The sequence below is a fragment of the Salarias fasciatus genome, chromosome 15, assembly GCF_902148845.1.
Source record: "Salarias fasciatus chromosome 15, fSalaFa1.1, whole genome shotgun sequence".
Lineage (NCBI taxonomy): Eukaryota > Metazoa > Chordata > Actinopteri > Blenniiformes > Blenniidae > Salarias > Salarias fasciatus.
Genome location: NC_043759.1, coordinates 26,466,726 through 26,538,360, shown reverse-complemented (window position 1 = coordinate 26,538,360; position 71,635 = coordinate 26,466,726). Strand labels below are relative to the sequence as shown.

At 46.2% G+C, this 71,635-nt stretch overlaps 2 protein-coding genes across 2 annotated transcripts; both read right to left on the bottom strand.

Moving 5' to 3' along the window:
- Positions 1 to 20,092: 20,092 nt before the first annotated feature.
- LOC115401506 (polyadenylate-binding protein 1-like) lies at positions 20,093 to 23,527 on the bottom strand. Its single transcript, XM_030109758.1, has 10 exons — positions 23,335 to 23,527; positions 22,988 to 23,181; positions 22,729 to 22,847; positions 22,499 to 22,638; positions 22,322 to 22,416; positions 22,101 to 22,238; positions 21,837 to 21,932; positions 21,401 to 21,643; positions 20,260 to 20,367; positions 20,093 to 20,218 (listed from the first exon to the last, which is right to left on the bottom strand). Exons 1-10 carry the CDS (start codon positions 23,525 to 23,527, stop codon positions 20,093 to 20,095), a joined length of 1,452 nt encoding a protein of 483 aa, XP_029965618.1.
- A 23,004-nt stretch (positions 23,528 to 46,531) lies between these two features.
- On the bottom strand, positions 46,532 to 49,600 carry LOC115401505 (polyadenylate-binding protein 1-like). Its single transcript, XM_030109757.1, has 10 exons — positions 49,408 to 49,600; positions 49,061 to 49,254; positions 48,802 to 48,920; positions 48,572 to 48,711; positions 48,395 to 48,489; positions 48,174 to 48,311; positions 47,910 to 48,005; positions 47,474 to 47,716; positions 46,699 to 46,806; positions 46,532 to 46,657 (listed from the first exon to the last, which is right to left on the bottom strand). The coding sequence occupies exons 1-10, from the start codon at positions 49,598 to 49,600 to the stop codon at positions 46,532 to 46,534; spliced, it is 1,452 nt and encodes a 483-aa protein (XP_029965617.1).
- Positions 49,601 to 71,635: the final 22,035 nt, after the last annotated feature.

Sequence of the window (71,635 nt, the reverse complement as noted above, 5' to 3'; positions counted from 1 at the left end):
ACAGGGAAAACATGCAGACTCCACACAATGACGCCCAGCTGTGCAGCTCTGGCTCACTAAATGCTCGTCTTGTGGCCGACTGCTGGACTTCCTGATGTTTTCACCGTTAACAGGCAACAAACAGCTTGAATCTCCTGGAAGTAACTGGAATGACTTCATGCTGCTTCTGTCACTCATGGTTTTACACTACAGCATATTATTTTATGATTGAGAATCGTCTCTTTAAAGCTTTAAATGCCGTTTAAAAAAGTAGAAAAACGTGACTAGGAAAAATGCAAAACAAAAACGAAACGGTGAAAAATCCCATCTCAGCCATGCCCTCGTGTGTGAGAGTTTGGAACAGCATCACTTCATCCCTCCACCCTGCCCCCTCCACCCCCTCCACCCCCTCGCAGTGAGAAAACATGAGCGAACCTTCCGTCATCAGACTGCCGGTTTAATAACATCTGGAGGGTTGAGGAGGGTTGAGGAGGGAGCGGCAGCTGAACCAGGTCGGGGTCGTTTGGAGGTAATGAGGTGAGGCTCTGTTAGATATTGATCGTGTCTTCATCTGGTCGGTATTTACTGAGGTTTAACCCCTCCGTACGCAGAACCTTTCAACATTACAACCTCAAATGTATTTTACTGGATTTGAAATGTTCATGTTTTCAAAGAAATTGGAAAGGTTGAAGAGACATCGTTGCTTTTTCGAGCTGCTGTTTGACTGTTGTGCAGCTTTTTAAAATCACATGTGACTAAAGCGTAGTTTTCTCTGCAGCTCCAGGTGACAGATGTGACACTTACAGGCGACGATGAACAGACTGACCTTTGAGTCTTTCTTCACAAACTGTCACCCTGAGAGCTCTTTAAACACAACCAGTGGGTTTTCACTTCTCTTTGTTTTGCATTATTGCTGAATTTCCCTCAGAATCTTAGTGTCAGTGGGGTAAACTGCCTCAGTATGGTCAGTCTGATGAAGAGGAGTCACCTGGATTTGATTCATTCTTTCACCTGAAATGTTAAAATAGCTGAAGGCCTCACTGGACTAGCAGTGGTTGCTGTTTGGAGTCTTTTCGAAAATGCAACAATCAAATTTTAGGACAAAAAAAAAAGCAGAGCTATAAGTGAAAGTTTATAATGTATAATAGATTTTGTATTGAGGCAATTGTGTTTTTTAGGATGGCTCAAAAAGCTGCTCTCTATCCAGTTGATTAAGGATTAAACACAATGGCTCTTCTAAATGCCCTTTTTCAAATAGCATCCAACACACAAATGTAGTGAGTTTGTGATAATACCTTCAGCCGAGGAGTGTCCTCCAAAATTCTTCTCTTCATCTGCAGATGAGCTGAGTTCAAATCCAACACAGAAAATATTGATTGTTGTTATTCAAGGACAGAAGACTCGTCTCCGTGGATCCACTCTGCAAGAACAGACCCGACCTGCTTCTGTTCTGGCAGGAGAACGTTCTGCAGTCGTTCTCACCGGTATCCGGGCTGAAAGCTTCTGTCTTTGCAGATGACTTGGTTTCAGAGAGTAGATCTACACCGTATCGAGGCGCAGAGCATCTGGTTTCCCTCACACACACACACACACACTGCTTCCAGAAACAAGCGGACACGTGAACAGTGAATCCGCTGCGCTGCTCGGCTGGTGACTCAACTCATCAGTTGTTAAAACAGCTAAAGTGTAGCTGAACAAACAGCACACGCACGGAGCAATTTGCCTCAAACTGTGCGCTGTGTATTTTTAGGAACACGAGCGTTCCGGTGTTCAGACCGTCTGCTGTCTGGAGACCGAGGACGAGTCAATATCGCCCACTGAAAGCACGGCGCCGCTCGGAAAGCGAGGCGGGGGGAGAGTGGCCCCCCGCGAGGACCACGCTAATGTATTCTCTGCCTCTGCTTCTTAGAGCCGGTGTGAAGGAAGGCTGCTGCGGGAGGAGGGACGGCTCGGCCCGGCCCGGTAAATAAAGAATGACCAGCCGGCGTGCGGATATCTGGATTGCATTTTTCTGTTTTCCTTAACGGGGGGCGGCGCTCAGAAGCAGGAGCGAGGCCTCGGCTGCACACCGGAGCATCTGAATTCATCAGCCTCAAATTAGGTCTATTGCCTGCAGAGTGCACACACACACACACACACACACACACACACACATATAAATATATGTATGGGTGTGTTTATATGAGATGGTATAGACTCTATTCAGGCTGCCGGTGCAGGATGAGATGGACTGCATTCCCTCCGCTCGTCCCACAGCACCGCGAGCGGGGCAGCGAGATGATTGGGAGGTGGAGGGGTGGGTGGAGGGATGGGTTGGGGGGGGTTCATCTCTTATTAACCTCCACGGGAGCTGCAGCCCCGTGCCATCACATATTTGAGCGAACACAGTCAGACAGGAAATCCAAACAAGTCGTGGTGAGCACGTCCAGCGTCTGCCTAACGAAGAGGAGGAGACGGCGAGCAGCAGCCCCCCCTCCAGGCTAACGGCGGCCGGGGGAGCCCGGCTGAGGGGGCGGATGATTACTGATCAGCTCCTCCTGGAGCTCTGACTCAGCGTTTCCTCTACATGGCCACAAACTAACCTCTGAAAAGTTTGGTTAAAGTCACCGTGAAACTTCAGTCACGTCTGTCTTCTTACAATCAAATAACAGAATAAAATCAGTTAGTTGTTGTTCTTCTCCGTCTTGCTGTTGGTTCTCCTGTTGAAGACTGGGATCATGGAGGATCTGCTGACACGTCTGCAGAAAAAGCAAAGAAACCAGTGCAGATTCCCAGGTTTTCTTAGATCCTGTAGAAATGAGGTGATAACAGCTTTAATCCTGCTGATGGAGCTGAAGAAGTCGTCAGAGAGATGGAGAGCAGTCCCGTTGCAGCCGACTGAGTCGCGGCGAGTTCAGCCAATCACGAGCCTGCGGAGACGTCAGTCAGCGCGACGGAGCCCGAGACGTCTGCCTTTGACTTCCATCTGCAGCCGTTTGCGCCCATTAGGCAGGAGTGCCAGCTCCTTCCTCTGCGCCGGCGGTGATGGACCCTGACAAGTGCTAAAGAGGATCAGCGCTGGTTGGACTTACGGCTGTCACGGCGAGTCACGGCATGCGGCTGACGGCGGCGGCGGCACCGCCGCCACCTCACTCGGCTTCACTCCACGTTTCTAATGATACGGAGAGGAAAAGTCTATTCAGTCTTAATCGTCTTGTTTCCTCCGCAGAGCGATGATCCACAGCAGAGGAGCCACAGCGCTGCTTCACAGGACGGACCTGAGGGGACGCTGCCTCTCTAACAGGAATATGCTTCGAGACCAGTCATATTCAGAGCTATTTTATGCAGTCAGAGGCACATTATTCATTCATTCTTGAGTTAATTAATCTGAACTTTGCCTGTCCGTATCACTCCCATCGCTTTGACTCTCTGGCTGAAAGGCCTGAAAGCAGGAAGATAAACGGATGAACACGTTAAGATCAGGATTCACTGGAGAAAACTGTGTCTGCTTTAGAAGAAGACAAGCTCTTGGCCAGAACATATGCTTTCTATTATGTTAAAGAGCAGCTGTTCTGACTATCCAGAGACTGGATCTTGTCAGCCCCGGTGAGTCTTGTTTCCCATCAGGAGCAGTTTGAAAAGACCTGATGGTGTCATGAACATTCATGCAAGCAACCGTCTGAACAGGCTGGGCCGAAACATTCAGATAAACACCAAAGGAAATAGTGGAAGGAATATGATGAAAAAAAAAACTGCTTTATTGACAAGACTTCATGCAGTGATCATTTTTAGGCTTCTCAGAGCGCATGTTGTCAGAAAAGCAATATGTTTTGTCGAGGGTCACAAACTGGTCCGCAGTGAGATCCCGACCGGCTTCTGTAATCTGCAGGCCGCCACTTTAAAGGAATACTTGGAAGATTTTGGACCCACGCCCTATCCCGATCATTTACAAGTGAGATAAGCTCATAAATACCTTTTTTTGTGTCCGTTAGTCCAGTGCCTGGCTCCCAGTTGTTAGCATCACAGTTAGCTTAGCTCAACTACGGCAGGTGAAGAGGAGACAGAGCCAGACTGAGAAAGTGACAAAATACTCCTTCCAGTGGTCCAGGGGACGGTGTATTAGCACGCGAAGTAAATCCAAATGTTTATAAAACTTTTTAAAAGACGTGTTTTCTTTTCAATCCCTTAAAATAATGTTTTGATACACACAGACCTGCGCATGCACAGTGCTCCGCGGAAGGATATACCGGAGCACAGCAGTAGAAGCATAGACTCAGCCGCTGTGCGCCTGGTATATCCTTCCGCAGCGCACTATACTTGTACAGATCTGTGTGTGTCAAAACGCTATTTTAAGGGATTGAAAAGAAAACACGTCTTTTAAAAAGTTTTATAACCATTCGGATTTACTTCACGTGCTAATACGCCGTCCCCTGGACCACTGGAAGGAGTATTTTGTCCACTTTCTCAGTCTGGCTCTGCCTCCTCTTCAGCTGCCGTAGTTGAGCTAAGCTAACTACGATGCTAACAGCTGTTAGCCAGGCACTGGACGAACGGACACAAAAAAGGTATTTATGAGCTTATCTCACTTTGTAAATGATCGGGATAGGGCGTGGGTCCAAAATCTTCCGAGTATTCTTTTAAAGAATGAAATACAGACAGCAGACCAGTGAAACACACCTCCTCCCCCCCAGCTGATATGAAGCAACATCACTGCTGCTGGGCGTCCTGCTGCACAGACGACACAAAGACCCCTCTCAGAATTAACCATCCTGATCTATTCCCTCCACTCCACATTCAGTGGATTCCCTCTGACACAACATCTTAATTTTCCCAGCATCTCTGCTCATGAAAGAACGCGGATCCAGTCACTTTCTGACGCTTGTCTACTTTGACTTTACCGTGAATATGTAGAACAGGAATATTGAAAATGTGAAAACTTGGAGTCCAACATCCACCTTGAGAGAATCCAGGTGGAACAGGCAAGACTTTTTCACCATCTCGTCGGTCATTTCTTTTTCATTCAGCTCCTCCAGAAGAATTAGGGACCTTCTGGAGAGTCAGCATGAAGGCTGGAATTGGCAGAGTTGTCTTTTTTTGGAGCTGTTCCTCCTGTACTTTACTGATGACAACCTCTGGGGCTATCAGTACGGGACTGAAGCCTCTGTTCTCTCTGCACCGCCGCCGAACCATGTCAACCATATAGAAAATGAATAAGAAACTTTATATCTAGCTCCAGTAGTTAAATATCATCCATATTCATTCACATGTTCTCGGTATGATTTTGACACAGTGACCCCTGAGTATTACTGACGGGTTCTACGGATCTCAGTCGCTTCGTTTACATGTTTTTTTTGTCAATATGATTGAAATCTTTCCAGTTGGGCGACCAGATCCCTGAAGAGCCACATGATCCACTCTCCCTGGGATTGCTGCAGAAGGATCTGCTGATCTGGCTAGTCAGATGGGTTGGTTTCAACCTGCGTCGCTCATTACTGCATTGCCGGTTCTCCGGGAGGATCATCGACGGGTTCCGGCGCCTCCTTCAGGCTCGTAATTTCAGCTGGTTACAGCTAATCTGATTGTTTCCATGAGGTGATTTCTGCTAAATGGCGTTTAATCAGATTACTCTCGCTCCGTGAGATGAAAACTTGACATGGATGTGAAGAGTTCGGCGCAGAGCTGCTGTGACTGAGCGTCCTCGGTGTCATGGCGGCCGTCCTCCGCCAAGACGCTGCGGCGGCGTTCTGCTCCGGCCGGCCGTCCTGAGCGACCCGCTGGAAAATGCTTTTCCTCTGATAGCAGTCTGAGGGCAAGTACATTACGTGAACTCACTCTCTAATAGTTCAATTACTGGCTGCGCTCTGCTTCTTAACCTCTCCGCTCTCCGGCAGCCCGGCTGGGAGCAGCGAGGCCGGCGGGATTAATGAGCTGCGATCAGCCGGCTCCACCATCACTTTCTGACTTAAAAAATGGAATCTTGCACTGATTAAATAAAGAACTAAATCTTTAAAACAGCCAAGATCTGGTTGAAAATGAACTCTGCAAACCAGTGGATCCTCAGATCACTCTTTTCTAAATTAAATTAGAATCTCTTTTTACTTTTCAGTCTAGCAAAACAGCAAAACGATGAGACGGACACGTGGAGATAAGCTCAAATTCATTTTTAAAAGTTCATTTCCATGAGAGTTGTGCCTGAGGTTGAAGCAGATTCACATGTTTCTGGTGTAAATGAACAGATGTGAGTACTGACACCCAGCATTCTAAACAAAATGAATTATGCACAAACAAATGTAATTAGAGACACAGCAGTCAAGAAACAACTGCACAAGAGTCTTTACTGCAAAAGAAGAGCTTTGAAAACGAAATGGCAAATTTTAGAGGCACTAGATAAAGCTGCTGTTCAAGTTTATATGCTCGATTAATCTTTATATTTGTTTTGAGCCAACTGTGAAACCAAAATCTCATCCGCCTGAGATGACGCTCATCAGATAAAACTCTGAAGAATCTGAAGAAAGCGACGCGACACCAGAATATTTCACTTCACTTCGTCTTTCAAAGAGACACTTGTAATATCAGCTGGTTCTTCTTGTTATAACTCTGTGGGAGACTGAAGGTCGAGTGTCACCAGACTGTGTAAGGCTGCCTTTAAACAACGTTGAAATTATTTAAATTCTTCATACTGACAGAGAATTTCTTTGCTAAGTTAACAAAAACTCAACCATTTTCTGGTATTTATGAGCTGAGGAGGAACGACTCGGGATGTGTGTGTTCACAGCCTGAATTATTTCCTCTGCTGCTGTTTAATGTACATAAGTAAAGAGTAAAGTCTGCATTGTGCTGGCATAATCACTGACTTGTAATGTTTTATTTCTGTTTCTTTCTGTGAAACTCTCCTGGTGCTCACATTTCTTCAGAGCCAGACTCTGCCCGACGCTTTGTGGAGATTTCTAAATTATTGATGTGAATGCTGATCTTCCTCAGTGCCACAACAACCCCTCTGCCGGCTGAATAACAGGGAATTTATAACCTGTTACCTGTTATAACAGTGTTGAGCTCCGTTGCCTTGAAGTCAGGATCCAAGGGGTTTGAACTGAGCTCCTTTCTGTCTGGAGTTTGCATGTTCTCCCAGTGGCCGTGGGTTTCCCCCAGGTGCTCAAGTTTCCTTCAGTCTACAGTGAATTCGTGGCTTTGCAGGAGCCATGACCCAGTGTCTGATGGGAAAAGACATGAAGCGTCGCTCTGTGGGGAGCTGGTGTCGTTTCCATGGTGGATTCACTCGTGTCAGCTCTGGTTGGGTTCAGATTCCCAGCAGCAGTAACTTCTATTTCCTGTAATAAAAGATGGAGGGATGTCAGAGTGAACGTTCTTTCCTCACAGCGATGTGGTGCAAGTTGTTTTTGGGCCTTTAAGCATGAAATCACCATTAAAGGGGCTGTATCATGCAAAATTCATTCATTCAAAATTCATTCAAAAATTTCTGCGCTTGGTGAGTTTCTAACAGGAAAAGATGTTTTCGCGTGTCTTTGTGTGTAGAGAAGCTAGAGCTAAAGTGCTAAAGCTAGCCGGCGTATTTGTTTTGAAGCGCTGATTGGTTGAAGTACGCTGTCAGTCAAAGTCCACAGGGGGAGAGGCGGAATTTTCAGTGAAGCAGAGCGTTTTCTCTTCCGGGTTTCAGAATTAGCCCCAGAAAATCTTTTATTTCACACAAAATTACTTTTCCTTTGTTCCAAAAATAAACTATTACTATGTTAATGCCAAAGCTGGGGTTTGGACGAGCTAAAGAAGCAGGATACAGCCCCTTTAAAAGAAGGATATCGTTTAGATTAGACAAATTCAAACATGAGAAACTAACATTGTATATGTTTCATTTTCTATAAATAATCTGCAATAACAGAGCAGATAAACAGTTTGGGGCACCAGTAAAATCTCCCAGAGGAAGGTTTTAGTAGTGATTCCACCAATCACTGATCAACAACATAGATGAAGGACATGAAGTTAAGCCCGTGCCGTATGGATTGTTTTCTAAATGTCCCGTGGCCACACATGCTTGGAATTCTAATAAATTTAACTTGAACTTTAACAGTGGAGTTGTCATGTCATTTAAAACACGATGTATTTAAGTTAACAATCAGAATATTGGCTGAAATTGAAGAAACGCCAGAAATAGCAGCAGCTCCACTGAGTTCAGGCTGACTTTATTGACACCTTTTGGAGGATTTGTTGTCCAGAATCGTGAGGGAGTGTGTTCATACGTATAGTTATATAAAGAGACATGAAAATGACAGAATGTCAAACCGTTGGTCAGGATTTCTTAAAGTAGCAAAATGGACATTAATCCAGACTTAGAATGAGAATGAAAGATGTAAACTGAGGTGCAAAATGAAAGCCTGTTAAGTAGACATCTTCAACAAGAAATGAATAACTCTGAATAGAAACCAGGCTCCCAATAGAAAACTAGAGACAGAAACATTTAGAGTTAGATTCCAATTCAAAGCATAAACCAGTGAGACGGAACGGATGTGATTCTGTAACCTATGATTTCAGCTTCACCTCCAAACAGATGAAAATAACTCGGCTCAGCAGCTCGATCCAACGAGTGAACCACTGCAGCTGACTCGTCGTGGCACTGGGACCGACTGATAAACTGTTATTTTTAACAGGAGCAGGTTTTCAAACCATGAAACCGGAGAAAAGGTTTGAACTCATTCGGATCCAGTGTTGCGTGTGATGTGTCAGGAAGTAACGACACGGAAACATCGCCTTTGTAATTTAGAAGAGAAGAAAAAAAATCTCCTATTACACTTGAACGCATCATTAGAGCTTTGCAGATTGTAATTTGTGGTCGGTGGGAAAGAGACACGACTCCCCCTCTTGACGGCGTTAGTAAACGTGGCGGCGGCGGCGGCGCTGAGTGATGGAGCAGCGAGAGGCTGGACGGCCGTCCTCCATGAGCGGCTTTAACGGGAGAGCCGCTGCTGAACGTGGAGAGACGATAAGAGGTGGAAAACACCGGGGGAAGCTCAGTAAATATGATTTCACTGCTCTGATTCATGAGCGTTCCTCATAAAATCAGTCTTCAAGGCGTCGCGCTGTCAAAGGCCGGTTTATGGATGCGTTGGACTGTCGGGGGACGAGATGAGACGTCTGGATGAAGGAGTGCAGAGACACGCTGGAGCTCCTCTCCTCTCCAGAAACACTTTCCATCCCCTCGTTTTTCTCACTGTGGAAGGATTTGACTGCTGTTCTGACTGTGTAATTGCTCTTGTAATGCTGAAAAGTTGTTTCCTCTTCCGAACGTTCTGATCATTAAGAATGAATCTCTGTTTTATTCAGGGGAAAAAGAGCTGGTTGTGATAAAACAGTGCCAGAATCAGCGCTAAAGTTAAAATCTAATGTTTCTGTTTGTTGTATTTCAAGAAACCAAACAATTCCTTCTGAAAGTGAAGACAATCACAACATAAAACTAATTTTAATAAATCCTTGTGGTGCTAAATACATGAAATATATATAACCCTTCTCCCGTTGCATTGTGGGTGTTTTTCCAAACTCCCCCTGACAGCATGGCTCTGAGGTTTGGTTCAGCTCTCATGCTCTGAAGACATTTGTTCAAAAATCAGTGTTTTCTTTGAAATTCTCATATTTGTTTGACGGTTTAGTGACCCAGATCGGAGCCTCTTGTGGGCTGGTTTTGGCCCACAGCCTCATGTTTGACACCCCTGGGGGACTCAGAGTGCACCGTGAGAATGACGCTGAGGAACTCTGCTAAATTGAAGCCTCGTTGACGCTGATGAGCTTAAAGTGCAGCAGAGTCGGTTTTTTAAATGATTTATTATATTTTCATTCTCTTTTTTGATTCAGAGCCAAATCGCTTTGAAGCTCTCGGGACTCCATCTGGAGGTGACGGAGCAAACTGCAGATGGTGGAGAAAGAGCAGCCGCAGATGGCAAAGTCTGAGTGCTTCAAAGACAAGGAAGAGCCGATCGGACGGTTTCGTTAGCTCAGGCTGGGAACCAGCCAACGACACGGGAAAGCACCGGGAAGCGAGGCAGAGATGCTCAGACAGACAGGGAGGTGTGGACGACTGTCCTGTTTCTCTTCACACTTCCATCAGTCAAGCTGTGACCAAGAGGCGCCACCAGTTCAAACGACTGACGGACAACGAAAACCAATGAACCCGTGCAAGTTTGAGTCATGAAACATAAAAGCATGCTGTAACGCTGCAGTCATTTCCCCCCATAAGCCTCAGTTTAGCGTTGACCAGCCTGGATGAGGCGTCAGGACGTAGAGCGGCTCGGCGGCGGTCCAGCTCTGCTGCTCCCACCTTCATCTCTCCACCTGACCGAAGCCGCCGGGCGGCGTTCACGAGTCCGTCCGGCTCTTAACAGCCAGCGTTGACCTATTAAACGTGAATCAATACGTGGAGCTGGAGCGGATGTGGGTTCAGCCGTCAACATTCGCGGGCGGAGGCGGGCGGCAGCACTCAGCCAGAATCGACAGGAAAAACAATTGATGGTGTTCGACTCAGCGGGTCACGGCGGACAGGAGCCCGGGATGATTGCATTTCATCTCTTCAGCTTGTGGGAGCGGAGGAGCGCCGAACGGAAGCAGGGTGGGAAACATCTGGCTGTGGAGACGAGGGAGGGTTCCTGCTTTAATTTGAAATCAAACTGAAGACAGCAGATTGAATCCAATCAGTTTTTCCAGAGAAATAGAAAGTAACATTTGTTTAGGATGTCTCAAGAAACCAGCGATGTGCTCCAGAGAGAGACAGCAGCTCTACAGCGGTTTTAATGCCCCTCAAACCCAATAAACCAGCTCAGACTTTAGTAAAAAAAAACTCTGCTGCTTTTAGACACCGAGTGTTTCTCACCACCAGCAACAATCATCCATTATGGCTTCACAGTGAAGCACAGGGAGCTCCTGGGTTTCAGGACCTCCTCCCCTCCTGCAACAAGCCTTCAATAATAAATCAGTATCCTTGAAGTGACGCCACACCGAAACAAGAGCGTTCTCATCTGCTCAGCTCGCTCCCTTTCCCCCTTTAGTGCGTTTGTAGAAACAGTCATTATGCGTCAGTCTGTTGAGCAAAATCCAGTTTTTTCTTCTAAAATTAGCTTCAACTTCAGGAGAATGGATCGTCCGCCGGTTTGAATGCTGCTGCCAGCGGGGAAGTGATCGGGAGATTCGGGTTATTGGCTTTTACGGGTTGAGATGCAGCAGGAGCCGAGGAAAGCTGCTGACCTGCAGGGTTTCGCTGATTGAAATGACTTTTTACTGTCCAGGGAAAGTTTTTTGGGAAGCCCCGGGCGGAGATGCTCGTGGCTCTTTGTTTGTGTGGCGCGGTGTAAATACGAGGATGTAAACAGTGTCAGTGCTAATAGTTGTTTTTCACTGAAGAGATGCACTTAAAAGTTTTAAAACACTACGCTTCTTTTCCTCCAGTTTGTGTATCTCCCTGTGCTTAGAGGCGACTTAACCGTGGCGACGGCGCTCGTCTCCAGTGTAACAGCTGCTGCTGTCACTCAGCCATAATGAATATAATTAAAAACTGACTTTTCTCTGCTTTTGACAAATGTCGCCGCATTCATTTGTACAAATCCATTTCTATAAAAATGTCATAAAGGAGCAGAATGAAAGGAGTGTTTTTTTTTCTCCATTGTGAAGATTGAAATCATCAGTCTGTCCCAGAATGCATTGTGTTCTGTTGTTGCCACACTGCGAGAAAGCCATTATTACGGTCTTGTTATGCCTCATCCTTTCAATGGGAGATGATGCAGAAGGATTTACAGCTTTTATTTGTGTCACTGGCAATTGAATTCCCAGAAATATGTGGAATTTACGTCAGTGTATCAAATAAGACGGAATGAAAGTGAAGCTGGTTCTATAGGAGCAGTTTTACTGAAAAAGAGGCTGCTGGGAGGTAAATGAAATAATAACTCAGAGTGTTTTAGAACACAGGAGAGACACCAGGAGAGGACTGGCTGTGACTGAGTGAGCAAGTTTAATGCAAAATATCACATTTTTGCATTAACTGGTCAACATTTAAGTCACAAGGAAGAAGAAAACCCAACTGCTCAACTTCTTTTTCAATGCAGAAACTAATGGAAACAGTAACTAAATAAATAAACAAAGAGAATTCAGATATCCAGCCCACAGCTCCAACAATTCTCCACACACAGAGCTCGTTTGTGGTGGAGGCCGCTCTCCCCGGCAGGGACCACCCAGCCATGTTGACCTGGAGAGCACAACCTGAGAAGAACAGCTAAAACCTTTAGGAAACGTAGAAGCTATCATGTTCTTCCTGTTGTCAGGGAGAATTCCTGCCGCCCTTGACGGTCCTCCACCCCGTCCTCCGCTGCCCCTGCAGGACTGCGAGGCTGGCGGTCTGCCTCACGGCTGGAGCGCTGCAGTCCTGCCTCTCCAACAGTCACTTTCTCAGCAGTTTGACAGAGTGTTTGACAAGTGTTTGACAGGCGTCGCTCTATAGAAGCGGCTCAGTTTTCTGACTACTTCGTCACTAACTGCAGCGGGGGTCTGTACCAGTCAGCTGTACTTCGCTTTGCTGAGCCTGTTTCCGGTTCGAGACTCTGGACACTGACCTTTAAAACTCGTTCTAATCAATGATTTTTCTCCAAGGCCCAGGGAGCAAAAGTCTGATGCTTCACAAAACGTTGGTATAAATGTCTGAAGCAGTTGTAGAGGAACCAAAACAAGGACAGATTCAGCGACTGCACAGCTTATTTCTCTCCTCAAATGTTTTCATCAGCACTTTTCACTCAACTGTTTTAGTAATGGAAGTGAAAGGTCGTGGCTGAGCTGCCATCTTGGTCCAGCGTGACCTCCAGGAGCAGACGGTCCCCGGCACAATGTTTGTCCAATCAGGTGCAGGCAGGACTGTTGTTTAGTTCATGATTGAGCTCCTGTAAAAAGAGTTGCGGCTGAAGGATCAACTCTTTTTATCAAGACACCGTGACGTGCTTACCATGGGATTTTCAGACGCAGCTCCAAGGTGGACCACGAGGTGACACGAGGCTCAAGAACACAAAATAAAAGCCCAAAAGAGGAAGCTCAGACTACTTAATCTTAAGGCAACGACCTGATGAAGAGCAGCTGGAACAGGCTGGGAGTGTTTCTGGAGATTAACGATCGCTCTCAGCAGGAACCTGGAGTCCTGAAGGAAGAGCCGGAGCAGCACGAGAGCAGGTGGAGCAGGAAACCAGAGCAAGGAGGAATATTTATGACTTTGCTCCAGTTCGGCAGGACTGACCTACAAGACGCTCCCTCTGAACCACAACCTGGCAGTTCAGGTGCTGTAGCTGAGAGAAGAAATACTCCATCGGTCCCCGGGGGGGGGGGGGGGGGGGGGGGGGGGGGGGCGTTACCTTAAGGCTGGAGATGAGTTTCTGCTTCTCCCCTCTCATTCTGAATCAGTCAAACATCCAAATTCAAACAGACGTTTCTCTCTGAACTTACATAAACTGAGGAAACAACAAACGAGTCTGATCAGAGGAGCTTACAGAGTTTAAAACTCAAAGCTGATAAATACTGCAGTGGTTTGAAGAACAGTCTGAATAATAAAAGGGAGTGAATTTTAAAAAGAGTTTGAATAAAGTAAGCAGATGTAATAAGACTTAAACCTAAATAACTTGGTGCAGTGAAAGTTTTTTTTGGCTTAGTGAAAACACTGAAGGACTTCCTGAATGCTCACACTCTCTCCCCGTTCCAGAGAACAACTTCGTATCACCACAGCATCATTAAAGGTTGTCAGTGACATGACTGAGGCTCTGGGCAGTCAGAGAGCTGGAAGCGCTCAGCTCACTTCACTGACCTCTCAAAGACCCTGGACACTGCTGACCACCACGTCCTGAAGAAACTGCTGCTCAGGGTGGATCTATCCCAGCAGGCAGTGGGCTGGTTTGAAAATGATCTTTCTGAGAGAACTCAATGTGTTAAATATGATGATATCGTCTCCACTGTACTAAATGTCACACCAGGCGTCCCCCTAGGTTCTCTACTGGGACCACTTTTTACTATTCACTGTTACTTTTTCCTCAGTCTCTTGATTATATAGGTGGAAACTTAAGTTGAAGCCTCAAAAATCAAAATGAGGCTGTTTTATGATGCTGAGAGGAGAGCAGATTCTCTTTCCATCATCAAAACCCATCAGGAGTTTTTGATTAACATTTAACTTTTGGACCGCATGTTGGAACCCGAGTTAAGAAGCTTCAGTTGCAGCTCGGTGTCTATTTTAGACACACATCCTGTTTTTCCTCCACTGGCAGAGTCTTGATGACGGTGATCTGCTGTATATGCATGAACCTGGTCAAGACCAGCATGTCCTGGACCAGAACTGAGGCTCTTTGAGGTTTTTCACAGCCTGCAAAGCTTGAGCTCGCCGTTATAGAGCTCAGCGGTCCTCCCTGACAGTGCATGTGTGTGTGTGTGAGTACCAGAGACACACACGCCCTACAGTTTTATTTATAAACCCATCCTCGGCCTTCTCCACTTGTACCTTTGCCATACTGGACTTAAAACCAGCAATTATTGCCTGAGCTCAAATGGCATCCTCTTATTGTCTGTCCCTGAGGCTCAAGCTGAACTTGGTCAGCAGCGTCTCTGCTCTCTGCTCCTGCAGCCTGGAATAACCTGCAGCTGCAAGACCCGATCCCCACGAGGAAGCTTGAAAAAGCACAGAAAGTAAGACGGCAGATTAATTTGGAGTGGAGCTGCTTTCCCTCCGAGCCAATTCATCATGTTTCAGCCTTCCTCTGACAAATGATTGCTGTGTGTTCTATAATGCACGTTAAATGTAACTGTAACTTGCCGTTGCCATCATGGGCAGGGCTCGATTGAAGAAGAGATCCTATAATCTCAATAGGATTAGATAAACACACACACACACACACACACACACACACACACACACACACACACACACACACACACACACACACACACACACACACACACACACACACACACACCATCGCAGTTCACAGGAGACATGACACTCTGGTGACTCGCAGCCACAATTTTATCTCAAATTACGGACATGTGTCTTCGGTTCGTTTTAAAGCAGGACGTGCAGACGCAGTCGTCCAGAAGCCAGTGAGCGTCCGGCCTCAGTGGAGTCTGCTCAGTGAGCCCACTCACTAATTCCTTCATCAATAAGATTCTCCACTGAAGCTCGGCTCCATCTTTTCACAATTACACCCATCCCCCGGGCATCCGCCGTAAACTACGAGGCGTTTCTGGTCGGTTTGCCTGGTTAAACAAGAGTGAAAGTTTATCTCGACATGAGCGTGGCCCGGCGTGATTGATAAAAATGAAGACGGGGCTGCAGCTTGAAGCCTGGACTAATTCATTACTTCCTAAAACCTGCTGCATAAATGCATGAACGCGCATCATCTATATTCATTACATGAGTTATAGTATTTGGCTGTCTGACAACAGCACTGATATCACTCCCTGAAGTCTTTTATCCCCTGTTACTCACAATGAATATGGACTAGAGTAATTAATTGCATTCTCATGGAAATGAGCGGCGCTGTATCGCTGACTGCCAGAGCTGCAGGTTGAATTCCAATTCAGTGTTTAAAATGTAGACGGAGCACGTGAGCCGGGCCTCTCCGGCGCCGTCGATGTGACACACGAGATCTGTTTTCAGCTCTGTTTCCTGAATAAACCTGTCAACAGATAAAGCAGAAGACATGTGAACCACGGCAGCTGGAGACAGCGAGAGACTGAAGCTGTCTGAATCCGATTGCCTTCTAATCACTAAAGTTTAACTCCATAATACTTCAGATTTATTGAGATTTGTTCTGCCGTGAAATGAAGTCTCCTCAAAGAAACTGATTTCTTCTGATAGATTTAGGTCTTTGTTAATATTATGAACACCTTCACAGCAAAATCAGGAGCAGCTGAATCCTGTAGAGAAAAATTTCCTAGGATCTAGAACCCTGAACTCCTGTCAACCATGGATGGATGTATACACAGTGGAAAAAACAAGAGCAAGTCCCACTGGGAGGACAGTCACACTCCATAAGACACACCAAGGGCTCATATTTTTATGGACAGTGTGTGACTGTGGTGGGAAATGGTTATTTATGCTGAACATCTGGAGCTGCGAGGTTTGCTGCGCTTCTCTCTCCTCTGACTGCTTCACATTTATATCTACTGTAAATTTGCTCCTGTTGATATTAAAATCCAGAATAAATCTCTGCCTAAAGTCAAAATGGAGCTAATTAAAGGATGTGAATGTGACATAAAACGACTTATATTTGGTGAAATAAAGGTTATTTCATGAAACTGTGGGCAGATTGTTTTGGGAAGAGTACAAACAGCTTGAAGGTAAAAAAAAGAAAACACTGAGAAATGAGCCTGTGGGAGCCGTTTAGCCGATATATGGGTGAATATAACCAAACAGGGACTTCTATAAGAGATGAGCTTTTGTGGTCCAAATAAAAACAAATAAAACACACTAAAATGCAAGTGAACAGCACCTTTATTAAGACAAATCCACCAATGGAAAAGTTCAAGGGAAACGAAGAGTTCCCTGTTGGTCCCAGCCTGGACCGGGTTCCAGGTCCCAGTAGAAACCAGGAGAAGTCTTTAATATGAGTTTGACATTTTCAGGATGAGCATTACTCAGTTTCAAACCTGGGCAGGCAGCAGTGTGGACGGCGAGCTTAGAAAGTCAAACAAACACTTCTGTTGGGTTTAAGAGGAGAAACACTCTCAGCTGCAGAGAGTTGACTCAGCAGCAAACCACCTGCTCTGATTCTGCCTTCATCACGGAGCCACGGCACTGTGATCATGTTTTGGGTCTCAGGTTGGTCTTCATGCAGCCTGCTTGAAGACCAACACCGCGGTCGGCGCAGTCTTGTCACAGCGCCACCAAGGGGTGGAACGCCCAGTGGCGTTCGCCTCATGGACACTCACTCCAACCGAGCAGAAGTACTCTGTGGGGGAAAGGGAGGCGCTGGCCTGCGTCTGGGCATGTGAGCGGTGGCACATGTGCGACCATGTGGGCATTGTGAAAGTGAAACGGAGATGCAGAGGTCTGGTCTGGTGGCCAGGCATCGACAGACACGTTGAGGATCTAGTCCGGGACTGTGCAGCCTACCTCACCAGCGGTAAAACCGGCCCGCCTCCCTCCCCGCCTCTGCAGCCTGTACCGTGGCCTCAGACACCGTGGACCCACACCCCGGTGGACATCTGTGGCAAACCCCAGGGCACCCCACATCATCAGCGCCTCCCTCTGGTGGCCTATGATCTGCACTCCACATGGCCAGAAGTGCTGCCGGCTGGGTCTGTTACCACTGCAGTGGTCATCGGCTTCCTCTCCTCCCTGTTCGCCCGCTGGGGCGTTCCGGACGCCATCACCACGTATAACGGGCCCCAGTTCATCTCGACTGACTTTGCTGCTTTCATTGAGGGAAGAGGGATTAAACACATCAGGACTGCCCTGTACCACCTGCAGGCCAATGGCGGCGTGGAGAGGTTTAATCAGATCTTAAAGAATGGACTCAGGGCGCACATGGCAGACGGCCGTTTTCAGACTCTCAGCAGAGCACATTAATGCACTACAACTCACCCACCCTCCTGATGCTGGGGTGTGAACTACAGCTCCCTCTGGACCGTCTGCGCCGCCCCGTTAGTAATGTCCCAGCAGCGACAACTCCCGCCGGGGACAGAGTGGCGGAGCAGCAACGGCGCGTGAAACGGCGGTTCGATAAGCAACATCGTGCAAGGCGTCCAGCACTATTGGACTGGGTTCGAGTCCAGCGACCCACTCGCTCCCACAAGCTGCTCTCTTCCTGGTCGGCGCCGCTGCAGGTCGCAGCACAGCTGGGAGCAGCCACTTTCCGCCTGGCAGACGGTTCGCGCTGGCATGCCAGTCACCTCCGACGGGTGGCGCCACCGTCACTGTCTGGTCAGCTGACTGCCTCAGATCTCGTCATGGCAGATGAGGTCTGGGACCCTCCTCGTGCGCAGGCAGAGACTCCAGCACAGGTGGAGACCCCGGCGGGGCAACCCTCTGAGTTGGCTGTGCCATCTGAGCTGGTGCAGCCAGAAGTTCGTCCAGTCAGGGCCCCCCCGAGGCCCGCACACCTCCAGGACTACATCACAGACGGGGCTATGGAGGTAAACCGGTAGTCCACCCGGTTTATCGAGACAGGTTGTATCACTGCATCACTTTATCATGTTGCAGCTATTCCACTGGGTTGTTTTCGTGTTTTTGAAAGGGGGGGCGGGGGGGGGGTGAATGTGGTGTCCGATCACGTTTTGATGACATCAGGTATTTGTAGGCACTGTTCGCGCCCTGCAGAATTTTAACACCTTGGACGAAACGCGATGACAACTTCATGCAGCTGCTTGTTTGGGGGGCTGTCAAACTGATCACTGCCCAGACAGGCAGAAGAAGAAATACAGTTCATTCGACTGGTGTGGACCAAAAGCAGAAGTCCCGCCCCAGCTGGCAGCTATTGGTTAGCAGCTAATGGCTAACCTGAAACAACCATGAATTATAGTCTCGTTCATCTATCAGTGACCGCCTGCTCTTCCTCACCACTCCTCGTCTGCCCACCAGACAGTTTGACCTTTATTGACTTCTTCTGACTGGCACCGTTGGCTTTGTTCATCCTGCTGTTCAAATGCATTGAGGTCCACATGACGTCCTCCCCCCTCTGCAGCTGGCGAATGGACCAATAGTCTCTCTGAGACCAGGGCAGGTCCAGGGGTCCAGAGCCCACCTGAAAGATCTGGATCTGAGTTCAGGGGAGCTTTCACACCCTGGAAAATCAGGATTTTACAGGGATATACTGAACAGACCCAAAGTTATGTTGGGGCCTGGTTATTAAGAGCTTTATAGGTGAAGAGAAGGACTTGGTAAATCCTGTCCGAGATTGAACAGGAAGCCAGTAAAGAGAAGCTAAGATTGGGCTGATATTTCTCCTGCTGGTTCTGGTCAGAACTCTTGCTGCAGCATTGGTCCAGTTCACATGGGTGGTTTTTTCAATCCGATTAAAAACAATCGTATTAAATCCATTTGCATAAATGGATGGCAGACAAAGCGATCCACGTTCAATCCTCGTACACAAGGGCCCCAGGTGTCGTGGATTATACAGCGTCCTCCCAAATGGACGATATCTGTGACACTCACACAAAGTCTCTCACTGAATTTTCAGGTGCTGATCTTTAGCTTTGCAGCCAGCAGGCCTCAGGGCCGAGCAGTGTGTTTTTATCTGCTGGAAATCTGCTTGCTCTGTTAGTTCTCTCAGAGTTTTTATTGAAAAAAGTGTTTCTCAACCACCGTCCAGTACTTCTGCTTGTTTTTCACTTTTGACTTTTAAACACTTTATTGTGTTTAATAATGACTGTGAGGGTTCTTTACTTTGTGGATAATGGAGAATTGATACTGTAACGAGTGCAGAAGATGGTAGAACTCCTGATGTCTGCATGACTTGTGACACATGAAAACACTGCTGTCTGTAATTCAGTCACTGCTTTATGTGTCAGATGTAGGTTGATTTTAAACTTGCCAAAACTTAAAGGGGACATATTATGCTATTTTTCAGTCATGTCATATCGGTCTCAGAAGCCCAAACATATAAGATTTAAGTTTGTTTGTCCCAAATTCATCCTTTGTTCAGAGTTTCAGCGCTCTAAAAAGTGGCTCTGACGAGCCCTCCTCACAACAGGCTGTTTCTGAGTCAGACTGAAGTTCTTCTTCCTCCTTTTCATCATGGAAACTACATCGATCAAAGACAGATTCTTCAAGATTTGTTTGATGCATTCAAATGTTTATTTTTTTTATGTTTTTAAGAGAGATAGTAATTTTTTTTTCATTTTCCTTTTCAATGCTTCTGTGTCTCTTTCCTTCCCTCTGTGTTTGGACTGAAGATTTTATCGATGTTTTCAGAGGTTTTTCTTCTTCAGTGCTTGACTTCCTTTTTCTTTCTTTCCTTCCTTCCGTGTTCATAATATCACTCATTTTTGTCGACAGTTTTGCTTCTTCGATGCCTCTTTCTTTCTTTCTATCTTTTTGTTGTCTTTTTTGCCTTTCTTCATCTTTCCATGAAACGATTCCATCTCTTCGTAGTCAGGGTCCAAACCGGGGCCGAATGTAGGGTCAATACCGGGGGCACACGTGGGAATCTTGCCGGGGCTGCACATCGGGGTCATAACGGGGCCGAATGTTGTACCCACAATTGGGGCATTCCCAAGGCTCCCACTGGGTGGATGAGTGGGCCTCCTGCTGGGGGAGCGTGTGGGGCCCACGTTGGAAGCGTGCGTTACGCTCTCGCTGAGGGCGCAAGTAGGGCCCAGGTTGTGGACGCTGGTGGGGCTCACGTCGGGCACGTGCACGAGGCCGCCACTGTTGGTGTGGGTGAGGCTGCTGCAGGTCTGGGTGAGGCTGCTGCAGGTCTGAGTGAGGCTGCTGGAGGTCTGGGTGAGGCTGCTGCTGGAGGCCTGGGTGAGGCTGCTGCTGGAGGCCTGGGTGAGGCTGCTGGAGGTCTGAGTGAGGCTGCTGGAGGTCTGGGTGAGGCTGCTGCTGGAGGTCTGGGTGAGGCTGCTGGAGGTCTGGGTGAGGCTGCTGCTGGAGGCCTGGGTGAGGCTGCTGGAGGCCTGGGTGAGGCTGCTGGAGGTCTGGGTGAGGCTGCTGGAGGCCTGGGTGAGGCTGCTGGAGGTCTGGGTGAGGCTGCTGCTGCAGGTCTGGGTGAGGCTGCTGCTGGAGGCCTCGGTGAGGCTGCTGCTGGAGGCCTGGGTGAGGCTGCTGCAGGTCTGGGTGAGGCTGCTGCTGCAGGTCTGGGTGAGGCTGCTGGAGGCCTCGGTGAGGCTGCTGCTGGAGGCGTGGGTGAGGCTGCTGCTGGAGGCCTCGGTGAGGCTGCTGCTGCAGGCCTGGGTGAGGCTGCTGCTGCAGGTCTGGGTGAGTCTGCTGCTGGAGGCCTGGGTGAGGCTGCTGCTGCAGGCCTGGGTGAGGCTGCTGCTGCAGGTCTGGGTGAGTCTGCTGCTGGGGGCCTGGGTGAGGCTGCTGCAGGTCTGGGTGAGGCTGCTGCTGCAGGTCTGGGTGAGGCTGCTGGAGGCCTCGGTGAGGCTGCTGCTGGAGGCGTGGGTGAGGCTGCTGCTGGAGGCCTCGGTGAGGCTGCTGCTGCAGGCCTGGGTGAGGCTGCTGCTGCAGGTCTGGGTGAGTCTGCTGCTGGAGGCCTGGGTGAGGCTGCTGCTGCAGGCCTGGGTGAGGCTGCTGCAGGCCTGGGTGAGGCTGCTGCTGCAGGTCTGGGTGAGTCTGCTGCTGGGGGCCTGGGTGAGGCTGCTGCTGCAGGTCTGGGTGAGGCTGCTGGAGGCCTGGGTGAGGCTGCTGCAGGTCTGAGTGAGGCTGCTGCAGGTCTGGGTGAGGCTGCTGCTGCAGGTCTGGGTGAGGCTGCTGCTGGGGGTGTACCTGTGGCTCCCGCCGGGGTCTCATGTAGGGCTGATACCTTGTTCCCATGTAGGCCTCCCGTCGGGGTCGCATACAGGGCCCCTGCTGGAGAGTGACACCGGGGCGAGCCCAGGCCAGCACCACATAGAGGGCTTTGGTGCCCAACACGCGGCCGTTCATCTCCTTCATGGCCTTGCTGGCCTCCTCTGGGGACGAAAAACACACGAACCCATAGCCTTTGCACCGTTCCCCCTCTCTCACCACCTGTGGAAGAGACACAAGTTTAACTCTTTCAGTTCAGGTATGAAAAAATTCAATTGAACATCGTCTTTCTCAGAGTTCCTACTCATTCAAAATGCCTGTCACCTTCGTTTACACAGGACGTATTGACATACGACAGGAATTAGGAATTAGAAATCCATTAAAGTTTGTAATTCACTGCTACTTGACTGCTCACCTTGACGCTTACGATGCTTCCATATGGACTGAAAGCTCTGTACAGACGCTCCTCGTCCATGCCCGAGTCCAAGTTGTGGATGTACAGGTTGACCCCCTAGTTAATTCAAGGACAAAGGAGAAGTTAGTGCCAAACCGAATAATAGTCATTCACTCTCTGTAAACAGTACAGCCTGGACTCAAAGGTCCTCTGCCACTTTCATTCTGAGGGTGAAGGATCTGCTCCTCAAAAAGTGACGGGACATGAGTTCAGTGACCTACTGACCTGATACCTGGCCCCACGATCCAGGGTCTCGGGCTCAAACCGGCGCCTGAGCTCGATCTGCCGCTCTCCTCTCCTCTGGGCTCGGCTCACGAACAGCTGCCGGCCGTTGAAATATTTGCCGTTGAGGTCGTCCACCGCCTGGGAGGAAATAAACATGGTCATCGTGATTTGAAGCAGAATGTGTCATCTATCCATCAGTCGTCCTCAGAAGTGGTTCTTACCTTCTGTGCGTCCTCGTGTGTCTCGAACCGGGCAAATCCAAATCCCTTCGACCCTCCGTTCTCGTCCCTCATCACGCAGACGCTGGATGTTGGTCCTGTCATAAACAGCAGATGATTAATATCGATTCACATCCTCAGCTGTGAATGCTGAGTGGAGATTAAATCTGACTCTCTTACCGTATCTGCTGAAGAGCTCTTTTAGCCTCCCATCATCCAAGTCATCTCCAAAGTTCTTGATATAGACGTTGGTAAACTCCCTGGACTGTATGGCCAGCTCAGCCTCCCTGTCCTCATAGGGCTGGAACGGTTCGATCGTTCTGTTGAAGAAAACATCATGAAACATAAACCTGCCTTCATAACTTGCAGTAGCAGGATGGAGCAGTTTGAGGAGCAGAAGTCACACTTACACTTGCTGGTCGTTAAACAGCATTCCGTTCAGCCTCTTCGTGGCCTGCTCAGCGGCCTCTGCAGTTTCAAACTGCACGTAGCCGTAACCCCTGGAGATGCTGTTGTCGTCACAGGCCACCTGGAAAGAGGAAGACTCAGGAGTCAGAAACATTCACAAGCATCATGCATTTCCACAAAAACAATCAACTCCACAAGATTCAAGACTGTTATGCAAAGTAAACGCTCTACATGTCAACAGAGCAAGGCCCCCGAACTCACTTTACAGGACAGCACTGTCCCGAAGGCCGAGAACGTGTCCAGGAGGGCCAGGCTGTCGATGGACTTGTCGAGGTTCTTGATGAGGATGTTGGCCGCTCCGCTGGCTCTCTGGGAGGGGTTATGTTGGCACCACATGATCCGGACCGGCCGGCCGTTGATCGTAGTGAATGCCAATTCATCCAGGGCTCGCTCAGCTACACACAGACCACAAGAAAAGACAAAACAACAGCTTGTTAACAGGGTCGCCCCTCGAGATGCAGCATCACACAGGACTAAGACTGAAAACATGAAGAAAGACACTCTGGAGGCACAGCGCCTCCTTTAGAGCTTGTTTAGATAAAACTCACCATCTTGGCGGTTCTGGAAGTTAACAAAACCATAACCAAGGGAGCGGCGGGTCAGGCGGTGTCTGCAGATCCTCACGGAGATGACGGGCCCCACCTGGCTGAAGGCCTCATACACCATCATCTCAGTGGTGCTGGGGTGCAGGTCTCCCACATAGAGAGAAGCCGAAGGGTTTATGGGCGCAAACTGGTCCATAATCATTGTCGTTCTCTTCCCGGAACCTGACAACTGAAAAGACATTGGTTCAGAACGTCATTATTTGCATAAATCTGCAATATCAGAGCAATGACAAATACTATTCCCAGTTTTAGTGGAAACTTATAGAAACTCTCACTTAAAAACAAGTTTTCTTACATCTCTCAGTGAACGCTGCTCGAAAGGTTCTCTCTCCTGGCCAAATGTACTCATGAAACACTGTCAGGAGATTCTACTCTGTAAAAATGTGCTCTAAAACTGAAATCCAGAAAGATCTCGCTAACAGAAGCTCAGTCAGAAGTGTCTAACTCGCTGGTGGGTGATGTCTCTCCTCAGTAGGCCGCTGTGCCGATCCGGAGCTCTGAATAGTTCAGAATGGAGAGCTGAGTCTGGAGGTCCAGTACATCAGCTCTGGTGATGTCATCACAGCTTCACTTTGGTTCAGTGTTTCAATGGAGGATGATGTCATCAAATTCCCCATAGTGATCTGCACACACTGTTGCTATGGAAACCAGCTGGGGACATTATGTTCACTACAGTGTTAATGAAGTAGAGTTCTCTCACCCCCACATTTGTGGCTCAATCTGAACATATGATACATCAAATCGTAGCTACAGTCCTTGTGATTCTCACAGTGTTTTCATTTTCTCTCTATCTCAAATGTTTCTCTCTCCAGGTGCGTTTGTTTGAGGAGAGTGCAGATTTTTCTCCCATCCGCTCCAATGCATTCTGCAGAGAGATTTTCTGGACGAAATCCAAAAGGTTACGCATTTTAATAAACTCATTCCTGCTACATGGATGATCCTACAGACTTGACAGTTTCAGTTTATTTCTATGAAAGGCTTCTGACGCTCACGGTAAAAATATCTTTTTCAATTTCACCTCTCGGTTACTGAAACATGACATTTCTGCAACCTTACAAACTGGATGAAAAACTGCTCAGGTCTCAGCTCAGAGCTCACAGTGACACACACACACACACACACACACACACACACACAGTTTTGTCACTTACATTAGGGAGGCACGGCATGGCACTCATGATTATGAGGGGTGGAGAAGGTTTCAGCTGCAGGAACAGCGTGAGTGTGTCGAGGTGTCGGTACGTTATAAGTCAGTACATTAAGACCACGTTAAGATAAGACAGACGTCTTATTGAGAAGAGAAACAGCAGCAAGAACAAAGCTGTTCCTGTAGCGGGTGGTCCTGACTCTCGGGACTATGAATCTCCGTCTAGATGGTAGCAGCTGGAACTCACTTGCCAGGTGAGGAGGAGCCAGTTCTTGGAGGATGGCTGTTGTCCGTCCATCCATCCTTCCACCCGGTCCATATCCAGGACTGGGTCTCAGAAGCAGGGATTCCCAGACTTCCCTGTCCCCAGACTCCTCCTCCAGCTCTTCCTGGAGGATCCCGAGGCGTTCCTCGGCCAGCCGAGAGACATAGTCTCACCAGCGTGTCCAGGTTTTCCCCGGGGCCTCCTCCCAGCAGGACACGTCCAGAACTCAGCTCCGTCTTCACCAAGACGAGCTGGATATGACGACTGCATCGCTGCAGATGCTGCACTGATCCTGCTCAGAGTTTGATTGACAGGTGAACATGCTGCTGTGAGGGGGTCGGTCTTGTATGGAGACACAATTCTTCATTCAGTTAAACAGAAAGTGATGAAACCCACAAACGATTTTTAAGACATCAGAGGTTTAGTGTTGAAGCTTAAAGGCGACGAGGACGAGGAAGAAACTCCTCTTCAGCCACTGACCGATCAGAGTTTGACTGATCGCTGCTCTCAGCTGAATGATTACGTAATCTACGTCCATGTATGGTCATGAGGGTCACATGACAGCAGGGTGTGACTCAGCAAAAAGTAATTGTTTCTCCCTTGGAGAAAATAATTATGAAATCTCACAATTTGGGCAAAAGTCAGTAAAAAACATCCCTTTTGATTGTAAAATCGGTTCTCTTTCAGTCGTCGGTTTTCAAAACAGCCAGACTTTCAGTCTTGACACAAAAGCCCTCCGTCTGTGATAAACATGAGATTTTCCTCCATCCGGCTCCTTTATAACCGACAGAGGACACACCTTTTCTCCCCCGTGAAAACAGACATATCATCAAATTATCCCTGCTCAGCAAAAAGACCAGTGTTGAATTAACTCAGAGTTGATTTTAACACTTTTTCAGGGTTTATATAGCTCCACACTCTCCAGAGTTAAAATAACACTTTCCAAACAGTTAAACATTTAACACTACGCCAGAGTTCATCCTTTAACTCATAACACAGTGTTAAAGTAACACTGAGAGATTTGACAAATAACACTGCTGAGTCTCTTTTCACTATTGAGGTCGTGTTAGTTTAACTCATGGAAGTGTCAATCTATTTAAACTGATATGTTCAAACCCTCTATTCCAGTATCATGGAGACCAATAGAAGAGACCTTACTAAAGCCCTATGATTTGCAGTATTTCTTGTATTCTAATATACCCACCAAGGCAGCAAAATGCAAATATGGCCCTATTATTGCCCATCTCTTGATGGTTTGGCACAAAGTTAATCGGTTTATGAAAGTTAATGACAAATATTTTACGCAATCTCCAATTTTTCATAACGAACTGTTAACAATAGACAAGAAACCAATAGCTTTTTCCCCATGGGAACGCCAAGGTGTTTTTACGCTACACAACATAATTGATCAAAGTGGATTAAGAGAATTTCAGGATATTCAGAAAGCCTGTGATTTACCTGCTACATCCTTCTTTTTCTATTTGCAGCTCAGAGCAGCTATGCGTGCCCATGGCGTCCCATGGGGATGTGCTCTTGAAGACCATCCCCTACACACCATTTTAAGTGGAGAAAAACGCTATGGTATTGTGTCTGATCTATATAAAACTATAACTAATGAATCATATTAGCATCTGCCCATTCAGCAACTCTGGAAATCAGAGCTAAAAGATCAAACTGAGTGGGACTGGACAAGTATTTGGTCTAATATATCTCTGTCATCCAGAAACCCAAACCACCAAATGATTCACTGTAAAATTATTCACAGGTCTTATTTATATCCTAGGAGATTACACATGATGAAGTTGAAAGACAATCCTTATTGTGATTTCTGCACGGACAATACCATTGGCACTTTCCTCCACATGGTGTGGCAATGTCCAGAGGTTTATGATCTTTGGAGAAATGTTGCTAATGTTTTATCAAAGATCATGGAAATCCATATACCCCACACACAGAGGCTTCTCTTACTTAATGACACAACAAATCTGAAACTAACCATTAATCAACGCCGTCATTTTCTAGCTGGTCTTACAGCTGCTAAAATGATGATTGCATGCCGCTGGAAAACAAGACATCCTCTGAGTGTGGGGCAGTGGCTCCGGTCATTCAAAGACATCGCACAACTGGAACTATCAGCAGCTCGGATTCATGGAGCCAAAAGCTCAAATATTTTATGCTGGTCTAATGTAGTGTCTACAATTAACTCTGCTGTTGAGGCACTATTGTCACCTCTGCATTCCACAAGCAATTTGCTACATACTACATACTGCCATAATATCTTATTGTTTCCTATTGTGATGTACTTAATTCTATGTATGAAGAGCTGTTTCTGTGGATGTCAATGACGGAGGAAATTAGCAGCATTAGGTTTTTTGTATCTGTATGTGAAAAGGTTATTGTTATTGTTCCAATGCCTGGACAGCCAGGGGTGGGTGGGCTGGGTCTACCCTTTTCGCTCAAATGTTCTGTTAATAATCTGCCATAACTCTTAATTTTCTTTTTTTTTTTCCTTTCCCTACATTTCTTCATTTTTTTTTCTCTCTTTAGTTTTTTTTAATTATTATTATTATTACTTGTTTTATTTTTATTATTTTGCCATCATTTACAGTCTTCTAATGTCCCATGGGGTAGGTGTGAGGGTGTCTGGTTGGGAAAAGGGGAGGAGGGAGGGGGGGACGGGGATAAAAATACAAGCAATGTAAATCAATGTATCATTGTAAAAATATGCAAAAATGAATAAAAAATTGATCACAAAAAAAAACTGATATGTCGAAATCAATTGTAAAAATTAATTGAAAAACAACATCATAATTATCAAACAATTGTTTATTTATTCACCCTCACAGTCATTAATACAGTTGACCTAAAACATGATGAATGAAGGCAGAATGTTCGAACTTTCATCTGCAACACTGTAGGAGCTTTGAATGTCAAATGGTTTGTGAAATTTAAGCTCAGACATTTTTATTAACATTTCCTTGCTTTGTGATGCCTTGAATGCATGATGATGGCCATCAAAGTTTTCTGTGAACGACTTGTTTTTCAACAAAGAAATGTGATCATCCGCCAGAAGGAGATCACTGATTTGACAAAAGACTGGCATGTCTTCTTCCACTGCAATACAAACAAGTCTAACTTTACATTCCACACCATCAACTTTGACCCAACGTCTACAGAAAATATCTTTTGACAGTTTCCTTTCAAGCACTTCATTGTCAAACACATTCACGTCTCTGAGAGAGAAAGATTTAATTGGCCCGTATTCCTTCTGTTTAAGGTTGAATGTTTCCCAGTGATAAGCAATGGACATCTGATGCTTTCCAGCAAGTGATTTGGTAATGTTTTTGAAATTTTAAATGAATCTTTAAACACTTTGTGTTTGGCTTCAAACCTCATACTCCGCATATACAATAAGGGGCCAATTCTCCTTATGGAAGATGGGTAATGGATCATAAAATGATGCTTAGGTATCAAGTTTCTGTGGGGACACAAGTCCTTGAACAGCTTGTGGTGGTCAACAATCAAATGTGTTTCACCAGACACAGTGTTTGAATAGAATTTATTTCATTACCAGCACTCTCCAAAACAATCTTGGTGGGACGGTTTTTTCTTTCTAAAAATCCATAATCAAATAAATAAATCCTGGAAAGCAAATCCTGTTCTGAGAGATGGTGTTGTGTGAGATATCCAAAAAGCAATTTGATCTCATACTGAGCTACACCCTCAAGAATCCATTCCATCCATCCATCCATCATTCCATCCATTTTCTACCGCTTATCCGGGGCCGGGTCGCGGGGGCAGCAGTCTCAGCAGGGATGCCCAGACTTCCTGTTCCCAGACTCTTCCTCCAGCTCCTCTGGGAGGATCCCAAGGCGTTCCCAGGCCAGCCGAGAGACGTAGTCTCTCCAGCGTGTCCTGGGTCTTCCCCGGGGTCTCCTCCTGGTGGGACATGCCTGGAACACCTCCCTAGTGTGGCGTCCAGGAGGCATCCTGAACAGATGCCCGAGCCTCCTCAGCTGGTTCCTCTGGATGTGGAGGAGTAGTGGCTCTACTCCGAGCTCCTCCCTGGTGACTGAGCTCCTCACCCTATCTCTGAGGGAGCCCAGCCACCCTACGGAGGAAGCTCATTTCAGCCGCTTGTATCCGGGATCTTGTCCTTTCAGTCATGACCCAAAGTTCATGACCATAGGTGAGGGTGGGAACGTAGATTGACCGGTAAATCGAGAGCTTCGCCTTTCGGCTCAGCTCCTTCTTCACCACAACGGACCGATACAACGACTGCATCACTGCAGCCGCTGCACCGATCCGCCTGTCAATCTCACCTCCATCCATCCCTCACTGTGAACAAGACCCCAAGATACTTAAACTCCTCCACTTGGGTCAGAGTCTCTCCACCGAACTGGAGGGGGCAAGCCACCCTCTTCCGGTCGAGGACCATGGCCTCGGATTTGGAGGTGCTGATCCTCATCCCTGTCGCTTCACACTCGGCTGCGAACCACCCCAGTGCATGATGGTCCGGGTTCGATGAAGCCAACAGGACAACATCATCTGCAAAAAGCAGAGATGAAATCCTGTGGTTCCCGAACCGGACCCCCTCCGGCCCCTGGCTGCACCTAGAAATTCTGTCCATAAAGATTATGAACAGAACCGGTGACAAAGGGCCACCCTGCCGGAGTCCAACATGCACTGGGAACAGGTCCGACTTACTGCCGGCAATGTGGACCTGACTCCTACTCTGGTCATACAAAGACCGGACGGTCCTTAACAAGGGGCCCCGGACTCCGTATTCCCGGAGCACCCCTCACAAGACACCACGAGGGATGCGGTCGAACGCCTTCTCCAAATCCACAAAACACATGTGGACTGGTTGGGCGAATTCCCACGAACCCTCGAGCCCCAATGGAGGGTCTGGAGCTGGTCCACTGTTCCACGACCAGGACGAAAACCGCATTGTTCCTCCTGAATCCGAGGTTCGACTATCAGTCGAATCCTCCTCTCCAGTACGCTGGAATATACTTTCCCAGGGAGGCTGAGGAGTGTCAGGTCCTGATCTATACTCTCTCTTTAGGAGAATGCGTAGTTCTGGATTTCTACACATAAACTTGAGTGTTTCCAAAATCGGCACATATATAAAAGTATCCTTCACACGTACTTGATCAGAAGTGCCTGATTTCTGATTTCGCCTGTTGTCATATCTCACCCCAAGTGTTACTTCAATTGGATCAATCACTCCCCATTTTTCTTTGAAATAATTATTTCGTTTCCATTCTGTATTCAGATTTGTAAAAGGGTTTTCAAGATATTGAAAAGATTCATTTATTACGGTGATGTTGGGACCAGTGGCAGGTAAACAAGAATTAGCAGTATGCTTTCCTTGTGAGCGAAGCTCGCTTGTTAGTTCCTCTAAATCTCCTACAATTGAGGACACCAAACTGTTAGAAATCCCACTCCCCTGTAATTTGGCCACAATGGATGCACACATTTCTTTGGTTGGATCTTTATGAAGTCCTGGGTCACTGCCCTCAGAACTGACACTGGAAGAACTACACTGATGTGGAGCATTGACTTGGTCTTCAACAGCGTGCCACTGAGATGAAGATGCAACTGGCTCACTGGAGGAACAAGCAACAGCTGCAATTGGGGCAATCTGCTGAACATTGCTATGAACACTATTAAAGTGCTTTTGAAAACCTGCATATGTTAAAGGTGCTGTAGGCAGGATTCCGCATCTCCACCATCTTGCTTACGGTTACCGAAGTAAGATGGCGATTTGACCCATCTAAGATGGCGATTTGAAACCCAGCACAGCCAATCCCGTCCTGTTTTCTCTGACATCACACCCTCCCAAGTTAAGCCCCTCCCACAAGAACGTGCGACGAACGCCCCTCGACCAATCACGGTTAGAGCCTCAGGGGCTCTTCTGATTGGTCAAAGATACCTGGAGCTGTCGAGATTCCTTTTCAGCTCAGAACAGAGACAGATGGAAACGATGCGCCCTCGCGGTAGAGCAATTATGCTACACTCCTAAAGGATTATCAATGGGTACTCTAATATTTAATCCAAAGAAAACACAAAAAACTTTGCATTGACTAGCAAAATCCTGCCTATAGCACCTTTAAGAAGTGATGCCTGCAGCCTTTCTGAGAACAAAACAACTTAAATGTAGGTCCAGGAAAGTAACCATGCTCAACTCTTCAGTGTGAAATCGACTGCTGACTGCTGGGGTACAGTTTCTGGAGCATGAAACAGGTCAACGTTATTTCAGCCTCTCGCTCAGAGACTGAGTGCCACAGGCTGGTTCAGCAGTCTGGCTCTCAGGTCTCGAACTCTGGGTGACTCCTTCATTTTCCCAACATCAATGTTGTGCACTGTTGTTTGCAGGAATGTGTAAAAACTCACCAATGCAGCATCATAAGACACATTGAACACAAAATGTGCTTTGAAAAGTTCATCAAATGCCCCAAGGGAGCGGTTTGCCTGGCATGGGATGAGATGTTTATCCGTGGTGATGTAGAAGCTGTCAATCCTGCTTTTCTGACGGCCAACAGTGAGGAGGTATGGCTGCTGACCCTGATGGTTGCGGAGACGCTCCTCCAAACTGCAGCATGATGAAGGTTGAGATCAGGAAACTGAATATTAGGCACCAGAATATTGTGCTGCCACAGAGAAAATTACAAAAGTCACTGTTCAAGCATCTTCTCAACCTTTAGTGCAAGATAGAAATACTTATCCAGACTTAAAGTTCTGTCCACTTTATAACTACCCTCATTTTCACATGTGGCTGAGCAGGGGACTGATGATAAATCATTATTAGCACTTTAATTACCTTATGAAAGACCACAAGCCTCTCAACAGCATCGCATGCACTAATTTTTGGAGACGTTGGTCCTCCTGGTGGTGGTGGAAGGAGATGTACAAGCAACAACAGGGAGGCCACTTCGTGGTCGTAAGCTGAGGACCAACAGTCACAAGACAACCTTGGATTTTTAACATTTCATCATGTTTATTCCAAAAATCGTTTTAACTTCCTGAGATACATGAAATAAGTAAGTAAATGTAGTGAAAAACCTTTATATTTCTAATTTTAATTGCATAGTCATAAAAAGTAATGAACAGCTGCACCTGGAATTACAGCAAATACAAGACAAACAAATACGACTCACTCGTCTCATCAAGATCACTTCCTGGGAGCTTCCTGCTGACTGCAACAAGCTTTGCAACTGTGGTGTTGAAGGAAGTGGCTTTGCCTCTTTTATGTTTGGCTTGAAGAACGAATCCCATTTGTGAAGCAGCCTGGAGGATGTCTCATCATCAACTCGGAGAGGGAAGTCTTGTTCCACCTTTAGAAATGAAGATATTTAAACATCACTAAAGGAAATAATTTCAAACGTCAGGCAGCTCCAAAATCTCATTCCAAACTAAACTTACCAGTCCGTTTGTATCCAGGAATCTTGGGAAGATGGAGAGGATATCAGCACTTCTGCCTGGGTCATCAACAAGCTTCTGACGGTGCTGGAACGTCTCTCTCACCTTCTGGAGAATCAGGGAATTATCTGTGGTATGGTTGAGCAAAGATACTGCCTATTGGTGCCATTTTCTATTGAATAATTTAAGTTCATTTTTACTTGTTATTATTTGGAAATGTTCAGTATTTGCATGCTGCAGAATATTTGTGATAATATTATAGCTGCATTACTGTTATAATTTGTATTTTTATAATTTTGCATTCATTGTGATGTTAGATTTTCCAGAGTAAATAGCCAATAAGAACTGACGCTGAGCAATGACGTTTTTGGAGCTCACGCATTTATCGGATGTGAAAAGGATGTGTGTTTTTTCTGGAGAGATTCATTAAAGACGGGGCGAACACACTGTTTTCTGCCGTCGTTCAAACTTTAACACGAGTTGACTCGTTCTTTCCGTCTGACTGAGTGGTTATTTGAATGAATCTGAAGAAGGAAATGATAAAGAATTTAAGAACAGACATTTAGCCACTACATTAAGTAGAAAACAGTCGCCGAGGGCGAGAGAAGATTCGCGAAACCCGGAAGGAAACTGGGCATGCGTGCAGCACGCGTGGAGGAGAGAAGCAAGTCGGCTGAAGGAGGAGGAGTGCGGCGCTCACCTACGGTTTCCAGACGACTTCACTGATGATGGATGAGTACAAATATCTCGTTTGAATGCACGGATAAGCAATGCTGAAGCCCTCGCGAGTTTATGGTGAAACGGATGATTTTTGCACTGTAAAAATCCGACGTGAAGTTGACAGTTGCACTGTAAAAAATCGACGCCAAGTAAAGTGGCTGATTCATCATATTTAAAGTTTCAAGAGTTGTTAAGCTGCTGATTAAGAAGCTAAAGAAGACATTTTGAGAAACGTGCTGTTGTTAGAAAGTCATAACAGCTAAGAAGAAGCTCATATTTGCCTCTGGAAATAAGACCTTAAATCTTCTTTTGGAAAACTACATGTTTTAAGATTAAAGGACAGCTAATTTGGATTTCAGAGGTTTGATGGAGTTTGCTGAGACTTATTTAACTTGAATAGCCATTCGAAATGTCTGAAAAAAGCAAGATGGAGGGCGATGTCGCACTAGACCCTAAAAGAAGGATCAAGTTAACCCCAAAGGCATTAGCAGAGAAACTTGATAAACAAATGACTCTAAGAAAACGTGTTTTAGCACGCCTTGCCTCCAAAGCAGCGGAGATTGAAACTCTAATGAGCAATGATTCCAATGCACTTGTGGTGGAAAAGGATCATCTGTGTGAATACTCAAAATTACTGAACGAGTTTATTGAAGTGAATAATGCAGTTAGTGAACTCTTATCAGACGAAGAAAGAAAAGCTGACCAGCAGTATTGGAGTGAGCCCAATCTCACAAAGTATGAGAACTTTTTGACCACGTTGGAGCAGTGGATAATAAAAGTAAAACAGCAAGCCAAGGCTGCTCATGAAGAGGCTGTGAGTGTGCAGGAAGACTCCACAAGTGAACACCCAAAGGAGCCTGCTGCTGAAGAGGCGCATTCTGATGATAGTGTGTCCACGGTGCAAAAGGCACGTTTCAATCCCAGCACACAGTGTATGCAGTAAACACTCCAGGGGATCCAGCGCATCATCTCATGCATCGTCTGCACGTAGAAAAGAAGAAGCTCACAGAGCAGCTTTACTCGCCCGTGCAGCAGCACTTGAAAAGAAAGAGGCACTGCAATTGGAAGAGGCTCAAATGGAAGCACAGCTAACAGCTCAGCTGAAGGTTCAGAAAATTCAGATAAAGACTCAAATGGAGAAGCTGGATGTTGAGACTGCTCTCGCAGAGTCCACAGCAAAACTACGAGTGCTGGAAGAATATGAGAATATGGGTGATGGAATGAGTTCATACCTCAAGGAGAACATGCATGCAGCCGCAACCATTCCACCTGATGCTCCGGATGTCAAACCAAAATTGACCAGCCTCCCACGAGTTATCCCAGATAACACTGTACTTCATATTCCAGCTAGGCACACGCCTTATGTGCAAGTGAAGAATGAAATCGATGATGTTGCAGGCACACGTCTTGGAGCAAGGCAAGTTGAGCTCGGTGAAGTGATATTAAAACAGAAGGATATCACTGAGATGTTAGTCACGCAACAAAGACTAGCCAACTTACCCCAACGAAAAGTCCCTGAGTTCAGTGGCGATCCTCTTGAGTTCCTGCCGTTCCTGAGGGCGTTCGAGCACATCATTCACAGTCGGACAGACAACGATGCAGATCGTTTGTATTATTTGGAACAATTCACCACAGGTGAACCGAGAGAATTGGTGAGAAGTTGCCAACACATGAACGCACAACAAGGCTATGAAGAGGCAAGAAAGCTCTTGACTTATCACTATGGCAACGAACAGAGAATAGCTGCGGCATATGTTGACAAGGCTGTCAAATGGCCTCAAGTCAAAGCAGAAGATTCTAAGTCACTTCACAGCTTCTCTATCTTTCTCACTGGATGCAACAATGTTATAAAGGACTTGGAGTACCTCGAGGAAATGAACAGCCCAAGCAACCTTCAGATCGTTGTCCACAAGTTGCCCTTCAGGCTTCGCGAAAGATGGAGAGTTGTAGCTTTCGACATTCAAGAGAAGGAAGGAAAAAGACCAAACTTTGCCGATCTTGTGGAGTACATCAACAGACAAGCTAAGATAGCTTCAGACCTACTGTTCGGTGATGTCAGAGACCCTTCAGATGTCAAAGAAAGGAGTAAATTCAGCGCTAAACCTGCAACAGGGCGACTGAAAAGAACCACTGGCCTAGCTACAAGTGTAACGCCAGCCGACGATTCCTCTGAATCAAGAAAGATTAAGCAGACCGGCAATGCCTTTCAAGAGCCATGTTTGTACTGCAATAAGGGACACGCTCTGAATGCATGCAACAAAATCAGAGGTCTGCCGAATAAAGAGAGAGTTGAATTCCTTAAAGGAAAAGGGCTTTGTTTTGGGTGTCTGACTCAGGGGCACATGGCAAAAGACTGCAAAAAGAAAGTCACATGTGAAATTTGCAGCAAGAAACACCCAAGTCTGCTTCACACGAAAAGAGAGGAAGATGACAATCAAGTAACTGCCAAATCTGAGAAGTCAAGTGAAGGCTCCACCAGTAAACATTCAACTCCACAAGAGCAGGTGTCATCCAAGAGTGAACTGTCAGCAGTCACCGGGGCCGGAGGCAGCGACTGTATCCTCTCCATTGTGCCAGTGCGCGTCAAATCCAAGAGAAGCAACAACATCATAGAAACGTATGCGTTCATGGACTCAGGAAGTTCAGCAACGTTTTGCTCTGAAAGATTGATGAGACGTCTTGGTGTCAATGGTAAGAAGACTCAAGTGCTACTCCGTACCATGGGACAAGAGAAGCCTATTTCCTGCTTCGTCCTTTCAGATCTAGAGGTGTGTGGTCTCACAGAGAACAAGTACATCAGTTTGCCAGATGTTTACACCCACACGGACATACCTGTAACGAAGGAGAATGTTCCAGTAGAGAAGGACCTGGAAAGATGGCCGTATCTGCGGAACCAAGTGCGGCTCCCACAGATTGACGCAGATGTGGAGATGCTCATCGGAATGAACGCTCATTCTGCAATGGAGCCTTGGAAGATAATCCACAGTCAAGAGGACGGGCCTTATGCCATAAAGACAACCCTTGGTTGGGTAGTGAACGGCCCTCTGAAGAAAGACAACGACCACAAGTCAAGTCACTGTAGTCATGGTGCTTCGGTTAACAGACTATCAGTCAGCAGTGTGGACAACATGCTGTTGCAGCAGTACAGTCATGATTTTCCAGAGCAAGCCTGCGAAGAGAAGTCTGAAATGTCACGAGAAGATATCCAATTTATGCAGTGTGTGACTGAAACAACCAAGAAAATTAATGGACACTACTGCATCGGAATGCCTCTGAGAAACAAAGACGTTGTGATGCCAAACAACAGGTGTGCTGCAGAGCAACGAGCATCGAGCCTGAAAAAGAAACTCGCCAAGAACTCCACCTTCCATGATGAATACAAGTCCTTCATGTCAGACCTGCTGAGCAAAGGCTATGCAGTGGAAGTTCCTGCCAACGAGCGCAACCGCAACGATGGACGAGTATGGTATATTCCCCATCATGGCGTGGTTCATCCCCAAAAAGGGAAGTTGCGGGTCGTTTTGATTGCGCCTCTTCGTTCCAAGGGAAGTCATTGAACGAGGAGTTGTTACAGGGGCCGGACCTCACGAACAGTCTGGTTGGAGTCCTGACGAGGTTTCGCCGTGACCACATCGCACTCATCTCCGACATCGAGGCGATGTACCATCAGGTGAGAGTTCCAGATGAAGATTCAGATCTTCTACGATTCCTCTGGTGGCCAGAAGGAGATTTGAACCAGCCTCTGCATGAGTACAAGATGGTCGTCCACCTGTTTGGGGCCAAGTCCAGCCCTAGCTGTGCCAATTACGCTTTGCGGCGGACTGCAGAGGATGAGAAATAGAGGTCATCACCTGAGGCAGTAACTACAGTTCTTGAGCACTTCTATGTAGATGACTGTCTCGTCTCAGCATCTGACGAGAAGAAGGCTACTTCCTTGACCAAAGACCTCATTGCACTTTGCAGAAGTGGAGGGTTCCGTTTGACTAAATGGTCTAGCAATAGCCGTGAAGTATTGTCATCACTTCCCGAACATGAACGTGCAAAAGAAATCAAGAATCTGGATTTGGACAAAGACAAGCTACCCATGGAGAGGGCGCTTGGAGTGGACTGGTGCATTGAATCAGATTCCTTCAGATTCCGCATCCTGGTGAAGAACATGCCTGTTACCAGAAGGGGTATTCTTTCAGTCGTGAGCTCGATTTACGACCCCCTTGGTTTCCTGTCGCCGTTCATTCTCCTCGCCAAGATCATCGTGCAGAATCTCTGTCGAATGAAACTCTCCTGGGATGATGAGATTCCCGAAGATGTAGCAACCAGATGGTTTGCCTGGCTGTCTGACCTGAGCCAGTTTGCCAGTTTCTCTGTCAGGAGGTGCATCAAACCTGAGGGATTTGGTCCAGTAGTGTCAGCACAGCTGCACCATTTCTCTGACGCTAGCGAGAAGGGCTACGGCGTTGTCAGTTACATCCGCATCAAGAACAGCCACGGCCAAGTCCATTGCTCGTTTCTTCTTGGGAAATCAAGAGTGACACCGCTCAAGCCAGTCACCGTGCCACGCCTTGAGCTGACGGCAGCTACCATCGCGGTGAAAATGGACAAGCTCATGAAGCGAGAACTTCGGATGGATCTCAAAGAGTCTGTGCTATGGACAGATAGCACCACTGTCCTCCGATATATTGACAATGACGGCGCTCGCTTTAAAACCTTTGTTGCGAACAGAGTGTTGACAATCAGAGAGAACACAAGACCCGCACAGTGGAGATATGTCAGCACGTCTTCTAATCCAGCTGACCACGCATCGCGAGGGATGAAGGCAGAACACTTCCTGAGGTGTCAGAGTTGGATTGAAGGTCCTGACTTCCTTGCCAAGGACAAATCTCACTGGCCGGTCCTGCCAGAGTTCTCAAGAGAGATAAGCAATGACGATGCAGAGTTGAAGCGCAAGATCAGCGTGAACATCGTCAGTGCCATCAACTCAAGCACAGATCTTCTCTTCAAGCTGATTCATCATTACTCCAACTGGCACAGTCTGAGGAAGGCCATCGCCTGGATGTTGAAGCTGAAGGAGCTGCTTAAAAATCTGTCTGAAAGAAGGAAGATCTTTGAGTCCCAAACCCAGTCTCCAGACAGTCAAGGAGTAAAACCCAAGATTGTCGAAGACCACATGCATAAGTGGAAATCGGGTGTGAAAGGTACTCATCTGACTGTCAAGGACATCAGGAGAGCTGAAACTGCTATCATCCAGTTGAGCCAAAGCCAAACCTTCCATGAGGAACTTTTTGCGCTGCAGACGGGTAAAAAGATCAGGAGAAGCAGTTCTATTATGAGATTGGATCCTTTCCTCCAAGATGGCGTCATCCGGGTTGGTGGAAGACTGCGCCAGGCAGCCTTGCCAGAACACACAAGACATCCGGCCATTTTGTCAAAAAACCATCATGTCACAACTCTGATCATCAGGAACGCACATGAGGAGACTGGACATGGAGGGAGGAACCACACCCTCGCTCGCTTGAGACAAAGGGTCTGGATATGCAAAGGGAATGCAGCAGTGAGAAGTGTGCTTTCAAAGTGCGTGAAATGCCGGAAGAGTCAAGCTGCGGTTGGTGAACAGAAGATGGCGGATCTACCACCAGATCGTCTTCAGCCAGACCAACCACCGTTCACCAATGTCGGTGTAGACTTTTTCGGCCCCTTTGAAGCAAAGCGTGGACGAGCGCGAGTCAAGGGTTACGGAGTTTTGTTTACTTGCCTCACAGTCAGAGCCATCCACATTGAAATCGCACATTCTCTGGATACAGATTCCTGTATAAACGCCGTGAGACGATTCATAGCGAGACGAGGCCAAGTGGAAGTTATGAGATCTGATAACGGTACGAACCTGGTGGCTGCAGAGCACGAGATCCGCAAGGCGATAAAGGAGTGGAATCAATCCCAAATCTCTGAAGCTCTGCTGCAAAGAGGAGTTACCTGGATCTTCAACCCGCCCGCTGGGTCGCACCATGGCGGGATCTGGGAGCGCCAAATAAGAACAGTGCGCAAGGTACTTTCCAGTGTCCTGAAGCTTCAGTTACTCGACGACGAATGTCTGCACACTGTGATGTGTGAAGTGGAAGCAGTGGTTAACGGAAGACCACTTACAAAGTCATCTGACGACATCAACGACCTCGAGCCACTGACACCAAACCATCTTCTCCTGTTCAAGGGAAAGCCAGCACTCCCTCCAGGCATGTTTCAGAAGGAAGACCTGTACTGCAAACGAAGATGGAAGCAGGTGCAGTACATCTCCGACATCTTCTGGAAGCGTTGGTCAAGGGAATACTTGCCCCTCCTACAAGAACGGCAGAAGTGGCTGGAAAAGAGGAGAAACGTGAAAGAAGGTGATGTCGTACTCATCGTGGATGAAAGGGCTCCAAGAGGGTCCTGGTTGATGGGTAAAGTGGTGAAGACCATCCCCGACGCCCAAGGCTTTGTTCGTCGGGTCCTTGTCAAAACGAAGACCAACACCCTTGAGAGACCCATTGACAAGTTGTGTCTCTTGCTGGAGATGGAAGAATCTCATGGACAATGAAAGATGTTTTATTTCAGTTTATTATGTGCTAGAAAGCGTATTTAGTTTTGTGTTAGTTTAGACCTTAGTACAAGTACATAATGGGGATTTGAATATAGAAAATGACTCTTGAGTTTATTTAGTTTGGTGTAATTGTCATCCCCACGATGAGCAATTAGGGGCCGGAAATATTGGTGCCATTTTCTATTGAATAATTTAAGTTCATTTTCACTTGTTATTATTTGGAAATGTTCAGTATTTGCATGCTGCAGAATATTTGTGATATTATAGCTGCATTACTGTTATAATTTGTATTTTTATAATTTTGCATTCATTGTGATGTTAGATTTTCCAGAGTAAATAGCCAATAAGAACTGACGCTGAGCAATGACGTTTTTGGAGCTCACGCATTTATGATGTGAAAAGGATGTGTTTTTTCTGGAGAGATTCATTAAAAGACGGGGCGAACACACTGTTTTCTATCGTCGTTCAAACTTTAACACGAGTAGACTCATTCTTTCCGTCTGACTGAGTGGTTATTTGAATGAATCTGAAGAAGGAAATGATAAAGAATTTAAGAACAGACATTTAGCCACTACACTGCCTCTTAACAAGCATCCCCATCAAGCTGCCGTCAACATTGACAATCCGTTGCAACTTTGGCCCTCCTGAGGAAAAGTTTGAAGGGCTACTTGGTGGCACTTCAGATCCTCGCCAAATTTTCCTTTGGACTGTTTTCAGACGCCAGGAAATATATCCTGTGCTGCTTGCAGCATCACAGAAGTGTTCCTAAAATGAAAAAGGTTAAATGCATTGTCAGTACTTAGTTCATGAGAAATCTCAGAGAATTCATGTCAGTGTTACGCACATCGCTTCAGACCAAAACATGCACTGAATGACATAAATGAAAATGCAAGAACAACATGAAAATAGTCATGTAAACAATAAAAATGACAATGACATAGCCTTTCTGGGTATATGGATCCTTGAGAGAAGGGAACAGTGTCACGATCCCAAGTGCATTTTCCTCTCTGACTGCCTGAGTGGGGAGGTGTCTGAAAGGAGATACAATAATAATGATCAATTATCTTGATTCATGTCATGGCATGCCGTTAATTTGTACAAATAAAGAAAATATGGAAACACACATACCCATGACTGTCAATCATGGGAGCCACCAGTATGTTGACCATTTGTCTTCTTGTGGTATCTGTCAGGGTCTCTGTTGTTTGGTCCTCCTTCAGTACTTCTTCACCACCAGACCTGCCTCGTAGTATGGCTTCAATCAACTAACAAAAACAAGATATGGTGACAAACAGCTTTTCTACAGACTCAGACTGACACCGTTGTAGTGTAAGAGGAAACTAATGAAAATCAAGCTTTATTATAACCTGTTTAGCTGATGCTGCATCTTGTTTATTCTCTGTCTCTTCCAGGGATCTCATCGAACATTATCGTTCCACTTGTGCTGGAGCTTGACTCAAACCTCAGAAGCAGAGGACAAGGAGCAGTCTGAAAATTCTAAAGGATTAGGAGACATAATATTTGCTAACTTTATTCAGTAGGGTGCAGAGTGCTTTATTATGCCTGATTTCATATCTCACCTTGACTTGAGAATACTGTCGGCACCACATTGCCTTGTCCAACCAGGTCGCTGAATATTTCTGCATCAACTTCTGTCCCTGTTGCATCCTTGTATATAAAGTTAACATCAGGTGGCAGGCAACATCTCTGGAAGACTGAAAAACAGTGGCATAAAAATGTGCTTAATGTGCTTTCAAAGTCTGCAGTGTCTTTTGCCTCCCAGTCAATAACTGTTCAAGTTGGATAGATTCATTCAAAGATTCTGCAACAGGCATGTATCAAAACCAGAGTACAAGAGTGAAGTTTTTAAAGAATGTGGTTCAGTTATCAAGCCTTTTTCTTAAAGCTGGTGTCCGGAGTTTCCGTCCGTTTCCAACGTATGTATCATTTTTCAACAGAGCTTAAATGTGTCAGTCTGGTTCGATACTACAATATAATATTAGCATAAAGCAATATAAAAAAGTATTTATGAGCCCCGCCTTCGTCTCATAGACCCCCATGTTATCCAAAAAAGCGCCGGTCAGCGTCAGCCAATAGATTGCGAGCTTCCGCCTTGTTGCGCTGTCAATCAACGTGTGGAGCAGCCAGAGAGCACGGCCGCTCGCCCAGCAGAGGAGAGTTAGCAACGCAGCAGCCGCCGCGCTCACCTCGGATATATCCACTGTCTGCTGAACATCCACCGTAAACAGCTCAACATGGAGGATGCTGTAGGACTCAGAGGCTCTCATTTTCACCCGACAGATAATTCGCGTGCACAATTAAAGGGGCGTGGCTTGGTCGCTCATGAAAGCAGAGGGAGGGGGAACCTGAGACGTTGGATTAAAAAAACCTCTCTCTTTCAAAACTCCGGACACGAGCTTTAAAAGTGCATTAAGGAGTTTTTCAACTTTAAAAATACTTATTTTCCACCATAAATATGTTACACATTTTTAATGATGTGTACAATGTGCCCTGACATATTCATTACAAGTTCCTCTAACAGCGCTAAACTGTCACTTGAAAGTCACAGTGCCGGTCCGACACCAGAGTTTTTTTGGGGAGAATTTGAGAGGAATGACGTAATGCACGCTCCGGCTGGTTAGGTTTCGTTTTGTCCGCCATTACTCCGCCAGATGCTTAGTGAGCAACAACTGAGCAGGAGCTTCCAGAAAGTAAGAACAGACTGGCTTCTAGCACTGCCACAGCTCCACACAGACTCCACCAGGGAGAAGAAACTTACATTTTACTCGAGCGCTACTAAAAGAGCGAGGAAGAAGTTCCCCTCTTCCGTGCACGCGAGTCACAGGCACGAGTTTTTCACTAAGCTGCATTACGCTCAAGGCCTGCAGGGGGCGCTGTTTCGCACAAAACGCGCAAACTCCTTAATGCACCTTTAAAGGTACAGTGGACGATTTTCTAGAAAAAGTCGAAGCCAAACGTCTGTTACTCGCTTTTTGAAGAACGCCCATGTGCCAGACCATCCTGCCTGCTCTGCTGCTCCTACGAGCCGCTTGACGGCGTGACGCGAGCATTTCTCCAGCGTGACTAACATGTTGGAGGACCAATAGTTGAGATTCACATCCCGAAATTCATTGGCTAAGAACATCGTCCACTGTACCTTTAAGCCAAACTGAAATAAGCTTAAAGGGCAACTCCGGTTTTTTGACACCTGGACCTTATTTATAGGTGTGTACATGCTCATATACTCACTCAGACAAACATCGTGCAGCTCGGAGTCCTTCAGAAGTTATTTAGATCCAAACGATGTCGCCGCACTAGCGGGGGTGCCACAGCAATGGAGCGTTAGCGCGGGACATAATCTCTGCAAAGTCGCTCATTTCGGCTGTATTTTTCCTCCATCGGCGCTGGGTTGCCTTTCGGTCGGAAGGGGGGCCTCCGGCGGTGTCCCGCGGCCTGGCTCGGAGCGTGCATCCGCCGGGCGGCGGAGATCTGGATTCTCCCGGCGAGGAGAGAGCTCCGGCCGCAGCGCGGCGTCCCGCGGCCGGCCCGGAGCGCGCATCCGCCGGGGAGCAGAGATACGCTTCCTCCCGGCGAGGAGAGAGCACCGGCCTCGGCGCGGCGGGCCGTCGTGCGTCCCGCGGCCGGCCCGGAGCGCGCATCTGCCGGGGAGTGGAGATACGCATCCTCCCGGTGAGGAGAGACGTCCAGCGGCCCAGCGGCCGCGTGTGAGCCGTGCGTCTTCGCGGGTGTCCGGAGCCTCCGTGGAGCAGCTGAGGGCCGTTTTCCAACTCGGCCCCTGGAAATCAGACGCCGGGGCACCGTGACAGCCGAGGCCGACTCAAAGTGCCTCTCTGCTGGGGAGAGGAGCGCCGCAACGTTCCCATCCGAGCTAATTGTGGCTAAGTTAGCGAAAACTGTCAGCTCTTCAGCTGACCCACCTGAAGACGGTAGACGAGCTGACTTTATGATAACACTGGCGATGGATGAAGAAATACAGCCGAAATGAGCGACTTTGCAGAGATGATGTCCCGCGCTGACGCTCCATTGCTGTGGCATCCCCGCTAGTGAGGCTACATCGGTTGGATCTAAATAACTTCTGAAGGACTCCGAGCTGCACGATGTTTGTCTGAGTGAGCATATGAGCATGCACACACCTAGAAATAAGGTCCAGGTGTCAAAAAACCGGAGTTGCCCTTTAATTACCTTTTTCATGGAATTGAAGAAAGTCAAACTGTCCTTCAGCTTCATCCAGCTTCACGTACTTCTGCTGTTGGTTGTGCTTCACCTGCACCAGCATTTTCACTGAGACACACAAGAAAGCTTATTAAAGTCAACATATAAAGGAAGAACAGTTTAGAGTTCATGGTGGCATAAAGCTGGGTGACAATTATGACTTTTTCAGGGCCTCTATCAATAATCTTAATATTTATTTCTGAATAATTGCTTTAAACAAATATAAATATATCGATTTTTTAAATAAATTATGAATTTGGAAAAGGATCTGAATTTGATATTTAAAATAGAACTAAACGTTGTTTCTAGAGCAGTAACAGTAATGTTTACAACAGCAAAGCAACAATATCAACTTGATAAAATCTCATTGGAAACAAATCTGAAATGTTTTTTTTTTTTTTAAGTCATATCCCATCACAATACTAAATAAGTTCAAAAAGGAAGAAGAATACAGATAGTGGGAAATATCAGTTATTCATCCTGTCCTGTGTCTTTCCTCCTTTTCCGGGTGTTTATGTGAGAGTCAGGCTGTCTCGACCAGGAGCAACATTAACCACAACCTGACACATTGAAGTGGTGAAGTGTGGGTAACAGCTTTAACTTGTTTGTAGCACATAAATGAGAGATGGAGGAACGAAAACATTAAAAAAAAAGGTTTACATGTTTGTGCTTGTCTAACAGGTGTTTTTACTGGCAAAGGTATTGGTCTGAATATAGTCATCACTTGATTTAAGATTAAAAAAATATTACTGCAGTATTAAATAAATAAATATATTCTCTTTCTCAAAATAAGCAGCAATAAGCAACAATTAAGTACCTCAACGGTTCAATAACTGCATTAATGATGTAAATAACTTTATAACCAACAAATTCAAGTTCTATTCAACTTCATGAACATTAATAATGTTGGGTTCAGTTTGGCCTGTAGAGAACAGTTCTTCAGAAAGAAAGCAGGAGATTTCAGCTGCTCTGAGCTTTTATTACTTTCTCCTGAAGGCTGTAAAACTGAAACAAACCAGATATACAATGAAGTGAACAAATACTCAAGATGGATCACAACGTACATCACTGTCTGAAAACAAAACCAGTCAGTATTTAAAATCAAAGCCGCTAGCTCAATGCTAACTATTAATGGAAACGCCATTAACATGCTAACGGAATTAGCATCTGCGTTGAAGCTTCAAAACAAACCGACAAACTCACAAGTATCAGTTTCACCTCCATCCTGAACATCAACTAAGTATACTCGAGTACTTACAGGCAGGTATTTTCGATGCTGTTTGAAATGAAGCTTGGAAAAACCAACAGCAGCCACACTGCTCAGTCTTCTTCTCTCACTGCTGCAGGCTGACACTCTGTCCAGCTCACTAGCTCCCCCTAACGGGGGGCGGAGCCACTGCATGAAGCAGAGGCAGTGCAGCTCACTCTGGCCCCGTCTGGTCCTTGTTATAGCACCACCCCATTTTTGAGAATATGAGAAAATGTTGGGACCTGGTTATTAAGGGCTTTATAGGTGAAGAGAAGGATTTGGTAAATCCTGTCCGAGATTGAACAGGAAGCCAGTGAAGAGAAGCTAAGATTAGGCTGATATTTCTCCTGCTGGTTCTGGTCAGAACTCTTGCTGCAGCATTGGTCCAGTTCACATGGGTGGTTTTTTCAATCCGATTAAAAACAATCGTATTAAATCCATTTGCATAAATGGATGGCAGACAAAGCGATCCACGTTCAATCCTCGTACACAAGGGCCCCAGGTGACGTGGATTATACGGCGTCCTCCCAAATGGACGATATCTGTGACACTCACACAAAGTGTCTCACAGAATTTTCAGGTTCTGATCTATAACTTTGCAGCCAGCAGGCCTCAGGGCCGAGCAGTGTGTTTTTATCTGCTGGAAATCTGCTTGCTCTGTTAGTTCTCTCAGAGTTTTTATTGAAAAAAGTGTTTCTCAACCACCGTCCAGTACTTCTGCTTGTTTTTCACTTTTGACTTTTAAACACTTATTGTGTTTAATAATGACTATGAGGGTTCTTTACTTTGTGGATAATGGAGAATTGATACTGTAACGAGTGCAGAAGATGGTAGAACTCCTGATGTCTGCATGACTGTTGTGACACATGAAAACACTGCTGTCTGTAATTCAGTCACTGCTTTATGTGTCAGATGTAGGTTGATTTTAAACTTGCCAAAACTTAAAGGGGACATATTATGCTATTTTTCAGTCATGTCATATCGGTCTCAGAAGCCCAAACATATAAGATTTAAGTTTGTTTGTCCCAAATTCATCCTTTGTTCAGAGTTTCAGCGCTCTAAAAAGTGGCTCTGACGAGCCCTCCTCACAACAGGCTGTTTCTGAGTCAGACTGAGGTTCTTCTTCCTCCTTTTCATCATGGAAACTACATCGATCAAAGACAGATTCTTCAAGATTTGTTTGATGCATTCAAATGTTTATTTTTTTTTATGTTTTTAAGAGAGATAGTAATTTTTTTTTCATTTTCCTTTTCAATGCTTCTGTGTCTCTTTCCTTCCCTCTGTGTTTGGACTGAAGATTTTATCGATGTTTTCAGAGGTTTTTCTTCTTCAGTGCTTGACTTCCTTTTTCTTTCTTTCCTTCCTTCCGTGTTCATAATATCACTCATTTTTGTATGCAGTTTTGCTTCTTCGATGCCTCTTTCTTTCTTTCTTTCTATCTTTTTGTTGTCTTTTTCGCCTTTCTTCATCTTTCCATGAAACGATTCCATCTCTTCGTAGTCAGGGTCCAAACCGGGGCCGAATGTAGGGTCAATACCGGGGGCACACGTGGGAATCTTGCCGGGGCTGCACATCGGGGTCATAACGGGGCCGAATGTTGTACCCACAATTGGGGCATTCCCAAGGCTCCCACTGGGTGGATGAGTGGGCCTCCTGCTGGGGGAGCGTGTGGGGCCCACGTTGGAAGCGTGCGTTACGCTCTCGCTGAGGGCGCAAGTAGGGCCCAGGTTGTGGACGCTGGTGGGGCTCACGTCGGGCACGTGCACGAGGCCGCCACTGTTGGTGTGGGTGAGGCTGCTGCAGGTCTGGGTGAGGCTGCTGCAGGTCTGAGTGAGGCTGCTGGAGGTCTGGGTGAGGCTGCTGCTGGAGGCCTGGGTGAGGCTGCTGCTGGAGGCCTGGGTGAGGCTGCTGGAGGTCTGAGTGAGGCTGCTGGAGGTCTGGGTGAGGCTGCTGCTGGAGGTCTGGGTGAGGCTGCTGGAGGTCTGGGTGAGGCTGCTGGAGGCCTGGGTGAGGCTGCTGGAGGTCTGGGTGAGGCTGCTGCTGCAGGTCTGGGTGAGGCTGCTGCTGGAGGCCTCGGTGAGGCTGCTGCTGGAGGCCTGGGTGAGGCTGCTGCAGGTCTGGGTGAGGCTGCTGCTGCAGGTCTGGGTGAGGCTGCTGGAGGCCTCGGTGAGGCTGCTGCTGGAGGCGTGGGTGAGGCTGCTGCTGGAGGCCTCGGTGAGGCTGCTGCTGCAGGCCTGGGTGAGGCTGCTGCTGCAGGTCTGGGTGAGTCTGCTGCTGGAGGCCTGGGTGAGGCTGCTGCTGCAGGCCTGGGTGAGGCTGCTGCTGCAGGTCTGGGTGAGTCTGCTGCTGGGGGCCTGGGTGAGGCTGCTGCAGGTCTGGGTGAGGCTGCTGCTGCAGGCCTGGGTGAGGCTGCTGCTGCAGGCCTGGGTGAGGCTGCTGCAGGTCTGGGTGAGGCTGCTGCTGGGGGTGTACCTGTGGCTCCCGCCGGGGTCTCATGTAGGGCTGATACCTTGTTCCCATGTAGGCCTCCCGTCGGGGTCGCATACAGGGCCCCTGCTGGAGAGTGACACCGGGGCGAGCCCAGGCCAGCACCACATAGAGGGCTTTGGTGCCCAACACGCGGCCGTTCATCTCCTTCATGGCCTTGCTGGCCTCCTCTGGGGACGAAAAACACACGAACCCATAGCCTTTGCACCGTTCCCCCTCTCTCACCACCTGTGGAAGAGACACAAGTTTAACTCTTTCAGTTCAGGTATGAAAAAATTCAATTGAACATCGTCTTTCTCAGAGTTCCTACTCATTCAAAATGCCTGTCACCTTAGTTTACACAGGACGTATTGACATACGACAGGAATTAGGAATTAGAAATCCATTAAAGTTTGTAATTCACTGCTACTTGACTGCTCACCTTGACGCTTACGATGCTTCCATATGGACTGAAAGCTCTGTACAGACGCTCCTCGTCCATGCCCGAGTCCAAGTTGTGGATGTACAGGTTGACCCCCTAGTTAATTCAAGGACAAAGGAGAAGTTAGTGCCAAACCGAATAATAGTCATTCACTCTCTGTAAACAGTACAGCCTGGACTCAAAGGTCCTCTGCCACTTTCATTCTGAGGGTGAAGGATCTGCTCCTCAAAAAGTGACGGGACATGAGTTCAGTGACCTACTGACCTGATACCTGGCCCCACGATCCAGGGTCTCGGGCTCAAACCGGCGCCTGAGCTCGATCTGCCGCTCTCCTCTCCTCTGGGCTCGGCTCACGAACAGCTGCCGGCCGTTGAAATATTTGCCGTTGAGGTCGTCCACCGCCTGGGAGGAAATAAACATGGTCATCGTGATTTGAAGCAGAATGTGTCATCTATCCATCAGTCGTCCTCAGAAGTGGTTCTTACCTTCTGTGCGTCCTCGTGTGTCTCGAACCGGGCAAATCCAAATCCCTTCGACCCTCCGTTCTCGTCCCTCATCACGCAGACGCTGGATGTTGGTCCTGTCATAAACAGCAGATGATTAATATCGATTCACATCCTCAGCTGTGAATGCTGAGTGGAGATTAAATCTGACTCTCTTACCGTATCTGCTGAAGAGCTCTTTTAGCCTCCCATCATCCAAGTCATCTCCAAAGTTCTTGATATAGACGTTGGTAAACTCCCTGGACTGTATGGCCAGCTCAGCCTCCCTGTCCTCATAGGGCTGGAACGGTTCGATCGTTCTGTTGAAGAAAACATCATGAAACATAAACCTGCCTTCATAACTTGCAGTAGCAGGATGGAGCAGTTTGAGGAGCAGAAGTCACACTTACACTTGCTGGTCGTTAAACAGCATTCCGTTCAGCCTCTTCGTGGCCTGCTCAGCGGCCTCTGCAGTTTCAAACTGCACGTAGCCGTAACCCCTGGAGATGCTGTTGTCGTCACAGGCCACCTGGAAAGAAGAAGACCCAGGAGTCAGAAACATTCACAAGCATCATGCATTTCCACAAAAACAATCAACTCCACAAGATTCAAGACTGTTATGCAAAGTAAACGCTCTACATGTCAACAGAGCAAGGCCCCCGAACTCACTTTACAGGACAGCACTGTCCCGAAGGCCGAGAACGTGTCCAGGAGGGCCAGGCTGTCGATGGACTTGTCGAGGTTCTTGATGAGGATGTTGGCCGCTCCGCTGGCTCTCTGGGAGGGGTTATGTTGGCACCACATGATCCGAACCGGCCGGCCGTTGATCGTAGTGAATGCCAACTCATCCAGGGCTCGCTCAGCTACACACAGACCACAAGAAAAGACAAAACAACAGCTTGTTAACAGGGTCGCCCCTCGAGATGCAGCATCACACAGGACTAAGACTGAAAACATGAAGAAAGACACTCTGGAGGCACAGCGCCTCTTTTAGAGCTTGTTTAGATAAAACTCACCATCTTGGCGGTTCTGGAAGTTAACAAAACCATAACCAAGGGAGCGGCGGGTCAGGCGGTGTCTGCAGATCCTCACGGAGATGACGGGCCCCACCTGGCTGAAGGCCTCATACACCATCATCTCAGTGGTGCTGGGGTGCAGGTCTCCCACATAGAGAGAAGCCGAAGGGTTTATGGGCGCAAACTGGTCCATAATCATTGTCTTTCTCTTCCCGGAACCTGACAACTGAAAAGACATTGGTTCAGAACGTCATTATTTGCATAAATCTGCAATATCACAGCAATGACAAATACTATTCCCAGTTTTAGTGGAAACTTATAGAAACTCTCACTTAAAAACAAGTTTTCTTACATCTCTCAGTGAACGCTGCTCGAAAGGTTCTCTCTCCTGGCCAAATGTACTCATGAAACACTGTCAGGAGATTCTACTCTGTAAAAATGTGCTCTCAAACTGAAATCCAGAAAGATCTCGCTAACAGAAGCTCAGTCAGAAGTGTCTAACTCGCTGGTGGGTGATGTCTCTCCTCAGTAGGCCGCTGTGCCGATCCGGAGCTCTGAATAGTTCAGAATGGAGAGCTGAGTCTGGAGGTCCAGTACATCAGCTCTGGTGATGTCATCACAGCTTCACTTTGGTTCAGTGTTTCAATGGAGGATGATGTCATCAAATTCCCCATAGTGATCTGCACACATTGTTGCTATGGAAACCAGCTGGGGACATTATGTTCACTACAGTGTTAATGAAGTAGAGTTCTCTCACCGCCACATTTGTGGCTCAATCTGAACATATGATACATCAAATCGTAGCTACAGTCCTTGTGATTCTCACAGTGTTTTCATTTTCTCTCTATCTCAAATGTTTCTCTCTCCAGGTGCGTTTGTTTGAGGAGAGTGCAGATTTTTCTCCCATCCGCTCCAATGCATTCTGCAGAGAGATTTTCTGGACGAAATCCAAAAGGTTACGCATTTTAATAAACTCATTCCTGCTACATGGATGATCCTACAGACTTGACAGTTTCAGTTTATTTCTATGAAAGGCTTCTGACGCTCACGGTAAAAAAATCTTTTTCAATTTCACCTCTCGGTTACTGAAACATGACATTTCTGCAACCTTACAAACTGGATGAAAAACTGCTCAGGTCTCAGCTCAGAGCTCACAGTGACACACACACACACACACACACACACACACACACAGTTTTGTCACTTACATTAGGGAGGCACGGCATGGCACTCATGATTATGAGGGGTGGAGAAGGTTTCAGCTGCAGGAACAGCGTGAGTGTGTCGAGGTGTCGGTACGTTATAAGTCAGTACATTAAGACCACGTTAAGATAAGACAGACGTCTTATTGAGAAGAGAAACAGCAGCAAGAACAAAGCTGTTCCTGTAGCGGGTGGTCCTGACTCTCGGGACTATGAATCTCCGTCCAGATGGTAGCAGCTGGAACTCACTTGCCAGGTGAGGAGGAGCCAGTCCTTGGAGGATGGCTGTTGTTCGTCCATCCATCCTTCCACCCGGTCCATATCCAGGACTGGGTCTCAGAAGCAGGGATTCCCAGACTTCCCTGTCCCCAGACTCCTCCTCCAGCTCTTCCTGGAGGATCCCGAGGCGTTCCTCGGCCAGCCGAGAGACATAGTCTCACCAGCGTGTCCAGGTTTTCCCCGGGGCCTCCTCCCAGCAGGACACGTCCAGAACTCAGCTCCGTCTTCACCAAGACGAGCTGGATATGACGACTGCATCGCTGCAGATGCTGCACTGATCCTGTTCAGAGTTTGACTGACAGGTGAACATGCTGCTGTGAGGGGGTCGGTCTTGTATGGAGACACAATTCTTCATTCAGTTCAACAGAAAGTGATGAAACCCACAAACGATTTTTAAGACATCAGAGGTTTAGTGTTGAAGCTAAAGGGGACGAGGACGAGGAAGAAACTCCTCTTCAGCCACTGACCGATCAGAGTTTGACTGATCGCTGCTCTCAGCTGAATGATTATGTAATCTACGCCCATGTATGGTCATGAGGGTCACATGACAGCAGGGTGCGACTCAGCAAAAAGTAATTGTTTCTCCCTTGGAGAAAATAATTATGAAATCTCACAATTTGGGCAAAAGTAAGTAAAAACTATCCCTTTTGATTGTAAAATCGGTTCTCTTTCAGTCGTCGGTTTTCAAAACAGCCAGACTTTCAGTCTTGACACAAAAGCCCTCCGTCTGTGATAAACATGAGATTTTCCTCCATCTGGCTCCTTTATAACCGACAGAGGACACACCTTTTCTCCCCCGTGAAAACAGACATATCATCAAATTATCCCTGCTCAGCAAAAAGACCAGTGTTGAATTAACTCACAGAGTTGATTTTAACACTTTTTCAGGGTTTATATAGCTCCACACTCTCCAGAGTTAAAATAACACTTTCAAAACAGTTAAACATTTAACACTACGCCAGAGTTCATCCTTTAACTCATAACACAGTGTTAAAGTAACACTGAGAGATTTGACAAATAACACTGCTGAGTCTCTTTTCACTATTTAGGTCGTGTTAGTTTAACTCATGGAAGTGTCAGTCTATTTAAACTGATATGTCGAAATCAATTGTAAAAATTAATTGAAAAACAACATCATAATTATCAAACAATTGTTTATTTATTCACCCTCACAGTCATTAATACAGTTGACCTAAAACATGATGAATGAAGGCAGAATGTTCGAACTTTCATCTGCAACACTGTAGGAGCTTTGAATGTCAAATGGTTTGTGAAATTTAAGCTCAGACATTTTTATTAACATTTCCTTGCTTTGTGATGCCTTGAATGCATGATGATGGCCATCAAAGTTTTCTGTGAATGACTTGTTTTTCAACAAAGAAATGTGATCATCCGCCAGAAGGAGATCACTGATTTGACAAAAGACTGGCATGTCTTCTTCCACTGCAATACAAACAAGTCTAACTTTACATTCCACACCATCAACTTTGACCCAACGTCTACAGAAAATATCTTTTGACAGTTTCCTTTCAAGCACTTCATTGTTAACCACATTCACGTCTCTGACAGAGAAAGATTTAACTGGCCCGTATTCCTTCTGTTTAAGGTTGAATGTTTCCCAGTGATAAGCAATGGACATCTGATGCTTTCCAGCAAGTGATTTGGTAATGTTTTAGAAAATTTTAAATGACTCTTTAAACACTTTGTGTTTGGCTTCAAACCTCACACTCCACATACAATGGGGGAAATAAGTATTGAACGCATTAACTGTTTTGTCATTACATTTATTTCCAAAGATGCAATTCATGTGACATTTCTTCCAGACACTGGTATTAACTCAAATAATCCACACATGAAAAGAAATCACAACATTCAAATCCATAAATAGTGATTATGTGGAATTAAGTGCAATAACACAGGAAAAAAGTATTGAACACACCATGGGAAAGCTGTATAGTTTGTCAAGGAAAGGCACCATACCATCTCACACCTGAAAGTAATTAGTCTTTGTACTTCCTATAAGTGCAAACCAACATCAGCTGGGTTAGTGCTAACTGATGGCCCTATAAACAGGTTGTTTTTTCACCAAGTAGTCAAACAAGACACATCTCATGATGGGTAAAAGCAAGGAGCTCTCTCAAGACCTTCGCAGCCTGATTGTTGCTCAGCATCAGAATGGAACTGGTTACAGGCTTATCTCAAAGAATCTGAGTATTCCAGTAAGCACCGTTGGGGCCATTATCCGCAAGTGGAAGAAGCATCACCTTATCATCAACAGGCCGCGCACAGGAGCTCCTCGCAAGATTTCTGACCAGGGAGTCAGAAAGATGGTCAGAAGAGTTCTCAAAGAGCCAAGGACCACCCGGAAAGCACTCCAGCAAGACATGGAGGCAGCAGGTACAAGTGTTACAGAGAAAACGATAGGCAATGCACTCCACCGCCATGGCCTCTATGGACGCTCAGCCCGCAAGACTCCGTTCCTCAAAAAAAGGCATGTTGAAGCTCGTCTAAAGTTTGCTAAACAGCATCTGGATAAGCCTGTGGAATACTGGGAGAATGTTGTCTGGTCAGATGAGACCAAAATTGAACTTTTTGGCTGTCATACTACACACCATGTTTGGAGGAGAAATGGCACTGCACATCACCCAAATAACACTATACCAACAGTGAAGTTTGGTGGTGGAAACATCATGGCATGGGGTTGTTTCTCATCTCGTGGTACTGGCAGACTTCATATAATTGAAGGAGCAATGAATGGAAACATCTATCGGCAAATTCTTGAGATGAACCTCCTGCCATCCACCAGGATGATGAAGATGAGACGGGGCTGGACCTTTCAACAGGACAACGATCCGAAGCACACGGCAAAGTTGACTCTCGAATGGTTTAAAAAAAAGAAAATCAATGTGTTGGAATGGCCCAGTCAATCAGCTGACTTAAATCCGATCGAACATTTGTGGAAAGAACTAAACACAAGGGTTCACCAGAGGGCACCAAAGAATATTCAGGATTTGAAGACAATCTGTGCGGAGGAATGGGCAAAAATCACACCTGAGCAGTGTGGGCGATTAGTTCATACATACAACAAGCGTCTGGAAGCAGTCATTGCAAACAAAGGCTTCTCCACAAAGTATTAAACGAGTCTCAGATAGTGTGTTCAATACTTTTTTCCTGTGTTATTGCACTTAATTCCACATAATCACTATTTATGGATTTGAATGTTGTGATTTCTTTTCATGTGTGGATTATTTGAGTTAATACCAGTGTCTGGAAGAAATGTCACATGAATTGCATCTTTGGAAATAAATGTAATGACAAAACAGTTAATGCGTTCAATACTTATTTCCCCCATTGTATACAATAAGGGGCCAATTCTCCTTATGGAAGATGGGTAATGGATCATAAAATGATGCTTTGGTATCAAGTTTCTGTGGGGACACAAGTCCTTGAACAGCTTGAGGTGGTCAACAATCAAATGTGTTAAATATACTGTCATACCTGAAGTGAGAGAAGGTGAAAACTGCCACTTTTTGTTTCCTGCAGGAATAATGTCACCAAACAACACAGGGATGTTTTTCACCAGACACAGTGTTTGAATAGAATTTAATTCATTACCAGCACTCTCCAAAACAATCTTGGTGGGACGGTTTTTTCTTTCTAAAAATCCATAATCAAAACCATAAATCCTGGAAAGCAAATCCTGTTCTGAGAGATGGTGTTGTGTGAGATATCCAAAAAGCAATTTGATCTCATACTGAGCTACACCCTCAAGAATCCATTCCATCCATCCATCCATCATTCCATCCATTTTCTACCGCTCATCCAGGGCCGGGTCGCAGGGGCAGCAGTCTCAGCAGAGATGCCCAGACTTCCTGTCCCCAGACTCTTCCTCCAGCTCCTCTGGGAGGATCCCAAGGCGTTCCCAGGCCAGCTGAGAGACGTAGTCTCTCCAGCGTGTCCTGGGTCTTCCCCGGGGTCTCCTCCCAGCGGGACATGCCCGGAACACCTCCCCAGGGAGGCGTCCAGGAGGCATCCTGAACAGATGCCCGAGCCACCTCAGCTGGCTCCTCTGGATGTGGAGGAGTAGTGGCTCGACTCCGAGCTCCTCCCTGGTGACTGAGCTCCTCACCCTGTCTCTCAGGGAGCGCCCAGCCACCCTACGGAGGAAGCTCATTTCAGCCGCTTGTATCCGGGATCTTGTCCTTTCAGTCATGACCCAAAGTTCATGACCATAGGTGAGGGTGGGAACGTAGATTGACCGGTAAATCGAGAGCTTCGCCTTTCGGCTCAGCTCCTTCTTCACCACAACGGACCGATACAACGACGGCATCACTGCAGCCGCTGCACTGATCCACCTGTCAATCTCCCCTCCATCCATCCCTCACTGTGAACAAGACCCCAAGATACTTAAACTCCTCCACCTGGGCCAGAGTCTCTCCACCGACCTGGAGGGGGCAAGCCACCTTCTTCCGGTCGAGGACCATGGCCTCGGATTTGGAGGTGCTGATCCTCATTCCTGTCGCTTCACACTCGGCTGCGAACCGCCCCAGTGCATGATGGTCCGGGTTCGATGAAGCCAACAGGACAACATCATCTGCAAAAAGCAGAGATGAAATCCTGTGGTTCCCGAACCAGACCCCCTCCGGTCCCTGGTCCCTGAACCGGACCCCCTCCGGCCCCTGGCTGCACCTAGAAATTCTGTCCATAAAGATTATGAACAGAACCGGCGACAAAGGGCAGCCCTGCTGGAGTCCAACATGCACCGGGAACAGGTCCGACTTACTGCCGGCAATGCGGACCAGACTCCTACTCCAGTCATACAGAGACCGGACGGTCCTTAACAAGGGGCCCTGGACTCCGTATTCCCGGAGCACCCCCCACAAGACACCACGAGGGATGCGGTCGAACGCCTTCTCCAAATCCACAAAACACATGTGGACTGGCTGGGCGAATTCCCACGAACCCTCGAGCCCCTATGGAGGGTCTAGAGCTGGTCCACTGTTCCACGACCAGGACGAAAACCGCATTGTTCCTCCTGAATCCGAGGTTCGACTATCGGTCGAATCCTCCTCTCCAGTACCCTGGAATAGACTTTCCCATGGAGGCTGAGCAGTGTCAGGTCCTGATCTATACTCTCTCTTTAGGAGAATGCATATTTCTGGATTTCTACACATAAACTTGAGTGTTTCCAAAATCGGCACATATATAAAAGTATCCTTCACAGGTACTTGATCATAACTGCCTGATTTTTCTGATTTTGCCTGTTGTCATATCTCACCCCAAGTGTTACTTCAATTGGGTCAACCACTCCCCATTTTTCTTTGAAATAATTATTTCGTTTCCATTCTGTATTCAGATTTGTAAAAGGGTTTTCCAGATGTTGAAAAGATTCATTTATTACGGTTATGTTGGGACCAGTGGCAGGTAAACAAGAATTAGCAGTATGCTTTGCTTGTGAGCGAAGCTCGCTTCTTAGTTCCTCTAAATCTCCTACAATTGAGGACACCAAACTGTTAGAAATCCCACTCCCCTGTAATTTGGTCACAATGGATGCACACATTTCTTTGGTTGGATCTTTATGAAGTCCTGGGTCACTGCCCTTAGAACTGACACTGATGTGGAGCATTGACTTGGTCTTCAACAGCGTGCCACTGAGATGAAGATGCAACTGGCTCACTAGAGGAACAAGCAACAGCTGCAATTGGGGCAATCTGCTGAACATTGCTATGAACACTATTAAAGTGCTTTTGAAAACCTGCATATGTTAAAGGTGCTGTAGGCAGGATTCCGCATCTCCACCATCTTGCTTAGGGTTACCTAAGTAAGATGGCGATTTGACCCATCTAAGATGGCGAGTTGAAACCCAGCACAGCCAATCCCGTCCTGTTTTCTCTGACATCACGCCCTCACGCAAGTTAAGCCCCTCCCACAAGAACGTGCGACGAACGCCCCTCAACCAATCACAGTTAGAGCCTCAGGGGCTCTTCTGATTGGTCAAAGATACCTGGAGCTGTCGAGATTCCTTTTCAGCTCAGAACAGAGACAGATGGAAACGCTGCGCCCTCGCGGTAGTGCAATTATGCTACACTCCTAAAGGATTATCAATGGATACTCTAATATTTAATCCAAAGAAAACACAGAAAAATTTGCATTGACTAGCAAAATCCTGCCTACAGCACCTTTAAGAAGTGATGCCTACAGCCCTTCTGAGAACAAAACAACTTAAATTTAGGTCCAGGAAAGTAACCATGCTCAACTCTTAAGTGTGAAATCAACTGCTGACTGCTGGGCTACAGTTTCTGGAGCATGAAACAGGTCAACGTTATTTCAGCCTCTCGCTCAGAGACTGTGAGTGCCACAGGCTGGTTCAGCAGTCTGGCTCTCAGGTCTCGAACTCTGGGTGACTCCTTCATTTTCCCAACATCAATGTTGTGCACTGTTGTTTGCAGGAATGTGTAAAAACTCACCAATGCAGCATCATAAGACACATTGAACACAAAATGTGCTTTGAAAAGTTCATCAAATGCCCCAAGGGAGCGGTTTGCCTGGCATGGGATGAGATGCTTATCCGTGGTGATGTAGAAGCTGTCAATTCTGCTTTTCTGACGGCCAACAGTGAGGAGGTATGGCTGCTGACCCTGATGGTCGCGGAGACGCTCCTCCAAACTGCAGCATGACGAAGGTTGAGGTAAGGAAACTGAACATTAGGAACCAGAATATTGTGCTGCCACAGAGAAAATTACAAAAGTCTCTATTCAAGCATCTTCTCAACCTTCAGTGCAAGATAGAAATACTTATCCAGACTTAAAGCTCGTGTCCGGAGTTTTGAAAGAGAGAGGTTTTTTTCGCCCTCCCTCTGCTTTCATGAGCGACCAAGCCACGCCCCTTTAATAGTGCACGCGAATTATCTGTCAGGTGAAAATGAGAGCCTCTGAGTCCTACAGCATCCTCCATGTTGAGCTGTTTACGGTGGATGTTCAGCAGACAGTGGATATATCCGAGGTCAGCGCGGCGGCTGCTCTGTTGCTAACTCACCTCTGCCTGGGCGAGCGGCCGTGCTCTCTGGCTGCGCGCACATGTTGACTGACAGCACGAGAATGCGGAAGCTCGAAGTCTATTGGCTGACACTGACCGGCGCTTTTTCGGATAACGTGGGGGTCTATGAGACGAAGGCGGGGCTCATAAATACATTTTTATATTGCTTTATGCTAATATTATATTGTAGTATTGAACCAGACTGACACATTTAAGCTCCGTTGAAAAATGATACATGCGTTGGAAATGAACGGAAACTCCGGACACGACCTTTAAAGTTCTGTCCACTTTATAACTACCCCGATTTTCACATGTGGCTGAGCAGGGGACTGATGATAAATCATTATTAGCACTTTAATTACCTTATGAAAGACCACAAGCCTCTCAACAGCATCGCATGCACTAATTTTTGGAGACGTTGGTCTTCCTGGTGGCGGTGGAAGGAGATGTACAAGCAACAACAGGGAGGCCACTTCGTGGTCGTAAGCTGAGGACCAACAGTCACAAGAAAAACCTTGGATTTTTAACATTTCATCATGTTTATTCCAAAAATCGTTTTAACTTCCTGAGATACATGAAATAAATAAATAAATGCAGTGAAAAACCTTTATATTTCTAATTTTAATTGCATAATCATAAAAAGTAATGAACAGCTGCACCTGGAATTACAGCAAATACAAGACAAACAAATACGACTCACTTGTCTCATCAAGATCACTTCCTGGGAGCTTCCTGCTGACTGCAACAAGCTTTGCAACTGTGGTGTTGAAGGAAGTGGCTTTGCCTCTTTTATGTTTGGCTTGAAGAACGAATCCCATTTGTGAAGCAGCCTGGAGGATGTCTCATCATCAACTCGGAGAGGGAAGTCTTGTTCCACCTTTAGAAATGAAGATATTTAAACATCACTAAAGGAAATAATTTCAAATGTCAGGCAGCTCCAAAATCTCATTCCAAACTAAACTTACCAGTCCGTTTGTATCCAGGAATCTTGGGAAGATGGAGAGGATATCAGCACTTCTGCCTGGGTTATCAACAAGCTTCTGACGGTGCTGGAACGTCTCTCTCACCTTCTGGAGAATCAGGGAATTATCTGTGGTATGGTTGAGCAAAGATACTGCCTATTGGTGCCATTTTCTATTGAATAATTTAAGTTCATTTTTACTTGTTATTATTTGGAAATGTTCAGTATTTGCATGCTGCAGAATATTTGTGATAATATTATAGCTGCATTACTGTTATAATTTGTATTTTTATAATTTTGCATTCATTGTGATGTTAGATTTTCCAGAGTAAATAGCCAATAAGAACTGACGCTGAGCAATGACGTTTTTGGAGCTCACGCATTTATCGGATGTGAAAAGGATGTGTGTTTTTTCTGGAGAGATTCATTAAAGACGGGGCGAACACACTGTTTTCTACCGTCGTTCAAACTTTAACACGAGTTGACTCGTTCTTTCCGTCTGACTGAGTGGTTATTTGAATGAATCTGAAGAAGGAAATGATAAAGAATTTAAGAACAGACATTTAGCCACTACATTAAGTAGAAAACAGTCGCCGAGGGTGAGAGAAGATTCGCGAAACCCGGAAGGAAACTGGGCATGCGTGCAGCACGCGTGGAGGAGAGAAGCAAGTCGGCTGAAGGAGGAGGAGTGCGGCGCTCACCTACGGTTTCCAGACGACTTCACTGATGATGGATGAGTACAAATATCTCGTTTGATTGCACGGATAAGCAATGCTGAAGCCCTCGCGAGTTTATGGTGAAACGGATGATTTTTGCACTGTAAAAATCCGACGTGAAGTTGACAGTTGCACTGTAAAAAATCGACGCCAAGTAAAGTGGCTGATTCATCATATTTAAAGTTTCAAGAGTTGTTAAGCTGCTGATTAAGAAGCTAAAGAAGACATTTTGAGAAACGTGCTGTTGTTAGAAAGTCATAACAGCTAAGAAGAAGCTCATATTTGCCTCTGGAAATAAGACCTTAAATCTTCTTTTGGAAAACTACATGTTTTAAGATTAAAGGACAGCTAATTTGGATTTCAGAGGTTTGATGGAGTTTGCTGAGACTTATTTAACTTGAATAGCCATTCGAAATGTCTGAAAAAAGCAAGATGGAGGGCGATGTCGCACTAGACCCTAAAAGAAGGATCAAGTTAACCCCAAAGGCATTAGCAGAGAAACTTGATAAACAAATGACTCTAAGAAAACATGTTTTAGCACGCCTTGCCTCCAAAGCAGCGGAGATTGAAACTCTAATGAGCAATGATTCCAATGCACTTGTGGTGGAAAAGGATCATCTGTGTGAATACTCAAAATTACTGAACGAGTTTATTGAAGTGAATAATGCAGTTAGTGAACTCTTATCAGACGAAGAAAGAAAAGCTGACCAGCAGTATTGGAGTGAGCCCAATCTCACAAAGTATGAGAACTTTTTGACCACGTTGGAGCAGTGGATAATAAAAGTAAAACAGCAAGCCAAGGCTGCTCATGAAGAGGCTGTGAGTGTGCAGGAAGACTCCACAAGTGAACACCCAAAGGAGCCTGCTGCTGAAGAGGTGCATTCTGATGATAGTGTGTCCACGGTGCAAAAGGCACGTTTCAATCCCAGCACACAGTGTATGCAGTAAACACTCCAGGGGATCCAGCGCATCATCTCATGCATCGTCTGCACGTAGAAAAGAGGAAGCTCACAGAGCAGCTTTACTCGCCCGTGCAGCAGCACTTGAAAAGAAAGAGGCACTGCAATTGGAAGAGGCTCAAATGGAAGCACAGCTAACAGCTCAGCTGAAGGTTCAGAAAATTCAGATAAAGACTCAAATGGAGAAGCTGGATGTTGAGACTGCTCTCGCAGAGTCCACAGCAAAACTACGAGTGCTGGAAGAATATGAGAATATGGGTGATGGAATGAGTTCATACCTCAAGGAGAACATGCATGCAGCCGCAACCATTCCACCTGATGCTCCGGATGTCAAACCAAAATTGACCAGCCTCCCACGAGTTATCCCAGATAACACTGTACTTCATATTCCAGCTAGGCACACGCCTTATGTGCAAGTGAAGAATGAAATCGATGATGTTGCAGGCACACGTCTTGGAGCAAGGCAAGTTGAGCTCGGTGAAGTGATATTAAAACAGAAGGATATCACTGAGATGTTAGTCACGCAACAAAGACTAGCCAACTTACCCCAACGAAAAGTCCCTGAGTTCAGTGGCGATCCTCTTGAGTTCCTGCCGTTCCTGAGGGCGTTCGAGCACATCATTCACAGTCGGACAGACAACGATGCAGATCGTTTGTATTATTTGGAACAATTCACCACAGGTGAACCGAGAGAATTGGTGAGAAGTTGCCAACACATGAACGCACAACAAGGCTATGAAGAGGCAAGAAAGCTCTTGACTTATCACTATGGCAACGAACAGAGAATAGCTGCGGCATACGTTGACAAGGCTGTCAAATGGCCTCAAGTCAAAGCAGAAGATGCTAAGTCACTTCACAGCTTCTCTATCTTTCTCACTGGATGCAACAATGTTATAAAGGACTTGGAGTACCTTGAGGAAATGAACAGCCCAAGCAACCTTCGGATCGTTGTCCACAAGTTGCCCTTCAGGCTTCGCGAAAGATGGAGAGTTGTAGCTTTCGACATTCAAGAGAAGGAAGGAAAAAGACCAAACTTTGCCGATCTTGTGGAGTACATCAACAGACAAGCTAAGATAGCTTCAGACCCACTGTTCGGTGATGTCAGAGACCCTTCAGATGTCAAAGAAAGGAGTAAATTCAGCGCTAAACCTGCAACAGGGCGACTGAAAAGAACCACTGGCCTAGCTACAAGTGTAACGCCAGCCGACGATTCCTCTGAATCAAGAAAGATTAAGCAGACCGGCAATGCCTTTCAAGATCCATGTTTGTACTGCAATAAGGGACACGCTCTGAATGCATGCAACAAAATCAGAGGTCTGCCGAATAAAGAGAGAGTTGAATTCCTTAAAGGAAAAGGGCTTTGTTTTGGGTGTCTGACTCAGGGGCACATGGCAAAAGACTGCAAAAAGAAAGTCACATGTGAAATTTGCAGCAAGAAACACCCAAGTCTGCTTCACACGAAAAGAGAGGAAGATGACAATCAAGTAACTGCCAAATCTGAGAAGTCAAGTGAAGGCTCCACCAGTAAACATTCAACTCCACAAGAGCAGGTGTCATCCAAGAGTGAACTGTCAGCAGTCACCGGGGCCGGAGGCAGCGACTGTATCCTCTCCATTGTGCCAGTGCGCGTCAAATCCAAGAGAAGCAACAACATCATAGAAACGTATGCGTTCATGGACTCAGGAAGTTCAGCAACGTTTTGCTCTGAAAGATTGATGAGACGTCTTGGTGTCAATGGTAAGAAGACTCAAGTGCTACTCCGTACCATGGGACAAGAGAAGCCTATTTCCTGCTTCGTCCTTTCAGATCTAGAGGTGTGTGGTCTCACAGAGAACAAGTACATCAGTTTGCCAGATGTTTACACCCACACGGACATACCTGTAACGAAGGAGAATGTTCCAGTAGAGAAGGACCTGGAAAGATGGCCGTATCTGCGGAACCAAGTGCGGCTCCCACAGATTGACGCAGATGTGGAGATGCTCATCGGAATGAACGCTCATTCTGCAATGGAGTCTTGGAAGATAATCCACAGTCAAGAGGACGGGCCTTATGCCATAAAGACAACCCTTGGTTGGGTAGTGAACGGCCCTCTGAAGAAAGACAACGACCACAAGTCAAGTCACTGTAGTCATGGTGCTTCGGTTAACAGACTATCAGTCAGCAGTGTGGACAACATGCTGTTGCAGCAGTACAGTCATGATTTTCCAGAGCAAGCCTGCGAAGAGAAGTCTGAAATGTCACGAGAAGATATCCAATTTATGCAGTGTGTGACTGAAACAACCAAGAAAATTAATGGACACTACTGCATCGGAATGCCTCTGAGAAACAAAGACGTTGTGATGCCAAACAACAGGTGTGCTGCAGAGCAACGAGCATCGAGCCTGAAAAAGAAACTCGCCAAGAACTCCACCTTCCATGATGAATACAAGTCCTTCATGTCAGACCTGCTGAGCAAAGGCTATGCAGTGGAAGTTCCTGCCAACGAGCGCAACCGCAACGATGGACGAGTATGGTATATTCCCCATCATGGCGTGGTTCATCCCCATAAAGGGAAGTTGCGGGTCGTTTTTGATTGCGCCTCTTCGTTCCAAGGGAAGTCATTGAACGAGGAGTTGTTACAGGGGCCGGACCTCACGAACAGTCTGGTTGGAGTCCTGACGAGGTTTCGCCGTGACCACATCGCACTCATCTCCGACATCGAGGCGATGTACCATCAGGTGAGAGTTCCAGATGAAGATTCAGATCTTCTACGATTCCTCTGGTGGCCAGAAGGAGATTTGAACCAGCCTCTGCATGAGTACAAGATGGTCGTCCACCTGTTTGGGGCCAAGTCCAGCCCTAGCTGTGCCAATTACGCTTTGCGGCGGACTGCAGAGGATGAGAAAGAGAGGTCATCACCTGAGGCAGTAACTACAGTTCTTGAGCACTTCTATGTAGATGACTGTCTCGTCTCAGCATCTGACGAGAAGAAGGCTACTTCCTTGACCAAAGACCTCATTGCACTTTGCAGAAGTGGAGGGTTCCGTTTGACTAAATGGTCTAGCAATAGCCGTGAAGTATTGTCATCACTTCCCGAACATGAACGTGCAAAAGAAATCAAGAATCTGGATTTGGACAAAGACAAGCTACCCATGGAGAGGGCGCTTGGAGTGGACTGGTGCATTGAATCAGATTCCTTCAGATTCCGCATCCTGGTGAAGAACATGCCTGTTACCAGAAGGGGTATTCTTTCAGTCGTGAGCTCGATTTACGACCCCCTTGGTTTCCTGTCGCCATTCATTCTCCTCGCCAAGATCATCGTGCAGAATCTCTGTCGAATGAAACTCTCCTGGGATGATGAGATTCCCGAAGATGTAGCAACCAGATGGTTTGCCTGGCTGTCTGACCTGAGCCAGTTTGCCAGTTTCTCTGTCAGGAGGTGCATCAAACCTGAGGGATTTGGTCCAGTAGTGTCAGCACAGCTGCACCATTTCTCTGACGCTAGCGAGAAGGGCTACGGCGTTGTCAGTTACATCCGCATCAAGAACAGCCACGGCCAAGTCCATTGCTCGTTTCTTCTTGGGAAATCAAGAGTGACACCGCTCGAGCCAGTCACCGTGCCACGCCTTGAGCTGACGGCAGCTACCATCGCGGTGAAAATGGACAAGCTCATGAAGCGAGAACTTCGGATGGATCTCAAAGAGTCTGTGCTATGGACAGATAGCACCACTGTCCTCCGATATATTGACAATGACGGCGCTCGCTTTAAAACCTTTGTTGCGAACAGAGTGTTGACAATCAGAGAGAACACAAGACCCGCACAGTGGAGATATGTCAGCACGTCTTCTAATCCAGCTGACCACGCATCGCGAGGGATGAAGGCAGAACACTTCCTGAGGTGTCAGAGTTGGATTGAAGGTCCTGACTTCCTTGCCAAGGACAAATCTTACTGGCCGGTCCTGCCAGAGTTCTCAAGAGAGATAAGCGATGACGATGCAGAGTTGAAGCGCAAGATCAGCGTGAACATCGTCAGTGCCATCAACTCAAGCACAGATCTTCTCTTCAAGCTGATTCATCATTACTCCAACTGGCACAGTCTGAGGAAGGCCATCGCCTGGATGTTGAAGCTGAAGGAGCTGCTTAAAAATCTGTCTGAAAGAAGGAAGATCTTTGAGTCCCAAACCCAGTCTCCAGACAGTCAAGGAGTAAAACCCAAGATTGTCGAAGACCACATGCAGAAGTGGAAATCGGTTGTGAAAGGTACTCATCTGACTGTCAAGGACATCAGGAGAGCTGAAACTGCTATCATCCAGTTGAGCCAAAGCCAAACCTTCCATGAGGAACTTTTTGCGCTGCAGACGGGTAAAAAGATCAGGAGAAGCAGTTCTATTATGAGATTGGATCCTTTCCTCCAAGATGGCGTCATCCGGGTTGGTGGAAGACTGCGCCAGGCAGCCTTGCCAGAACACACAAGACATCCGGCCATTTTGTCAAAAAACCATCATGTCACAACTCTGATCATCAGGAATGCACATGAGGAGACTGGACATGGAGGGAGGAACCACACCCTCGCTCGCTTGAGACAAAGGGTCTGGATATGCAAAGGGAATGCAGCAGTGAGAAGTGTGCTTTCAAAGTGCGTGAAATGCCGGAAGAGTCAAGCTGCGGTTGGTGAACAGAAGATGGCGGATCTACCACCAGATCGTCTTCAGCCAGACCAACCACCGTTCACCAATGTCGGTGTAGACTTTTTCGGCCCCTTTGAAGCAAAGCGTGGACGAGCGCGAGTCAAGCGTTACGGAGTTTTGTTTACTTGCCTCACAGTCAGAGCCATCCACATTGAAATCGCACATTCTCTGGATACAGATTCCTGTATAAACGCCGTGAGACGATTCATAGCGAGACGAGGCCAAGTGGAAGTTATGAGATCTGATAACGGTACGAACCTGGTGGCTGCAGAGCACGAGATCCGCAAGGCGATAAAGGAGTGGAATCAATCCCAAATCTCTGAAGCTCTGCTGCAAAGAGGAGTTACCTGGATCTTCAACCCGCCCGCTGGGTCGCACCATGGCGGGATCTGGGAGCGCCAAATAAGAACAGTGCGCAAGGTACTTTCCAGTGTCCTGAAGCTTCAGTTACTCGACGACGAATGTCTGCACACTGTGATGTGTGAAGTGGAAGCAGTGGTTAACGGAAGACCACTTACAAAGTCATCTGACGACATCAACGACCTCGAGCCACTGACACCAAACCATCTTCTCCTGTTCAAGGGAAAGCCAGCACTCCCTCCAGGCATGTTTCAGAAGGAAGACCTGTACTGCAAACGAAGATGGAAGCAGGTGCAGTACATCTCCGACATCTTCTGGAAGCGTTGGTCAAGGGAATACTTGCCCCTCCTACAAGAACGGCAGAAGTGGCTGGAAAAGAGGAGAAACGTGAAAGAAGGTGATGTCGTACTCATCGTGGATGAAAGGGCTCCAAGAGGGTCCTGGTTGATGGGTAAAGTGGTGAAGACCATCCCCGACGCCCAAGGCTTTGTTCGTCGGGTCCTTGTCAAAACGAAGACCAACACCCTTGAGAGACCCATTGACAAGTTGTGTCTCTTGCTGGAGATGGAAGAATCTCATGGACAATGAAAGATGTTTTATTTCAGTTTATTATGTGCTAGAAAGCGTATTTAGTTTTGTGTTAGTTTAGACCTTAGTACAAGTACATAATGGGGATTTGAATATAGAAAATGACTCTTGAGTTTATTTAGTTTGGTGTAATTGTCATCCCCACGATGAGCAATTAGGGGCCGGAAATATTGGTGCCATTTTCTATTGAATAATTTAAGTTCATTTTTACTTGTTATTATTTGGAAATGTTCAGTATTTGCATGCTGCAGAATATTTGTGATAATATTATAGCTGCATTACTGTTATAATTTGTATTTTTATAATTTTGCATTCATTGTGATGTTAGATTTTCCAGAGTAAATAGCCAATAAGAACTGACGCTGAGCAATGACGTTTTTGGAGCTCACGCATTTATGATGTGAAAAGGATGTGTGTTTTTTCTGGAGAGATTCATTAAAGACGGGGCGAACACACTGTTTTCTACCGTCGTTCAAACTTTAACACGAGTAGACTCATTCTTTCCGTCTGACTGAGTGGTTATTTGAATGAATCTGAAGAAGGAAATGATAAAGAATTTAAGAACAGACATTTAGCCACTACACTGCCTCTTAACAAGCATCCCCATCAAGCTGCCGTCAACATTGACAATCCGTTGCAACTTTGGCCCTCCTGAGGAAAAGTTTGAAGGGCTACTTGGTGGCACTTCAGATCCTCGCCAAATTTTCCTTTGGACTGTTTTCAGACGCCAGGAAATATATCCTGTGCTGCTTGCAGCATCATAGAAGTGTTCCTAAAATGAAAAAGGTTAAATGCATTGTCAGTACTTAGTTCATGAGAAATCTCAGAGAATTCATGTCAGTGTTACGCACATAGCTTCAGACCAAAACATGCACTGAATGACATAAATGAAAATGCAAGAACAACATGAAAATAGTCATGTAAACAATAAAAATGACAATGACATAGCCTTTCTGGGTATATGGATCCTTGAGAGAAGGGAACAGTGTCACGATCCCAAGTGCATTTTCCTCTCTGACTGCCTGAGTGGGGAGGTGTCTGAAAGGAGATACAATAATAATGATCAATTATCTTGATTCATGTCATGGCATGCCGTTAATTTGTACAAATAAAGAAAATATGGAAACACACATACCCGAGACTGTCAATCATGGGAGCCACCAGTATGTTGACCATTTGTCTTCTTGTGGTATCTGTCAGGGTCTCTGTTGTTTGGTCCTCCTTCAGTACTTCTTCACCACCAGACCTGCCTCGTAGTATGGCTTCAATCAACTAACAAAAACAAGATATGGTGACAAACAGCTTTTCTACAGACTCAGACTGACACCGTTGTAGTGTAATAGGAAACTAATGAAAATCAAGCTTTATTATAACCTGTTTAGCTGATGCTGCATCTTGTTTATTCTCTGTCTCTTCCAGGGATCTCATCGAACATTATAGTTCCACTTGTGCTGGAGCTTGACTCAAACCTCAGAAGCAGAGGACAAGGAGCAGTCTGAAAATCCTAAAGGATTAGGAGACATAATATTTGCTAACTTTATTCAGTAGGGTGCAGAGTGCTTTATTATGCCTGATTTCATATCTCACCTTGACTTGAGAATACTGTCGGCACCACATTGCCTTGTCCAACCAGGTCGCTGAATATTTCTGCATCAACTTCTGTCCCTGTTGCATCCTTGTATATAAAGTTAACATCAGGTGGCAGGCAACATCTCTGGATGGCTGAAAAACAGTGGCATAAAAATGTGCTTAATGTGCTTTCAAAGTCTGCAGTGTCTTTTGCCTCCCAGTCAATAACTGTTCAAGTTGGATAGATTCATTCAAAGATTCTGCAACAGGCGTGTATCAAAACCAGAGTACAAGAGTGAAGTTTTTAAAGAATGTGGTTCAGTTATCAAGCCTTTTTCTTAAAGCTCGTGTCCGGAGTTTCCGTCCGTTTCCAACGTATGTATCATTTTTCAACAGAGCTTAAATGTGTCAGTCTGGTTCGATACTACAATATAATATTAGCATAAAGCAATATAAAAATTGATTTATGAGCCCCGCCTTCGTCTCATAGACCCCCATGTTATCCAAAAAAGCGCCGGTCAGCGTCAGCCAATAGATTGCGAGCTTCCGCCTTGTTGCGCTGTCAATCAACGTGTGGAGCAGCCAGAGAGCACGGCCGCTCGCCCAGCAGAGGAGAGTTAGCAACGCAGCAGCCGCCGCGCTGACCTCGGATATATCCACTGTCTGCTGAACATCCACCGTAAACAGCTCAACATGGAGGATGCTGTAGGACTCAGAGGCTCTCATTTTCACCCGACAGATAATTCGCGTGCACAATTAAAGGGGCGTGGCTTGGTCGCTCATGAAAGCAGAGGGAGGGCGGAACCTCAAGACGTTGGATTAAAAAAACCTCTCTTTCAAAACTCCGGACACGAGCTTTAAAGGTGCATTAAGGAGTTTTTCAACTTTAAAAATACTTATTTTCCACCATAAATATGTTACACATTTTTAATGATGTGTACAATGTGCCCTGACATATTCATTACAAGTACCTCTAACAGCGCTAAACTGTCACTTGAAAGTCACAGTGCCGGTCCGACACCAGAGTTTTTTGGGGAGAATTTGAGAGGAATGACGTAATGTGCGCTCCAGCTGGCCTGATTTAGTTAAGTTTCGTTTTGTCCGCCATTACTCCGCCAGATGCTTAACGAGCAACAACTGAGCAGGATCTTCCAGAAAGTAAGAACAGACTGGCTTCTAGCACTGCCACAGCTCCACACAGACTCCACCAGGGAGAAGAAACTTACATTTTACTTGAGCGCTACTAAAAGAGCGAGGAAGGAGTTCCTCTCTTCTGTGCACGCGAGCCACAGGGACGAGTTTTTCACTAAGCTGCATTACGCTCAAGGCCTGCAGGGGGCGCTGTTTCGCATAAAACGCGCAAACTCCTTAATGCACCTTTAAAGGTACAGTGGACGATTTTCTAGAAAAAGTCGAAGCCAAACGTCTGTTACTCGCTTTTTGAAGAACGCCCATGTGCCAGACCATCCTGCCTGCTCTGCTGCTCCTACGAGCCGCTTGACGGCGTGACGCGAGCATTTCTCCAGCGTGACAAACATGTTGGAGGACCAATAGTTGAGATTCACATCCCGAAATTCATTGGCTGAGAACATCGTCCACTGTACCTTTAAGCCAAACTGAAATAAGCTTAATTACCTTTTTCATGGAATTGAAGAAAGTCAAACTGTCCTTCAGCTTCATCCAGCTTCACGTACTTCTGCTGTTGGTTGTGCTTCACCTGCACCAGCATTTTCACTGAGACACACAAGAAAGCTTATTAAAGTCAACATATAAAGGAAGAACAGTTTAGAGTTCATGGTGGCATAAAGCTGGGTGAGAATTATGACTTTTTCAGGGCCTCTATCAATAATCTTAATATTTATTTCTGAATAATTGCTTTAAACAAATCTAAATATACAGATTTTTTAAATAAATTATGAATTTGGAAAAGGATCTGAATTTGATATTTAAAATAGAACTAAACGTTGTTTCTAGAGCAGTAACAGTAATGTTTCCAACAGCAAAGCAACAATATCAACTTGATAAAATCTCATTGGAAACAAATCTGAATTTTTTTTTTTTTAAGTCATATCCCATCACAAAACTAAATAAGTTCAAAAAGGAAGAAGAATACAGATAGTGGGAAATATCAGTTATTCATCCTGTCCGGGGTCTTTCCTCCTTTTCCGGGTGTTTATGTGAGAGTCAGGCTGTCTCGACCAGGAGCAACATTAACCACAACCTGACACATTGAAGTGGTGAAGTGTGGGTAACAGCTTTAACTTGTTTGTAGCACATAAATGAGAGATGGAGGAACGAAAACATTAAAAAAAAAGGTTTACATGTTTGTGCTTGTCTAACAAGTGTTTTTACTGGCAAAGGTATTGGTCCAAATATAGTACGACTCTGATTATAAGACTTTATTATAAGATTTGTATTATAAGATTATAAGATTTTTCAAATATCATTTTGTGAAAATAAAAATATGTTGAAGACAATAAAGTTACTCATAAAATAACTTTTTATTGTGTAATTACTCTAAACTCAAAAACTCACAACAGAGATAACATTTCACTTGATTTAAGATTACAAAAATATTACTGCAGTATTAAATAAATAAATATATTCTCTTTCTCAAAATATTCAACAATAAGCAACAATTAAGTACCTCAAAGGTTCAATAACTGCATTAATGATGTAAATAACTTTATTACCATCAAATTCAAGTTCTATTCAACTTCATGAACATTAATAATGTTGGGTTCAGTTTGGCCTGTAGAGAACAGTTCTTCAGAAAGAAAGCAGGAGATTTCAGCTGCTCTGAGCTTTTATTACTTTCTCCTGAAGGCTGTAAAACTGAAACAAACCAGATATACATAGAAGTGAACAAATACTCAAGATGTATCACAACGTACATCACTGTCTGAAAACAAAACCAGTCAGTATTTAAAATCAAAGCCGCTAGCTCAATGCTAACTATTAATGGAAACGCCATTAACATGCTAACGGAATTAGCATCTGCGTTGAAACTTAAAAACAAACCGACAAACTCACAAGTATCAGTTTCACCTCCATCCTGAACATCAACTAAGTATACTCGAGTACTTACAGGCAGGTATTTTCGATGCTGTTTGAAATGAACCTTAGAAAAACCAACAGCAGCCACACTGCTCAGTCTTCTTCTCTCACTGCTGCAGGCTGACACTCTGTCCAGCTCACTAGCTCCCCCTAACGGGGGGCGGAGCCACTGCATGGAGCAGAGGCAGTACAGCTCACCGGGACTCTGGCTCCATCCAGTCCTTATTATAGCACCACCCCATTTTTGAGAATACCATTCCTGGAAGAAAAAAAAAGTATAATCTTATATTCGGGCCATTACGGTAAATAGGCAGGCAGAGTGGCAGTACCCAGCATGCAATGAGTCAGCAGGACCCAGGGAAACCAGGACTGCCCGGTGCCTGCCAGAGCAGAATCCTGACAGATACATACCTTTAAATCTTTTACTTTGCTTACATTATTTGCACTGTTTGTTTTGAAGTTTATACCTTTGTCAGTTTTTAAAGTACTGCTGATTGTGAATACATTAGATATGGGTGTGTGTTCTGTCCTCTGGTCCTCCGTGTCCCGCCACACGTCCTCTGTCCTCATTCTATCCAGATGTCTCATTCTGATTGTGTCCACCTCTGTCCTCAAACCTACAACCTTCATCCTAAGTCCAAGTCAGTGTATCGAAACCATTATACTGCAGACCAAAACTCACTGCTGCCACACAGTGCACAGCAGTGGTATTACATACAAACGCACACACTGCGCCTTCATAAAAGAAAAAAAAAAACAGAGATGTTTAGGATGAGAGAAACATTATTCCACGCTGAGACTCATCCGACAGGCTCAGAACGTGTAACAGCAGCAG

Bases quoted from the DNA above. Each gene is read 5' to 3' on its own strand.
- LOC115401506 (XM_030109758.1), bottom strand. From the start codon at position 23,527: ATGGACCAGTTTGCGCCCATAAACCCTTCGGCTTCTCTCTATGTGGGA. The intron at 22,848-22,987 runs GTGAGTTCGGGG...TCCTCTTTCCAG, and splicing joins GGACAGTGCTGTCCTGTAAA to GTGGCCTGTGACGACAACAG. The intron at 22,417-22,498 runs GTAAGAGAGTCA...TGTTTATGACAG, and splicing joins AGAGCTCTTCAGCAGATACG to GACCAACATCCAGCGTCTGC.
- LOC115401505 (XM_030109757.1), bottom strand. From the start codon at position 49,600: ATGGACCAGTTTGCGCCCATAAACCCTTCGGCTTCTCTCTATGTGGGA. The intron at 48,921-49,060 runs GTGAGTTCGGGG...TCTTCTTTCCAG, and splicing joins GGACAGTGCTGTCCTGTAAA to GTGGCCTGTGACGACAACAG. The intron at 46,658-46,698 runs GTAACGCACGCT...ACGCTCCCCCAG, and splicing joins CTTGCGCCCTCAGCGAGAGC to CAGGAGGCCCACTCATCCAC.